General features: G+C 30.2%; 10 protein-coding genes across 12 annotated transcripts; 6 read left to right on the top strand and 4 right to left on the bottom strand.

Annotated features, from left to right (window-relative positions):
* Positions 1-14339: 14339 nt before the first annotated feature.
* Positions 14340-17578, top strand: LOC124843857 (beta-fructofuranosidase, cell wall isozyme-like). The gene is made up of 7 exons (XM_047320694.2): positions 14340-14559; positions 14704-14712; positions 14959-15827; positions 15912-16070; positions 16565-16800; positions 16931-17021; positions 17167-17578. Exons 1-7 carry the CDS (start codon positions 14385-14387, stop codon positions 17344-17346), a joined length of 1719 nt encoding a protein of 572 aa, XP_047176650.2. The 5' UTR covers positions 14340-14384; the 3' UTR covers positions 17347-17578.
* Positions 17579-18454: 876 nt separating this feature from the next.
* LOC124843825 (nucleosome assembly protein 1;4-like) lies at positions 18455-20119 on the bottom strand. Its single transcript, XM_088092975.1, has 6 exons — positions 20016-20119; positions 19712-19849; positions 19432-19619; positions 19158-19347; positions 19037-19068; positions 18455-18778 (listed from the first exon to the last, which is right to left on the bottom strand). Exons 1-6 carry the CDS (start codon positions 20112-20114, stop codon positions 18676-18678), a joined length of 750 nt encoding a protein of 249 aa, XP_087949101.1. The 5' UTR covers positions 20115-20119; the 3' UTR covers positions 18455-18675.
* Positions 20120-22786: 2667 nt separating this feature from the next.
* Positions 22787-25883, bottom strand: GLYR2 (glyoxylate reductase 2). The gene is made up of 12 exons (XM_047320707.2): positions 25722-25883; positions 25576-25657; positions 25386-25451; positions 25153-25228; positions 25023-25078; positions 24644-24728; positions 24414-24474; positions 24040-24092; positions 23882-23952; positions 23711-23783; positions 23131-23235; positions 22787-23043 (listed from the first exon to the last, which is right to left on the bottom strand). Exons 1-12 carry the CDS (start codon positions 25801-25803, stop codon positions 22873-22875), a joined length of 981 nt encoding a protein of 326 aa, XP_047176663.1. The 5' UTR covers positions 25804-25883; the 3' UTR covers positions 22787-22872.
* A 435-nt stretch (positions 25884-26318) lies between these two features.
* LOC124843859 (SMAD/FHA domain-containing protein) lies at positions 26319-29013 on the top strand. Of its 2 annotated transcripts, none has more exons than XM_088092436.1 (3): positions 26319-26760; positions 27158-27664; positions 28089-29013. In XM_088092436.1, the coding sequence occupies exons 1-2, from the start codon at positions 26367-26369 to the stop codon at positions 27655-27657; spliced, it is 894 nt and encodes a 297-aa protein (XP_087948562.1). In that variant the 5' UTR covers positions 26319-26366; the 3' UTR covers positions 27658-27664; positions 28089-29013. The 2 variants fall into 2 exon arrangements, with proteins under 2 accessions (XP_087948562.1, XP_047176653.2); XM_047320697.2 differs by having other exon boundaries at positions 26320-26760; positions 27974-29013.
* Positions 29014-29716: 703 nt separating this feature from the next.
* Positions 29717-33236, top strand: LOC124843841 (RNA-binding (RRM/RBD/RNP motifs) family protein). The gene is made up of 6 exons (XM_047320675.2): positions 29717-30056; positions 30214-30254; positions 31562-31725; positions 31814-31916; positions 32007-32176; positions 32280-33236. The coding sequence occupies exons 1-6, from the start codon at positions 29938-29940 to the stop codon at positions 32745-32747; spliced, it is 1065 nt and encodes a 354-aa protein (XP_047176631.1). The 5' UTR covers positions 29717-29937; the 3' UTR covers positions 32748-33236.
* Positions 33237-34053: 817 nt separating this feature from the next.
* LOC124843846 (coatomer subunit zeta-2-like) lies at positions 34054-36676 on the bottom strand. Its single transcript, XM_047320680.2, has 6 exons — positions 36652-36676; positions 35836-35995; positions 34930-35077; positions 34739-34816; positions 34572-34656; positions 34054-34298 (listed from the first exon to the last, which is right to left on the bottom strand). Exons 1-6 carry the CDS (start codon positions 36661-36663, stop codon positions 34239-34241), a joined length of 543 nt encoding a protein of 180 aa, XP_047176636.1. The 5' UTR covers positions 36664-36676; the 3' UTR covers positions 34054-34238.
* Positions 36677-37176: 500 nt separating this feature from the next.
* LOC124843851 (uncharacterized) lies at positions 37177-38663 on the bottom strand. Its single transcript, XM_047320686.2, has 3 exons — positions 38029-38663; positions 37754-37812; positions 37177-37557 (listed from the first exon to the last, which is right to left on the bottom strand). Exons 1-3 carry the CDS (start codon positions 38138-38140, stop codon positions 37321-37323), a joined length of 408 nt encoding a protein of 135 aa, XP_047176642.1. The 5' UTR covers positions 38141-38663; the 3' UTR covers positions 37177-37320.
* A 4110-nt stretch (positions 38664-42773) lies between these two features.
* On the top strand, positions 42774-46379 carry LOC124843849 (IQ domain-containing protein IQM4-like). The gene is made up of 9 exons (XM_047320684.2): positions 42774-43012; positions 43400-43738; positions 44019-44130; positions 44388-44453; positions 44595-44683; positions 44778-44865; positions 45037-45267; positions 45484-45585; positions 45703-46379. Exons 2-9 carry the CDS (start codon positions 43422-43424, stop codon positions 46090-46092), a joined length of 1395 nt encoding a protein of 464 aa, XP_047176640.1. The 5' UTR covers positions 42774-43012; positions 43400-43421; the 3' UTR covers positions 46093-46379.
* A 2636-nt stretch (positions 46380-49015) lies between these two features.
* On the top strand, positions 49016-51484 carry LOC124843822 (protein IQ-DOMAIN 6-like). 2 transcript variants are annotated; one of them, XM_047320644.2, is made up of 5 exons: positions 49016-49302; positions 49397-49603; positions 50046-50273; positions 50378-50491; positions 50606-51484. In XM_047320644.2, exons 1-5 carry the CDS (start codon positions 49231-49233, stop codon positions 51221-51223), a joined length of 1239 nt encoding a protein of 412 aa, XP_047176600.1. In that variant the 5' UTR covers positions 49016-49230; the 3' UTR covers positions 51224-51484. The 2 variants fall into 2 exon arrangements, with proteins under 2 accessions (XP_047176600.1, XP_047176601.1); XM_047320645.2 differs by having other exon boundaries at positions 49018-49302; positions 50609-51484.
* Positions 51485-60835: 9351 nt separating this feature from the next.
* LOC124843844 (transcription factor MYB53-like) lies at positions 60836-62828 on the top strand. The gene is made up of 3 exons (XM_047320678.2): positions 60836-61291; positions 61360-61489; positions 61648-62828. Exons 1-3 carry the CDS (start codon positions 61159-61161, stop codon positions 62450-62452), a joined length of 1068 nt encoding a protein of 355 aa, XP_047176634.1. The 5' UTR covers positions 60836-61158; the 3' UTR covers positions 62453-62828.
* The last annotated feature ends 424 nt before the right edge of the window (positions 62829-63252 follow it).

Genomic DNA, 63252 nt, shown 5'->3' with positions numbered 1-63252 from the left:
TACATTGTTTTATTATGTTTGTTCAGCTTTTAATGAGGTTGTCTTGTGTGAACCACGTATTAACTTTAAAAAATTAGCAATAGAAAAATATTTTCTTTTGTCATTATCTTGTTTTATTGTTTTATTGTTCCATGATTAAATGGGATCTTGCACGACCAAGACACAATGTGCACTCCCAGCTCATTTGTGTCATTAAAATAATATTTCTCAATAAAAAAAGTGAATGAAGGTGAATGTAACACCATTCAACTCTTACATAAATTATTGTGAAAAAATCATTTTAATTATTAAATTAGGTGAAATGTAATTGCGGTTTTATTTACGTACAAGTAAAATACCAAAAAATATAAAACGATGTTATATTATTGATTGGTTGGTTTGAAAATGGGAAATATTTCGAGATAAAGTAAAACATTCAAAGTGATATAAAATATAGTTTATCATCACGCGCACGGATCGACTTACTTGTAAGTTGTTTCACAACATAGTCTTTAATTTAAATCTTGAGTACATTACAGATGAAAAGATTTCTTACATATAATCATTTTATATCTTTCAACTTGACAGTCAAAGGAAAAATAGTTTTTTTTAGTAAAAAGTTAACTTTCAATTAACGAATGACGAAATAACTTTTCTCCCACTAAAAAAGTAATGAAAAAGAATAAATTAATAAGAGATATGAATGAACATACAAAAATATATAAACAGAAATGATATCACAGATTTGATTACCCGTTTAACTTGACAGAAAGGAAAAATAGTTTTTTTTTTTTCTTTTATCAGTAAAAGGGTTTCTTTCAATTAACTTGTATGTTGAAAACATAGAAGGAAAATTTTGAAGGTGAAACTCAGAAGGATAGAACAAGTGATGAAGGAAATATATGGAAAGTAGGAAGCAGTCAAAATGTGTTTATTCTCATTCCTTAATTTTGCCTTTCGAAGAAGGTGAGGTTACCAACAGAAGTTATGGAAACAAAGGAAAGTTGGTTGGAAAGGTGGAGGTGCTGGTGGTTTGCTAGGATTCACCATTTTTTGGTAGTTTGCTTTATAAATATGTTTATCTTTGAAAGTTAGGTTTTGAAGAAAAAGACTAACATGTACTTTGAAAATATTCTTTTTAAAAGTATAGATTTTGAAACAAACGAAAGAGGAGGAGAAGACGATAAAGAATTCAATTCCAAGTATATAGTAAAATTTTCCATCTTGGTTGAATCGAGTTAAGTGTGTTATGAGTTGCATGATTAGTCTCTAATATGAGTTAAGTTATATTAAAAAAGTTTGATTCTGAATAACATAATTATTGAAAAAAATTGTTCTTAGTGGTATTAAATGTCATTTAAATGACCAAGTCACTTTCTCATCAAATTTTAAAACACAACAAAAAAATTTTATTACAAGGAAATATTATCGGCGTCCAATAATTTATCGATAAATTTTAATATATCAACAAATGTTCTAGATGGAGTGAATGAATCTGTCATTGCAAGAGAAACAAATGTATTATCGACTGTATATATCCATCGAAAATGTCAAAAATCCGATGGTAACGATTTTTTCCATAAATTGAGTCGAAATATGTCAATAATAGCACACTAGGTAATATTTATAAATATAATTTTATATCTGTCGATAATTATTAAAAAAATTGTTATCCATAAATTTCATTGGTAAATATCGCAATTTGGTTGATCTTCTTCCTCTCACTCTCACTCCTTCTTTTCTTAGTTTTTCTAATCAAAAAAATCAACACATACAAACAAAATGGGACAACCCATTTTCAGTCCAACTGAATCCTTTATCACCCACCATAAATCCACTTTCATCCAACATAGAAAAAAATCCACGAGAAAGATGAAAACCATATTTGACATTTTAATTAGAATGCATTGGCGACAGTGACAATGGAGGCTTCTTCCCATGCAGCGGAGCTCTTGTAACAATGGTGTCATTGTAGTCAATTTAGAGCTCGGAGTGGGTCTCTTTGTCATGTGGTGGTTTTGAGAGTTGTTATAGCTTCCACTATATCTCATTGGTGGTTCACGGTTTTGCAATGCACCTATAGTTCTGTGATTTCCAATACACTTGTGGTTCGCGATATGAGATTGCCTGTAAGAGAGAGAGAAAATGGAACAGCTCAGGAAACGAAGAGAAATCGGGTGGCTCGAAGAGAGGAAGAGATAATGGACAAGAGATGTGTAACTTCTTTTTAATATATTTTACCCAAAAAAACATTCATCGGTAAATAAAATATAAATACTAACAAATTATTTGACGAAATAAATTTGTTGATAAAATTCATCTATAATTAAAATTTCAAGAATTTACTAGTAGAATCTATTTATAATTCAAATTTACCAACGAATTACTTTTGTTGTTAAAATTTCGCTAATAATTCTAATAATTTTTATAATATATAAAACCTATTATAAAGTTTTGTCGATAACTTAATATTAAAATTATCGATAAATATTTTATTATCAAATAATATCATGCAACTTCTTTTATAGTGAAAGTCAATTCTATCTTTTCTAAAAATTTCATAAGTTGTATCTTTCATACATATATAATGGGACTGAAAACTAATCTACTTATGAAATTAATTGCATATATCAAGTCAAACCCAATCACATTTAAATATGAGACTTTCAACCAAATATTTAAATAAAAATAAAGTTTCATCAATCCTCATTCTTCCCTTACAGTTTCATTTATGGCACTATTAGATTATTTATTGGGTTGTTATTCTCCGTTCCAAACCTTTTGTGCATGATTTTTTTCGAAAACAGAAAATTTCATTCAAATTCTCTAAATTCTATTACAAGAAAATCTTTCATCTTTCACAAGTTAACATCAAAATCCAACATCATTGAAGTTTTAAATTTGTCACACATGATTCTATTATTACACGTAAATATCAAATTATCAACATAAAAAATCACATCAATTGTTATATGATGAAAGTAAAATGAGTCAAATCATAATTAAATTATAATACTTATATTCTCACACTTTTATATAAAAAGAATTACAATATCAAATTATAATTTTTTAAAGTGTTTCATCCAATAATTAATATTAATATTTATAGTTTTGAAGTTGTTGAGGGAAAGATTGACGCTTGAGGAACTTATTTAAAAATAAAAGATGTTAATCCAATATTTTGGGACATGGATTTGAAGTTTAAAAATGTGTTACTTTTTTTTATTCGAGTTAGAGATAGAACTATATTTATGTGGTTGGAGTATATCTAGTGTTAAAAGTATTTCCTAACGAAGTCTATTATACAACTCTATCAATATTATTAGCCAATATTAAACAAATTCTAAATTTGTAGATTTTTTTTAAGTTTTAAATTAGTTAGATTCTTTTGATGTAAATTACCATAATATTTGGATCTTTAAACAATATGAGTAAAATTGATCCATAATACTTTTAAAAAAACACAAAATTATATATGCATTTTACATATATTATACAAAATAATCAGTAATCTATGTTTTTGAAAACCTATTATAAAAACAATACAAAAGTATGCAATGCAGCGATGGCGGCGGAGACAGTAATACAGAAGTAGTGATGCCAGCAATGACATGATGCAAAGAAGAAGGGTATCTTAGTCTTTTACTTTTATTTTCAATTAATAGGGTGCAGGAAGAAAGCCTCGGATAGAGATGTTTGAATCCGAAACGTTGGCCCTTTAGAGAGGTTTGAGTCCGAAACATTGGCCCAATTCAAAGAATATAAAGTTGTAAGAGTGTTTTATCTTACACCTCCAACATCTCATCCTGTATTTTCAAAAATTTCTCTTTTAACCTTCTGACATCTGCACCTTCAAACTTTTGTAAAAGTTTTATTTTTCAATAAATATATTTTTATTTTCTTATCTTTCTTATTAAAGGTACTTTAATAATTCTTTTTTATTTTTTTCTCTTTCTTATCAAAGTCACTCTACACCACCTTAATAATAATCTAATTTAATTTAAAATTTAAATATTATTTAATATAATTTTATATTTTAATAATTATTAAAATATGATTTATATTATAATAATAGTTATATTAAAAAATAAAAATAAAATAATAATAATAATAATAAAATAAAAAATAAAAAATGAAATAATAATAACAATAATAATAATATAAAATTTGATTTGATATATTAATATATATTAAAGTATATTAAAATATTAAACTAAATTAAACAGTTATTAAATTTTAAATATTTTAAATAGAAACAAAAATTTTAAATATGCTAACAATTTTTTTTATTTAAAATTTAATAAATATTTAATTTAATTGGAAATTATAATATTATTTATTATATTTTTATATTTTAATAATTATTAAAGTATAATATATATTTTTATAATAGTTTTATTAAAATTACTAAAAATAATAATAATAAAAATAAAAATAATATTTAAAATCACATTTAATATATTTAAATATGTTAAATTATATTGAATTATTAAATTAAATTAAATAATTATTAAAATTAAATAAAAAACAAAATTTTTAATAATTCTTAATCATATCGGATTCATATATTATTGGATTTCTATATCCGATTAAAAAATTTTAAATTTATTTTTTATTTAAATTTTAATAATTATCTAATTAAATTAATATTTTAATATAATATAATATATTTAAATATATTTAATGTGATTTTGAATACCATTTTTATTTTCATTATTATTACTTTTATTTTAGTTATTTTATTTTACTTTTTTTAATATTTTAATATAATATAATATATTTAAATATATTAAATAAAATTTTTAGAAAAGTTGGAGGTGCAATTCAGTGTGTTAATTTTATTTTATTTTTCTTTAATTTTTGGTTTTATTTTTCATAGTTTTTATTTTTTTTCCCTCCACTCAATTCCTTTTTGTAAATAAATAATTGATTAACCCAATTATGAATAAATAATTTCTGATTATTTTTAAACTATTCAAATTTAAATTGATGTATATTTTTCTGTGCTAAAATAATATAAAACCTTCTTATATTAGTTATTTTCATCCAAATAATTTGCATTAAACTCAGTAAATACCTGGTGGAATATTTTAATTTTAAGTGCTTTGTTAATTTCAGATACAGTTTTATAAAGAATAAAATTATGATGACCTAAATTAACCAATTTCTAAATTATGAAATTTATAAAAAGAAAACCGTATTGTTTTACAAACTTTTTTTTAACTATTAAAGATATATATATATATATATATATATATATATATATATATATATATATATATATATATATTTTAATTGTATATTTAATTAGTAATTTAATTTATATATTTAATTTTTTTAATCATTTTGTTTCCTATATTTTTTTCTGAATCAATTGAATCTTTGTGTATTCTTTTACTTAACTCAGTCCTTATTTTTTTAAAAAAGAAATCTATTTGTTTTATTATTTTAAATTGATATTAACATGACTCACGCGTCAAAATTTGTGTCATCTCTTTAAAATACACGGGTTTTTCTATTTTTTTTTTCTCTTCCATTTTTTTCAATCTTCCTCCATCTCTCTGCACCTTCCAAACAGGGTTAGTTAACTAGAAAAAATATTAGATATATTAAATTCAATAATTTTATTCAGTATTTGTAATTAAGAGTTAGAGAGAGAGAGGTGGTGGAAAGTAGAGAAACGTAATAGGAGAAAAAAAAATAAAAAGATGGTAGGATTTTAAGATAAAAAATACTCAAATTTTGATAACATATAAACAATATTAAAGTGAGTTTTAGGAAAAGATAAATTGAGTATTTTTTTAATAAGAATTCAATTAAATAAAAAAAATATAAGGTTTAAAATAAATATAAGATAAAAAAAATAAAAATAGAAAATAAATTATTAATTAAACCTTAATTATATATTTTGTCTTAAATTACATATATATAAATAGTCAAAATTGAATTTAAATGAAGTTCAACCTAAATAAAGATGAAGTTCAACCTAAAGAAATTTAATTAACAGCGTGTAACACTCTCTCACCTTTTTTATTTCTTAATTTTCAACTTTTATTTTTTGAAAAACTAAGTCAGAATCCAGCATCGGAGTAGGAAAGTTGAAAATTCTGTTTTTTGAAAATTGATTAAAGAAAAGAGAGAAAAGAAAAATGGGTGATATGGAGATAAAGTTGTTAGGAAGAATGTTTTTGAGATGAAATCTACAGCATACACTGGTTATTGTGTTGAAAAATGTTCCATTTCTTTTACTGCATATTCGGAAAAAAGTAATAGAATTGGGTGGTAAATTATTAGCAATACGAAATTAAAAGTACTATAGTCTAAAAGCACTTCGTTTACAAATTAAGAGGTAAACATAATAATTAAAAAAATCCTTTTCCAAATTCCGTAACTTATTTAGTTCCTTTAATCTATTAACAAGGCGGGCACTACTAGGTTAATAAGTTTTAACTTTTCCATCTAAGTGGAAGGACAAAGAAAAATAAAAATAAAATTAAGAATCGAAGATCCTGCTATCTTCTTGACTAGAGTACAATGATATTTTTTTTTTGTTAGGAATCCAAGTGTGAGTTTAAGTTTTACATTAGATAAAAATGAGGAAATAGATCAATATATAAAGATAAAGTATCTATTAACTCATTGTCTTAAAGTTTTTGGTTAGAGTGATCTCAATCTCTTATATGGTTGGACTCCAATGTCATTGATGTTTGTATCTTCCCGATGAATATGTCCAGTTAAGATGAATGGTGGTTGGAAAGGGTTATTCGTAATTGTGGTTGGTTGAGAATGCTTCCGCTGGAGGGAGAGTGTACCTATGTGGAAGAAACTCACCCTTGAGGGGGATTGTTGGGAATCCAAGCATGAGTCTAAGTTCCACATATTTCATTATTGTTTATATCTCTTCAATGAACCTCATTCTCGATAGAACCAAGAACTTTTTACTAGATAGATACTTAGTATTGGATAATCCTCTAGTCAATAAGACAACTATTCAATACTTTATAAATGAATCACCTAGTCAGACATCAAATACCGGATGTTGGATATTATGTTTTCTATACTAAAGGTTGTAATTATTTTAATAACAATGTTGCTTATTAAACAAAAATATTACCTAGTACTATCTTCTCGTATTTTTTCAGACAATTCTTGCGTTAGATAACTTAAATAAAAATAGGTTTAATTTCTCAAATAAATTGGTCACTAAACCTTTGGACCAATAAATTCATAATTGTGACATACGTCTATAAATATTATTTTAATTATAATTTCACTTCACAATTTTATATTAATTTAAATTTAACTGTAATTTCTGACTAAATATTATAATTTCAACGTCAAAACATCACGTAAACATTTCATCATCCAGGACGAAGAAGACTTAGAAAATGGATAGTGTGAAGAATTTGTTGTCTAGAAAGAAATTTGCAAAGTACTTTTGATTCCACAATAACAATATCCAATCAGATTAGAATCAAGAAGAAGAAAAGAAAGTGTGTTTGTGTTTTGTATTTTTGGACAAAGAGATTATGAATGTAATTACTATTTTTTTCATAGGGTGGGCAGATTAAATTATGAAAATGACAATTACCTAAATTAATTTGGAATTTATGATGAATTTGATCCCCCGTATTTAACATTAGTTAATGAATAGCTTGGTCCAGAGTAACTTGATTGACGTGCTATAAATTAATTACGACTTAAATGTATTGACGTACCCCAAAGTCAAGTCTTAAAATGATCGATATTAAAAACTGAAATAATTCATAGTAACTGATTTCAATTTTGTTTTGGAAAAATTATTTGTTGAAAGTAACTGATAAATATCAAATAATTTAAATAGATATATTAATTTAAATTTTTTGTAAAAAATATTTTAAAATAAGTTATTTTTATTCAAAAAATATTTTTGTTTATATATATATATATATATATATATATATATATATATATATATATAGGGTGTTTTTCAGTTGGTACATTTTAGCAATGTGTACCGGATTTTAGTAGACAAAAATACCCTTATATATCATGGATTCTAAGTTTTAAGGTTAAGGGTATTTTTATAATTTTCATTCTCAAAACTTAAAAAAAAAAAAAGAAACCCCCAAACTCTTACTCATCTCTCTCATTCCTCTAAATCCTTTCTCTTTCATCTCTCACTCCAACCTTTTCTCTGTCATCCCTACTGTAGCCCCAATTGAAAAAATCAGAAACACTTGCCTTTAAACAATTTGCCTTTGTAAAGAGTTGAGTCATTGACATATTCACCTTCAGGCAAAGGTTCATTCAAGATCTCTTCAATTTCACCATCTTCACTAATTTCTCTAATTTCATCATCTGCGTTGAATCATCATCTCTAAAAAAACCCTCCAGGCCAATTACCAATTCTTTCGGATGTCATTATGCTTGTGAAAATTAGATAAAATTATATACGACAAAAATTATAAAATGAAAACTCATTATAAAGTCATTTTTTGTAAGAAATTGTTTAACGACGAGTGTTTCTGATTTTTTCCAAGCCAATTACCAATTCCTTTGATGTCATTATGCTTGTGAAAATTAGATAAAATTAGATGAGACAAAAATTATAAAATAAAAACTCAAGTATTTCTGATTTTTTTTCTAGGTCAATTACCAATTCCTTTATGCTTGTGAAAATTAGATAAAATTAGATAAGACACAAATTATAAGATCAAAACTCATTATAAAATCATTTTTTTGTAAGATTGTTTAACGGCAAGTGTTTCTGATTTTTTCAATTGGGGCTAGAGTAGGGTGTTTCTGATTTTTTCAATTGGGGCTACAGTAGGGATGACAGAGAAAATATTGGAGTGAGAAAGATGAAAGAGAAAGAGTTGAAAGGAATGAGAGAGGTGAGTAAGGGTTTGTGTTTTTTTTTTTTTAGTTTTGAGAATGAAAATTATTAAAATACCCTTAACCTTAAAACTTAGAATCCATGGTATATAAGGATATTTTTGTCTACTAAAATCCGGTACACATTGCTAAAATGTACCAACTGAAAAACAGGGCGCGTTAGCAAACCCCATATATATATATATATATATATATATATATATATATATATATATATATATATATTATATTTACAACTTTCTTTAAAAGTTTTTAAAGTAATATTTTCTTTTAATAAAAAAACATTCTTGTATATGCAAATTATCAAGAAAAAATAAAAAACTATAAAACTATAAACAAGTAAGCTAGAATTTTTAAAAAGCTTTAATTGAAGTGTTAATATATCAAATTCATAAATATATTATATTCACATCTCATCTATCTATTTATTAAAGGCAATTCAAATACATTTAATAAAGATTTATAAAAAAACTAAATGTGTATTAGTGATTTATTAGAAATTAAGTATCTATTCAATTCACTTATAAAATTTTATATTTATCATACTAATTCTACTGAATTGTCACTGTAACAAAACTATATTAAAAGAACTAATTTCTATTCATAATAGGATAAATATGTGACATACCATTCATAATTTTTTATACTGCAAGTTTAAGAATCTCTTTCAAATCTTGTTATCTGATATTTTCTTTACGTAAATCCAATATAAATAAAGTTGAGATAATTTCTTTTAGAGTCACAATTTCCTCTTGAGAAAGTATTTCCTTCCTCAAAATCACTATGCTCATAAGACTATGTTGTATATATAATCAAAACATCATATATATTTCATCTCAATTCAATTATCGATACTACCATTTACTTTTATTTATCACATTTAATAATAATCAACCCACTTATTTATCAAAATATAATAACTTGTTAAAAGAAATATGTATTCTTCACTATAATTTCAAATTTTTAATCTAAAAAATAGTAAATTTCTCATAAACATAGAGAAAAGTTAGAGAAATTAAAGAAAAATAATATTTTTAAAGAGATGATATATATTTATTCTAAAATAAGAATTAAATAATTTATTTTTCTATTGTGTAAATTTTGTGTTTAAGTAGCAAGATATTCATATTTCCTTTTTTAAACAATTTACTAAATTCTTATTTATTATATTAATAATTTTTACTTAAATTAAACGTAAAGTAAGATATTATGCTGATTAGTAGACATCTTATCTTTATTATAATAATTAATCAAATTGCTATAAAATTTCAATGATAATAAAAAGAAACTATCTTCTATTTTATCAATATCAATACCTCAAAGAGTAGAATTGTTAAAACAAATAATGTAATATGAAAATATCAAAAATTACTATTATTATATGTGAATGTCTTATATGATAAAAACTAATTATATAAAAATAATAAAATTTCACATAGTGGAAGAATTAATGCGAAAAATGTAATTCTTTATTATATACAGTTAGGTCGATTTAATTTTATGGCATGTGATGAATGTCGTTCACAGTTTTTTGTTTTTGTTTTATTTTTTCTAGTCTGCATGAACCATACGGCTAGAAATCAAATTATTAGGGTTTTCGTTCTTTCATTCAAGATTGATGGTTACTTTTCCCACAGTGGTGTAACAAAATGTGAACAATCATTTGAAAATTTGAGTTATTTTCCATGTTTTAATTTTTTAAATATTTTTTTTTTGAAATTATTAATATTTATTTTTACTGGTAGGTTCGTGTTTTATGACTATTTAAAAACTTTTTAATTTGGTCAACAAAAGTTAAAGCCATAGTGAGAGAGAATTTACAACTTCATTTAAAAAAAAATAGTGATTAAATCATGGTTTGCAACGTTTAATTTAAAAACGTTATACCGTTGGTGCAGTGCAGTAAAGAAATACACAACAAAAAAGGAAAGAGAAAAATGAATAACACTCCCTTTCACGTTGTTTCAATTTCCAAATTAAACAAATTAAAATCGTTAAACATGATTATTAAATAATTAGTGTTTATATAAACAATTGAAAAAGTATTAACACGAGGGTGGAAAAGGGATATATTCTGTCTCCAAATTTGTCCTTACATTCATTTATAATTAAATTCACCTAATTTTAAAGATAGTACTAAATTAATTGGTTTAAAGTTTTTAAATAGACTAATTTTAATTTTCATTAAAAGTTAAGAGACTTAAAACATACTTAATCCATTATTTAATAAAATTATCATAAATCATATATAGATATACTTTGTACAAAGCTTTAAATAAGGGTTAAATATGTTTTTAGTTTCTAAAGTCGAAATTGAAATTAGTTTATGTCTAAAACATGATACATTTTGATTTCTCAACTTTAAAAATAAATAAATATATATATATATATATATATATATATATATATATATATTTCATTTTAAACATAGTTTAACTAAAAGAACCATATCTATTCATTTTAAAAGTTTGAGAATAACTAATTAGATGAATTTGTCTACTCGCTGATTAGACGAATATTACAATACACATTAAATGAGTCTGAATATATATTTATTAGACAAATATAGTAATACACATTATATGAGTGTATTCGTATACTAATTAAACAAGTATAACAATATATATTAAGTGAGTTTATCAATGTATTAATTAACGAGTCTAAAAATACACATAAGACGAGTCTTTCCACACACTAATTAGATAAATATAGTAAAAAGAATTAAGATTGTCCATATAATAATATGATGGGTGTAGCAAAAAATATATATCAAACAAGTGATTTCATATGTTGATTAGACCATTATAAAAAAATTATTACACAAGTCTGAGAATATTTTGATTAGATGAACAAAACAACAAAATTAGACAAGATCGTTTGTAGATGTATCCATTGAAAGAGGTTAACAATACACATTAAACGAGTCACTCATATTTATTAGACGACTTTAACAATACATTTGACAAATATTTTCACATACAAATTAAACGAGTATATATAATAAACATTTTTTTAACTTTTCTGATTATAAATTGTTTAATTTTTTCATTTTTATTTAACACACATAAGTAAACTTATAATTCTTTAAACAAAAATGAACTAAACCACTCCACTAGTTTCAGGAGGTGAATTTGATTTAAAGTTTGACTGAAGGCTTTACTTTTGAAGGAATTTGAATGCAATCACGAGAAATGAAATATGAATGTTGAAACGGATATAGATGGATTAAAGTAATGGTAGAAGAAAATCTTGAAAGTTATGGTCCAGACAAAAAGTTGGCAACCAAATCAGTTTGTCAAGCTATTGTAGATAAGCACAGCATTATCTGAGTTGGACATCCTCAATTCCACAGAGTTTTAGGTAATGCCAAAAGTGATTAAGCACGAGCAGTTGATGAAAAAAGAAGATTCAAATTATCCTCATCAGGTTTAAATATACAACGTTGTTGAATTTCATGTGTTCGTCTCCCTTTAATCCCACGATGATGTGCTCCTTCGTTATGTGAAAACCATGTTTTCTGGATAAGTTCAATTCGCTGGTTTCCACTGTTTCTTTCAACTTGCTAGATTATCATTAAATATCACGAAAACTTTTATCCATCTCTTTTATCTGTTTCATTCAAATTTATCTTCTTTTATCAAATTATTGATGATAATATTATTATTACTAACATGTAATATCATACTATTAGTTAATTTTGACTTATTAATTGAATTGAATGCCACATATCATTATAATAATATTACCACTGTGGAAAAAATAACATTTTAACTTGATGGGCTAAATAAGATTGATAACATTCAAAACAATGCATTATATAAATGAAAAAAAATCATCTAATAATTTACAGATGTATAAAAAAATATTAAAAATATAGTTGGTGGTAAATCTTTAATAAAGAACTATTATTTACAAGATCTTACACACTAAAATGAAAAATAAGATACTTACAGTAAAGAATGAGTTATTTAAAATGAACTCTCAAAACCTTCAATTTTTTTTTAAAGTTAATATTTTTTCATACTATACAAAATTTCAGTATGATCTAAAAATGTTAAAGAATTTGAGGTGACATCATTAACGTAAAATTTAAAAGAAATTTTGAAAATTCTATCCTAAGTGACATAACATGGAGGAATCTATAAAATAAAAAAGAGAAATAATATTTTGACACATAAATTTTTTACGTTTATTTGAAACTATATTTTTTTAAATATAAAAAATTATTCTTTTATTACATTTTACCTTTGTAATGTAATGTATATTAAATGAAGATAAATATGTGTCACTCTATCCTTATTAGTAAAAAAAAGTCTTACAAGATCTCAAAATAGTATTTTTCACTCAAACTATGCTAAACTTTATTATATAAGTATGTTAAATAATTTTTTATTTATTTATTCACTATTTTGTATTATTATTCACTTTAAAATGTACACATAAAGAATGTTTTTTGTGGCATATATTAATCTATGATCATATTTTCTTACATCAATGACTATTGTTGTAGAGGCGAATAAGTTATACTAAAACAATTAAGTAAAAACATGTGTGTGATTAGCCTCTATCAGGTGTTCTTTCTTATTTGTTATCTTCTTATTCGACATTACTATTAACTGTTAAATCTATGATAATTAACTGTGATGTTAATCTTGATAATTAGTTCGTTTTGTCTCATCAGTAACACAAATTTCCACGAGAATTTTCGACAGGTTAGACTTTAGTGGTATACACTTTGTGTAATTATTGAGTAAATATTTTTAAATAAAAAAGAAGTTAAATATTTAAGTTTTGTAAATGTAGGTAGAACACTAAAAAAACCGATTTTTTATTTCTATTTTTTTATTTGAAGAAAAACATATTTCATATAATTTTTTTATCCTTTGTTTTCCTTCCCTTTTTATATTATTTTTCACTCGCTTGATTTATTTCGTCGGTGAAAATGTTGTTAATTTAAAAATATTAAGATAGACGTGTGGAAGTTGCGAACTAACTCTCCTAAGTCAAGAGAAAGAAAAAAAAAACAATATATTGTATTTTATTGACTCTCTGAATCTAATGACACAGTAATAATCATGCTCTTAAATGTGAATGGATATATAAAAAAACTGCACCTTCTTTTATTTGACTTCCGACATTAATTTATTAGCAAGAAACCTAAAAATCAATACATTTCTTTCCTAGAAATGCTTCACATCTTTGAATTTTCTTTCTAAATATTTAATAAGAACCCTACAAATGACTCTGATTTCTGTCATATCCCGTTTGCAAAATTTCAAAAATAGCCAGCAGATTTTTCCATGCAAATAGGATCCAGATGCAATTCAGTCCAAAAGTCCTTCTGACTCGTTTTCAGTTTTTTTATTTATTTGTGATCATATATTGTTTTGTACAACTGTCAGTGTTTTGTTTGAAGTTTTAAAAGTCAAACTGCAACACTGATTACCAAATTGTGGAAGATCCGAATCTATATAAGATGCACGAAACATAAGTTCCCCTCACTTCACTGCATTACATTGAAAGCCTCCATGGCCATCTCTCTAATTTTCTTGTCATTCTTTCTCATCTATGGCAATGGTGTTCTTCCCATTGAAGCTTCCCACCATGTTTACAGAAATCTTCAGACTCTTTCTTCTCACTCATCTGATCATCAACCTTACAGAACTGCTTATCATTTTCAACCTCCCAAGAATTGGATAAACGGTACAATATAATCCTACAACATAAAACAGTCTGAAACACTCTTTCCTTAAATCAATTTGCTGTGGTCAATATTTTATATCTCTAACTACTTTTCATTTTGCTTCTTTTTTTGTCATTTGATGCTGTGCTGGGGATATTCTGCAGATCCTAATGGTTAGTTTTATTCTCTTTCACACCTTGGTTTATGCTCTATATATGTATAAAACATGCATGTTATGGATAACAGAGAAAAATGTTTTTGTAACAATTTTCTTATAATTTTTTTGTATCCGTTTCAAATATAAAAACCAATAAATTAACATGATGTATAGTCATGAAAGTTGTTACCATGTAATAGTCCGACAATATACTGTGTTTTTTCATGGCTAAAGATATGGTTGTACGTGGGTTTTTGTGCAGCACCAATGAGGTACAAAGGACTTTATCATCTGTTCTATCAATACAATCCAAAAGGTGCTGTTTGGGGAAATATAGTGTGGGCCCACTCAGTATCAAAGGATTTAGTTAATTGGACTCCATTGGATCATGCCATCTACCCTTCTCAGCAGTCTGATATCAACGGTTGTTGGTCAGGCTCAGCAACTACCCTTCCAGGGGGCAAACCAGCCATTTTATACACAGGAATTGACCCTAACAATCACCAAGTTCAAAACCTAGCAATACCCAAAAATTTCTCTGACCCTTTATTAAGGGAATGGGTTAAGTCACCCAAGAATCCTCTCATGGCCCCAACTCAAGCTAACCAGATAAATTCTAGCTCATTTAGGGACCCCACCACTGCTTGGAAAGGCAAAGATGGGTACTGGAGGGTGTTGATTGGAAGCAAAGTACACACAAGGGGTGTGGCAATTCTGTACAAAAGCAAAAACTTTGTGAACTGGGTTCAAGCAGACCACCCCCTTCATTCAGCAGAAGGCACTGGAATGTGGGAGTGCCCTGATTTCTATCCAGTTCGGAATAAGAGTCCATTGACTACTGGCCTTGACACATCAGTGAATGGTGATCATGTTAGGCATGTGCTCAAGGTTAGCTTGGATGATACCAAACATGATCATTATCTGATTGGGACTTATGACTCTGCAAAGGATATCTTCACTCCGGATAGCGGATTTGAGAATAGTAAACCCATTTTAAGACACGACTATGGAAAGTATTATGCCTCAAAAACCATTTTTGAAGATGGAAAGAACAGAAGGGTTTTGTTCGGTTGGGTTAACGAATCCTCAACTAAGGATGATGATATCAAGAAAGGATGGTCCGGAATCCATGTAAGCTGAACTCAGTTTCTTCATTTGTTATTATATTCTTAAATTAAATTCTATGGATTGGTTTATTTGAATATATATTTGCAGACTATTCCAAGGACCATTTGGCTTCATAAATCGGGGAAACAGCTGGTGCAATGGCCGGTTGTTGAAATTGAAAGCTTGCGTGTGAACCCTGTCCACTGGCACTCCAAAGTGGTCAATGGTGGTGAAACTCTTCAAGTCACTGGTGTTACTGCGGCACAGGTACTTTTTACTACATGTTAGAACAATCTTTTCAGAGAAATATACACACTATTACTCTATATCTGCAAAATGTTAAATCTTGCATTTATATTGGTGCAACTCTATAATACGTAAACCGCATTATGTATAAGGCCAAAGGAGTTTTTTTTAAGTTAAAACATCTGCGTAGGGAATAGTTTAATGATTACACGTATTCGATCTAAATATACTATTACTCAATATCAAACTCAGTATATATAGTATACAGTAGTTACTGTAAAATATTGATTTATGGTTGAGAGACTAATTATGCTTCATGTTCTATTGCATATAAGGCGATATTTTCGTAGTTTTCAAAGTTATTAATTATGGTAGCAGATTCTCGTGAAAGCTTTTCAATCATTAATTACACTGGTGACTAACAGAATAAAGGCAAAATTATATTGATAATATAGATGAAGAGACAACGTTATCTGTGTATGAAAGTGGGTGTTCTAACTGGTTATTTGCGGCAGGCTGACGTTGAAATTGCATTTGAAGTAAATGGGTTTGAAAAGGCCGAAGTATTGGACCATTGGGAAGATCCTCAAGTTCTGTGTGGTCGAAAGGGTGCAAACGTAAAAGGTGGTTTGGGACCCTTTGGTTTGTTAGTTTTTGCTTCTCGTGGCTTGCAAGAGTACACAGCAGTGTTGTTTAGAATATTTAGATACCAAAATAAAAATTTGGTTCTCATGTGCAGCGACCAAAGCAGGTTTGTCCTTGTCTTCTGTCTCTTTCCCTGTGCAATTTTTTTTTCTCTTTTATCAAACTTTGTTACTAGTCAAACTTGAGATACTCCAAAACCTCTCTCTCTTATTTATGCAAATTTAATACTTTGACAGGTCTTCTTTGAATAACGATAACGACAAGACAACCTATGGAACTTTTGTGGACGTGGACCCTCTTCGCGAGAAGCTCTCTCTAAGAACTTTGGTAAGTTGATGACGTAATTCATGGAACCATACACACAAAGTTTATTACGAAAAGCATGTTTGTGGATTGGATTTTCTTCAATCATAAGAGCAAATGATTCATTTGAAACAGCAAACTAAGTAAGATTTATTTTTGACATTGACAGATTGATCACTCGGTGGTTGAAAGTTTTGAAGGCGAAGGAAGAGCGTGCATCACAGCAAGAGTGTATCCCACGATAGCAATCAACGACAAGGCACGGTTATATGTTTTCAACAATGGAACTGCCTCTGTCAAGATCACAAAGTTGAGTGCTTGGAGCATGAAGAAAGCAAAAATCAACTGAAACTAAATAGAAGTGTTTATGACAGTTCTATGTTCCATTGAAAAGTCAATTCATTTGTAGGAGGAACTAAAAAGTGTGTTTTAAAACAAACACACATGACCCCGTAGGAAATTCAGAATCATCGTTTGTCGTTTTATCAGTGTTTGCGATTTCATCACTGTAATATAACAAATATTGTGTTCTTCTCTTACAGTATTTAACAAGAATAATAGATTGTTTTAAACTTTTCTCATGACTGTTATAAAGTTGGTTTAGTAGGAAAAATAAAGAGAAAGAGAGATCTATTTACAGCTTGTATTTGTGGATAAAAAAACCTTTTAATTGTCTGATTTAACAAATACATGTCTTTTTTATTGCAGTAGTCATGTGCTGTCTAGATAATCAAATTAAGAAAGAGAGAAACTTTAACATAAGCAGACATAATTGAAATAATACGAAGGTGGCAACACTTTTTTCTTTTTAATTTCCATAAACACAAGGCAGTGCAACCAAAATATAGCAATTTAATAACCTAGTTCTTTCTTACTAATTAATACGCTTTAATCTAGTCATTACTAGAGTTAAATTATCACCTAAATATAACTGAACATTAATTATGTAAAGCTGACAATAAAAAATGATGAATCACTGAAACATTATTAACAAGTGTACTTACTTATGATATGCAAGGATCAAACATCTTCATCTCACTAACAATTTAAAATTACAGAACTATAAATTTTAAATTGAAAATAGAAAAAAACTATGGGAGAGAAAATTAAACACAAACCCTTTTGTAACACAATTATTTATAATACAAGTAAAGTCCATGTCATTTCTTTACAAGAAATTTGTTATTATCAAAATATGTTATGAAATATTCACTTTTTGTGTGTATTTTGAACGTTAAAAAGTCATAAAATATATTATTTTCATTTTTGACTATTTTTTTCTAAATAATTTAGTCAATAATACTATTTATTAATATTTAGAATAAAATCAAAAAGAGAAGAAGATAATTAATACTTACAGAAAAAATATTAGAAGTGAGAAGTAGAATAAGACTGATTATGATTTTTGAGTTTACTTAGATGTTCTCAGAAGACAATCATATAGGAAAACCCAAGCAGCAAAAATGACCGAAATAACCCCCACATGTGTACAGTATTTATACACAGAAAAACACCACTGGCACTTGCACTAAGGAAGTGCCACCAATCTGCAGTTTACACCAACAAAACACTGTTACCAAGAACAGTAATATAGTTCAAGAATGAAACAGAATGTCCCTAAATTGTGTCCTTTTTCATAGCATTCTCTTTTGCTTTTGCTATTTTCCTCTTCATCCCATCACTTCGCCATCTTAATATATTTCACAAAAAGCTCTTTGTCTCTAAACTCCCCCGTGAACCATGACACAGCAAAAGGAATGATTTCGTCCCGAATTACACAACTGCACTTCCACATGAACAAAAATCAATCTCAATAACACAAAAGTGGTAATAAACATTCCATAAATGTAAAAAATTGTTGTTTTACTGACATGAATTCGAAATGTGGTGTACTATAAACAACTTTACTGTCAAAAAAAGATGCAAAATCACAGAACAAATCATTCAAAAAGGTCTTTTCCATCAAAACCAATGGATAAACCAGGAGTCTTCATCACTTGGATCAAAAGTAGAATAAGAAATATCATTAAGTGACTTACCCAATGTCGTAATCCTTCCGGATCAATTCAATCTATCCAAGAAAGCATCAAAAGCAATGATCAGTAAACATCATTTGATAACTTTCCATTAGATAATAGATAGTTAAAATCAGAGACGTACAGGTACATCATCTTCATCAACATCTTCATCTTCATCATCATCATCATCATGGTCAAGGGGAGGATTGAAAAAGTTGAAGAAACTTTTCCTTGTGTTTGTGAGGGGCTTATCATCGTTGGATCTTCTCCTTCCCATCTTCGGAAGAACTTTTCTTGTCAGGCACTTTCCTGGATGCCAGTTAATCTTCGTCCTACAATGTTTAAATATTAAAAACAAATCTGCAGAAAATGAAAACATAGATATAAACACTTGCAAATTGACAAATGTTTCTTACCCTCTGGCTTTTATTAACACGGGACCATCCCTGTCAATCTTATATTTTTTTTCTAGCTTAGAGTTTTTGAAATAAGGAGAAGGAGAATAAGAAAAGAAAAACTCCAGCATGAAGCCACCAGAATCGTCAAGTCTACACGACTTTATATCTTCAAGATATTGGAGGGCCCCCTCGTCATCTTCAGTGATCTGAAAAAAGGGAAAAGAAAAGTACATAATTATCCTACAATCTTTTCAACAAACGGAAACTGTAGAATATATATGAACATAAATTCCCTTACCAATTCAGCCAGTATATCTTTACGCTTCATAACAGTTAGCCAGAAGTTAGGTATTCCAAACACTCTGTTCATGGCTTTTTCTGGATCATCTTCATCTGAAAGTTCTTCCTCTTTGATGCCCAAGAGAACCTCAGACCTCTGTAATGAACAAAAACATATCAAATACAAAAAGATAATATGTTACCATTGTAAGGGTGAGTGATCATTATTCCATCAAATCCATAGAAAGTACAAATCCTCCTCTTTCACCACAAAATCTCATAAATCAGTAAGATATCTTACAAATAATGAGCAACATACATACTTGTCTGTAAATTGGCGCAAATAGCTTCTCGTATTTATCCTCCAACCGTGATAGCTCCTCAAATAACTCATCCAGCACCTTATCAAAGGCTTCCTGCATTTGGAACGAAATCAGAATTCAGAACTTCACTTCTGTCTAACATAAAATGAAATTTCTAATATGAAGAGTAATGGGAGTAGACTTTCTCTTACAAATAAATATTGACTAGTGCTACGGAGTTTTGAAATTGAATATAACCAAAGAGGTACATTATCTAAAACTATTAATTCTCTGAGATTTGAGGATATTCTTTAACAAAATACTTCCACCATTTCAATTCTTGACATCACAACAACTGAATAGATGACAACAACATCAGACCTGAACTTCTATGAGATATTCCACACGATTCCTAACTTTTGGTGATAATTGGTCCAGGATGCCCACATTTTCCTCAGCTGAATGCGGGGAATTGTCCTGTACAAAGAGTGTCAACTGGGTTATAGCTAAATCCCTGAATTATTTCTTGTAACTTCTTGAATTCAACATATTTAAACAGTTATAAACTGGTCGTGTATTAGGCAAAGTTTTCATGTATAGCTATAGACAAAACTTGCTAGTACAAAGTTAAAGATTCTTATTGAAAAATGGTCATATTAACACAAAAATTAGCACACAAAAAGAAAGAGGAAAACATATTGAAAGATCAGGATATTATAACATGTCTGTGATTATGGGTTTGAGTTTTTTGTATTTTTTTTACATTTGAAAACATGTTAAGTCTCCCTGATTTGAAAAAGGGTAACTATTTTAGTAAGTAATCGAGTTTCTTTTCCATCGTCAAAAAAGGCAATTGTAGACAAAGTTTCTTTTATCATTAAAAAGAAAATTATTTGAGAGAAATAGTTATGTAAAAAGATAGCTTCTTTCTTTCTTTCTTCTTAATTACCTTACAATTCTTGCCTAACGAAATAAGAACTAACAAAAAAGCTAAAGTTGATAAAGGTTTATATATTATCATACAGATCAAGAAAAAGGGTGAGAGAAAAGATTTTAAGAAACATTAGTTAAAATCTTGACGTGGGTAAATTTTTAAAATGCATTGTACATTTCAGACAGTATTATAGATATAAGAATACATCCCGCAAGAATACATATATGCTTGCATGGTAAAACTTACCTTCATTGTATCAGTACTGTCGTCATTAGGAGTAAGAACTGCACAGAAATTCAAAAGTTCATAAATTTACGTTCCAACAACAGAAAAAAGAGAGTAGAATAATCAGACAGTTATAAGTAAGAGAAAGAAGAGGGTGGAAAGAGTTTCAAGATACCGTCGGAGTCAGGAGAAGCATTGTCGGAGTTATCTGACATGGTGAAGGAATGAGTGTTAGGGAAGACTGCAAAGAAAGAAGAGAGAACGAACCAAAACAATGAATATTTTCTAAAATCTCTATATATATAGCCTTTTCATTTGTTTGCAAGTGGTTAAGCAGTTGTAAAGAAAAGTGTCTTTTTGGCTCTTGTAATGAGTTCAAAGAACGTGCCGTGGAAGTTGGCCGTCAAATATAGGACTTAGATTTTGGTTTAAGTTAGAAAATTCAGTTACAAAACAGTTAAACTAGTTGGTAGTTGAAAGTTGGTAGTAACGGCTAATATTTTTGTTATACCGATTCATTAAATTAAGAAACCTCAATAATCCTATTCGTTAAAACAGCTTATAAACATAGCGTGATAAAAATAACATTTATATAATAAATGTTTTATTTTTAAAATAAAATTTTGATATAACTTTAAACAATACTTATAGTTAAAATAACTTCATATTATAATATAAATTATTTATAGATCTATACGAGTTGGATCTTGATTCAATTTGAATAAAAGTCTCTATTTTTGTCCAGAGAGTATAAAATTATCCTCTCGTTAGATAACTTTGGTTGGGATAACACATTTCACAAATATAAATACAAGATTTTAAGTAACTATAGATATTTTTAGTCCATTTATCAGAAGAATGTGATTTTTTTTTTCATGCAAATGCATTACAAAAATCATTTTTAAAATAATTATATGAACTCTTGTTAAGAATATAATCTTAAAAGTATTCTATGTTTCATTTCAATTATCCTTTAAATTCTCATAATATCAACCACGTGGTCTTCAAAATGAAGAAAAAAAATAATATTCCATTTAAAACAAGTTCCAATGATATTGAAGTATTCCATTAATCATTATAAGAAGTGGTGTTTATTTCTTCCTTCCCTCATCTTCTCTCCACGCTCACTTAATGGAGGACATGAAACCTGAGAATGAAGAAATTAATTCTTTTATAAGGAATATTAAGAAAATAAGAGAAAATCAGTTTTTTTTTTTTTTAATTTCTTTATGTTACAATTACAATATGAAGGAATTAAGGAACTAAATATCTGCATTGATTGAAGACACATTTTGCAGTGCAATCAAGTATCCTTAAACTAAGATACATGAAGTTTGAAATGTTATACAGGGTTCTTATATTCTTTCAACTTTATGTCTTTCACCATTTTGCAGTAAATGAAACCTACTTCTTTTATACACAGATAACAAGAACTACTATATATATACTACCACACATATTACTTGCCCAGTATATTTTAATCTCAGTAAGAAGTTGGAGTGCTATTTTTAAGAGAAGTTTATTGAGACAATTTTAAGCAAAAAATTTAGATCATTGGAAATATTCAAATATATATATATATATATATATATATATATATATATATATCATACATTTGGGGAATGAATTTAAATGGGCAAGGCTCACAGTGGAAGTCTATACTTGATTCAATTTGCCTAACTTGCTACACTGTTCAACTTCAACATGTTTGTAAGAAAGTCACTTGGTCTCTGAGTGCTGAAATTTGGATTTTAATGCTTCAATGACAGCTGAAAAGTCCTGATCACTAAGGCCATGGGATTTTGCAACTTTATATAACTCATTAGCAGCTGCTGCAATAGGAGTGGGTTGGGAAACAGACTCTGCTAACCCCAGGGCTAGTCTTAGATCCTGTCACCATTAATTTTGTGTGAGACAGCCAAAATATAAGTCATCAAGTCTGAAAGTTATGAAAGAGGAATGTCAACATTCACACACCTTCTGCTGATGCTTTAGGGGGAATGCAGTTGGGTAAAGTGACTGTATCATGGATGGACCTTTGATTGAGTACATTGGAGCACTAATGGCACCCTGTGAAACTACCTGCAAAATTGCCATTTCATAGAGGGTCAACAGTTTTATAAGTACTCAGGACAGTACTTTCTTATAAACTGTAGGGAGGGTCAACACACATAAGTCTCCATTTTTATAAGATATTGTCCGTTCTGACACCAATTATAAGAGGTCTTTTGGAGTGGTACCAAAAACAAATCCGTAAGGACTTAGTGCAGAGCAGAAAATATCTTACCATTGTGGAAACCTATGTGTTCTGACCCTCCCTACATAAATAACAATGAAGATGAACATCAAAGGAAGACAGATTCTGGCCAAATAGTTCTGCTAGGATTAGGAATAAAGCGAATGTGAACATGGACAACCTAGTAGAAAAAAATCATGTAGTCATCAACAAATGTAGTCATCTATTTAGAACAGTCTCCCCCAATAGGAAAACCAGCAAAATACTCTGTTGACCGTATCAGGTGGGTTATATTTCATGGACATAGAAATGGACAAATACCTGCACCAGTACATCTGGATCAAGGCCAACCTTCTCACCGAGGAGTAAGCCTTCAGAAAAGGATGCCATCATACTATAGATCATTGGAAAATGTAGAAAGAAATAGCGTCACTTAATCATTAGTGCAAAAGGATGAGTAACAGGAAAAGAACCAAATAAATTGTAAAAGACCTGCCCATGATCATATTGACAACGAGTTTCATTGCAGCTCCATTTCCAACATTGCCAAGATAAAATTTAGACTGCATAGAAGTGTGAAACATACATGAATTTGTTTTGCCAGGAAGATTATAGATTTTTTTTTTAAATTAAAAATCAGATATGTATACTTTCCCCATGATGTCCAAGAGAGAAGCAACTGTATCATAAAGATGTTTGTCCCCTGAAACATATTATATACATTGCCTCAGATTCTGTAAATGCTCAATACTCTGATGAGAATAGAATCTGAATGCATTCACAATGGTATGCAGTGTTAATTATGCAAATGAGAGCTATAAAGGGAAAAAAATCTTTAGAATGTGACCTGTCTATAAATTTATAATTTTAAATATCTGCAGCTACCTTGTATTGCAATAAGTGTTACAACTTACATATCACATATTAGCCCGAAATTTCTTATGAAAAAATAAATATCTATTTACCAACAATTTTCTCATGCCAAATTGAATTAATTTATTAGTAGTTGAATAGTAATATTCACCTGCTGTAAGAAATATCAATTGCCCATCTTCTGCTGGCTTTTTTGAACCTGAAACTGGAGCCTGTGGGTACAAACAAATGGCATTGTAGGTGTTACAATACAACTTACAAAATCTTTTATCTAACTATTCAACTAAAGCAAGCAAGGCATTCACACATATCTCAATTACATAGCACCCTGAATGTGCCATAAAGAATAGGTACGGATTAAAAACTATAAAAATACTGCACCTCCAAAAATAATGCTCCAGTGGATTTGATGTGCCCACTAATCAATTTAGAAGTGTCCCCATCAACAGTTGAAACATCCACGTATCTGAATGAAAATAGATAAGGTATTAACCTCAATACTAAGATCTATCTCTCATTTTGTCATTTTAAATAAGTAAACAACTAAACAGGCATATGGTGAACCAAGATATGCAATGTCTCGGTCACTATGGAATATGGTTAGTCTATAATCAAATTAGATATAGAAATTTTCAATGAAAAGATTAAGGAATGAAGGGGGGAACAGTCTGTATGTAGTGCAGAAAAGAGTCAATATTGATTTCAAATGCCATTATCTGTCAAATGGAAATATACAATAAACAAAATTAAAATCTATCACCCTTTCCCTGAATCCATTCCATTCACAGCTCCATGCTTCCCACAAGCAACATCCAACTGATGTGAAACAGAGTTAACCAGCTTAGACACTAAAATCTAATCTTTAAAAAACTACAGCAAATTATACGCACTGCACTTTGAGGATCAGCAAGCATGGCAAAGGTGACATCGCAAGATGCGGCTACTTCTTCAGGAGAGGGTTTATATCTGCAGAAAACAAATACACAAGCTTTCAAACACACATCGAATTGGCAAATTTAGTTCTTCTCTTTATTAGTCTTTTCAAAAAGGCAAGTGTCACCCACAGACCACAGAAACACAAGTACGTCATTACAATCCTGCATCTGAATATGAAAGAACTCACTTTGCTCCAAGGCTGATTAAAGGGTCACACTTGCTCTTGGTCCTATTCCAAATAGTGACATCAATCCTACAACAAGAAGAAATGCCAATTAATTAAAAGTGCAAAAAACAAACAAGGATGGATGAAGGGTGAAGACCAAATCAGGAATAAAAGGATATAGCATGAGAACTGCATTGGGAAAGTAACATACCCAGCTTTAAGGAGATTATGGGCCATTGGGGAGCCCATGATTCCGATGCCCAAAAAACCAACCCGCGACGGTGGCTCCGTTACTGAAACAGTATGAGTAGGGACACTGGAAATTGAAAGGGAAAACGATGATGATAAAACACTTACTAGCTTGAGCTCGCGGCTTCATGATCATCATGGATGTAAGGTTCAAGTGACGGGGAATGGAAGAACAAAACGTGGAACACATCAGCACAGACCGCACTTTATCCCACACCACACCCGACACTTGTGCCCACTCTCAACACTACCACTATAGATAAGAGGGAGGCCAAGTTATTGTTCCTTTTTCCCTTTTACCCCTTCTCTTCTCATAACTCTTACATGATTTTTCAAAATAACTTTTTTGAAATAATTTCATCCTTTAATAAATGCATGATTTTGGTCGGAAAAAATTATTATTTTGAGGAAAATTACAAGAAAAGATTAATACTTTGTTGAAAAATAAACGAATATCAACCAACTTATATTAATAAATGACTAAAACTGATTCATTGTGGAACGACAAAGTGTATACCATGATGTAACTTGTAACTACAGATAAAAGATTACTAATTTCATCTTTACACATTACAATTTAATTTTGATAAATATATCTCCATTTGATTTGTTGAAAAATGATTAATTTAGACAAAGGAAATGGAGGGTATACATGGAATTTCGAATGGTAGTTGTTTTGTATTTGATTTTGTACTGTTAACTGAAAGCATAAAAGAAAAGGAGGGATTTTTGTGGGCTGAAGAAAATCTAAGCATGCAGGTGGAAGTGGAGGGTGAAGATGGTTCCAAATTGGCACTGGAAAATGATGAGAAAACTGTGTTTGGACGAGGTTGTGGATTCAGCACTCACGACCGCACAGTTTCTCGTCGCCACGTGTGTTTCAAACTCCACCATTCAGACTCAGTGGTTGCTGATGCTAATGCAAGGGTTTCGTTCGAAGTGATGGGGAAGAACCCCTTTTGGGTGTACGACGGAGAAACGCTTCGGTTCTTCAGAAAGTTCGAGAAGGGTCACTTGCAACCCGGAGACCGTTTCTGTTTCTCTCCCAACGCACCTCTCTGGTACTCCTTCACTCTCAGGAACAAGCAACCTCTTCCTCAGCTTAACCTTGACGAAATTAACATTTCGGAAATCGATCCCGTTAAAGGTATCACTGCCTTTCCTTGTTCTTAACATCCTCTTTCAATTTTGTTTCTTTCGGCTCCATTTCTCATGTGAATTTGGTTGTTGCTTGTGCTGAAATGTTTATACTTTTTTTTCGGTGGAAGGTTGTGTAATGTCCTGTGTCACTCCTAAGCATTCTTCTGAATACAACGAGTCTTGTTGGAGAAATTTGATAAAGAAAACATCTTTTTTATTGAATCTCTAATTTTCACTAAATTTTAACCATGTTAGAAAAAAGGGGTACTAGAGAGAGTGGTTTTCATGAGTAGGATGTTATTTTATTTTTTTGTAGACTTTTTCAGTAACAATCATCTAAGTTAAACCTACCATTTTTTTATTGGAAACTAAAGTTCTATTATGTTGTGATTTTGAAAATGCAGAGCTTGGTTTTCTTGTGATGGGGCACGAGTTTGACAACTATCCTAAGGGGATGATTCGGAACGCGAAGAATTGGGAGTGGTTCCTTGAGGAACATAGAAAGGATAGCGAAGATGAGGAAGATGATAGTGAGAAGAAGAGGAAGAGAATGAGGGGGAAACGAAAACTGGGTAAGGTAAACGAAGATGATGAGTGGACTGGTGAAAGTGACGATGATAAGGGCGTTGTTGTCAGTATGCGGAAGAAGAAGCTGCCCAGGTACTCCACAAGGTCAAAAGATGATAAAGGAGGTAACAAAGATACCAAAGCTAGTAAAAATTCTAAAGGAAAGAAAACAGCTACTGATGAAGAAGATGAAGAAGAAGAAGAAGATGATGATGATGATGATGAGACACTGAGTGGATTCATTGTTGCTGATAAAGATGATGATGATAAGGAGGGGGAAGATGAAGAAGAAGAAGAGGAAGAGTTTGAAGATGATGATGATGAATTAGATGATTAAAGCCAAGGTTAGCATTTTATCATATTCATTTTCAAATTTAGTTTATAAGCTAAAGTTATTTTATAAATATAAAATTATGTATATATTTTTTTAATTTCTTCTTTTTAAGCATAAAACTTGTATATTTTCTGCCAAATGGTGCATAGCACATCACCCTTCTAATTGAAACGTATGGTCTGCCAAAAAGACACAAACAGGTTAAGTTGGAACTTGTTAAACAATTTATGAAGTTGGTCTTCAAGAATCATAATTTATGTTCAAGGGCTTTTGTTATTAATTAAGATGAAGTTTCTTATCTTTTATGTGTGTGTATCAGTCAAAATGAAACAAATCCACACCAAAACATGAAGCTGTGTTATGATACCGATCATTATGCCATGCTTGATCTGTTCCATCAAATAGCACCTGATCCACCCCACTGATCTATGAAGGACTGCAATTGGAGCCTTGAAGAAGCTACTGATTGTGGCCAAATTCAACACCAACTCTGTCCTGAAGATAATATATAGTGCCATGTATGTACTTCTTGCCATGTTAGGTCCAGTGAAGAGCAAGCAGAAGGTGACTGAACCAGATTCATGATATGGACACAACTTGGGCTGAAAAAGAGGATGGACTCATGAATGAGTCCAACTTTTGTTTAATATATAATTAAGTAATTGTGTTTTTACCTTTATCACCACAATTTCAGTATACTAAAAGAAAAACAGAAATAAAATCCAAGAAAACTCCACTGCTGAAAAAAATGTTTGTTTCAAACTAAAACCTGTGATCCAAATGTTCTTAATCCTTCTTACAGTGTTTGGATATGTAGTTCTGGAGCTGCATTATTGTTATGGACACAACTTGGCTAATGAAGAGGATGAACCCATGAATGAGTTCAACTTAGTGAAACAGGAAAGAAATCCTAAAAGAAACGGTCAGATCTCACCCAAATCCAAAAATTATGTGAGAATGTGAATTCTGTTATTTTTTAGCATTTGACTCATTCATGGGGCCATCCTTCTCATCGGTTCAAGTTGTGTCCATAACAATGATACAGTTTCAGAATTTCATATTCAAAAATTGTAAGAAGATTAAGAACATTACATTACAGGTTTAATTTGGAACAAATATTTTCCCTTCAGAAGTGGAGTTTTCTTTTATTTTATTTCTTCTTCTTTTTCAGTATATTGAAATTGTAGAGATAAAGGTAAAAACACAATTACTTAACCTTTGTGAAGTTCTTCAATCTGTAATGAAAAGTTGAAGAAAAGTGCACTCTGAGTTTAGTGTACTGTAGAATTGTACCTGTTTTCTTATTTAAGAGAATGAAAACTCATCTATGGATTATCCATTAACTTATTTTTAGTTGTTTATACTGGTAATGATATTTTTAGTGGGTTTTTAATTTAATGGTAGACTCATAAACACATTTATATTAAAATTATATATAATTGTGTTAAAAATTAATTAAGCAAGCTGTTTAATATATAGTTAAATACATCGAAATTACAAATCGCGGTTATCACAGGTACATGTTTCTTACTATTTGTCTTCATCCTATTAATAGGGTAAAGAAAACCTATTTACAGTGAATTGTATTATAAAAAATTAATTAATAAAATAATCATACTAAAAATTATATTAATATTATAAAAAAGTTGTGTATATAAAGATACATATTTCTCATTAATTTCTGTAATGTTGTAATTATATATAAAAACACTTATAATTTTCTATCAAAATAAAAAGTAAATATAATAAAGCATATATAAATTTTTTTTATTAATTATTATGATTATGAATAAAAACAGATTTAAATATTTATGATGAGTATTTTTTTTTAAATTATGTAAAGTAAAAAATTGGTTAACAAAAATAAAGATTCAAATAGGAAAAAAAAGTGAAAAAAAAGAAAATATGTAATTTATTTATGATGTTGCATAAGAAGACACTTGTCTTACATGCAGTTATTTGAACAGACAACATTTCCGGGGAAAAAAAATGTTAAATAAATTGATCCAAATTTTAAGTGGCAGAAATAAAAGTTGTTTATATATTTTTGCACCTTTTTAGTTTCAAAGGGCTTTTTAGTGTGGAATTTTGTGTCAGGTGTAGTGGGTAAGGGAAAGCTAGAGGTTTCTGAGCATTTCAACTTCTAGGGTTTTTCACTCTGCTTTTCTTCATTTTCCAACAATCTGCGTTGTGCCATAGCATGTGCGATTATTTATCTTCTGAAATTGCACTCTTTTGGGTGTAGTAGTAGGGTTAGAGAGTAATTCAACGCTGAAATTTTCAATGGAGTATTTTCCTTCTCAACATGGCTTGCAATTCGAATCTGAACCTGGCGCCTACAATGGTGATGCGAATGACGAGCTCGCAAAACCCTCCCCCAATCCTCGTGATTCGTCTTCAGGGTTAGTTACTTCTGTAGTGGGTGGTGGTACATGGGTTTTGTGGAGAAGGGGGTTTTGCGGCGTTAGTTTTTTTCTTGCATGTTCTTGGCGCCACAACTTCTCCCAATTACACTTCTTTCGTGGGTATTTTGACGATTTGGTTTTTCTTTTATGTTAGGAAACTTTTCGTTGGGGGCATTTCGTGGGAAACTTCTCAAGGTATTCTCACTTCTTCTCCATAAATTAAATTTAATATTTTCCGGTTGGAGTAGAAAATTTATACGAAGGGATTTTTGTTTTATCGTCCATGTATGCCTGTTCTTAAATTATTGAATGAAAAGAACCGGAGGAGCAGTTCTGATCTACTACTTTATTTGTCACTCGTTCATTCAATTCCTGCTCCATGCATGGATGTTTTGTTGCCTAGTTTTCGTTCTTTGAAACTACAGACTTCGAAAACTACCGTGCTCGCACTTGTTGGGTCCTATCTATGTCCTGAATTACATTTCCGTCTTGTGCAAAAACCTTCTGGGCCAGCCGCCAGCCGCTGGTCCAGTGGGCTGGTGGGGACCATGGCTGGACCAAGAAAAAGACTTCACAAACTCAAACACAACTACTATTATGTATAAGATATATTCTGGAGTTATTTTTTATTGCCTCTGAATCTTACTTTTTGGTACACATTATGATTCTTGATTGAACAAAAAATTACCTTGACAATTAAAACATACACATACACGAGTCACAGTCTGGTTATCAGTTGAAAAATGCTACCTGGGTGAGGTGAGGGAAATATCTACTCCCTCAATCCCTGAAAATGGCACAGCTTTGAGGGAAATGAGTTTTCGACAGGGCTTTCTGTTGTGCAGCTATAGTGCCAGAAGTTGTCACAACAATGGCCGAATTTACTGCTTCGGTGGCTGCAATTGAAAAATGTTCTGCTTTGCAAATCTTTTAGCTGCCTAAGACAGGCGCCACACACCGCTTGACTTCTATAGCGGACCTAAAGAGTGTTATCGGTACTAGTTCAATGATTAGAAAAGGCCATTTGTATCCATACTCTTTGTAGCCTGTTTGGTAGTTTTCAGCCCTTCTCAGTTTTTCTTGAACATTATTTTCTGGTGCTGATTGTTCTATGGTGATTTTTTGGCAACTTTTGAAGAGAGTCTGAAGTACTGATTAGGAGTATTTAGTTGAACTATTTATCTTGTTCATTGAGTATATTTTATAGGTTGTTATCTGATGCGAAGTGTTATTAAGCATTACAATTAAAATGTGGATCAGAATGTTTTTGTAGAGTTTTTTCCCTCATCCTTGATTTGTGCCATGCATGCAACTCAAGCGCAATTTGTTTGATACAAAAGACTATGTTATTATTATGTTAATTCATTCACTTTCTGTTTACTTATTATTTACGTGTCCTTATTGGACTGAAGAATACTGTTCGAAGATAGGGGAAGGTGGAACCTATATTCCTTTATGTATATTTTATCTCATTCTAGCATGTGTTTCTTTTTGTTTGTCAGAATCATTTTTTAATTACTTCAGCAAATATGGAGAAGTAACAGATTCGGTAATAATGACAAATAAACTTTCTGGAAGGCCACGCGGCTTTGGCTTTGTAACATTTGCCGATTCAGCTGTAGCAGATGATGTTTTGGCCCAGGAACATACCATTGATGGCAGAGTGGTAACTTCTTGTTTCGAACATGTTGGCTCAAACATTGTAGCAGCGCATATTCTTGCTCCTGATGACATATTCAATTTTGTTTGATCAGGTTGAAGTGAAGAGGACAGTCCCTAGGGAGGACATGGAAGGAATTGGAGTACTAAAAACAAAGAAGATATTTGTAGGGGGAATACCCCAACTTTTCACTGACGGTATAGTGAACCAGATGCCCTTACTCTTCTTGGTTATATTGGAATTTGTGTGTTCTGTCTTCTGACTACTGGATTGTGTGTACGTTGTAGATGAGTTGAGGGGATACTTTTCACCTTATGGCGATGTTGTTGAGTGCCAAATCATGTTAGATCACAATACTGGGCGATCTAGAGGCTTTGGATTTGTAACTTTTGACAACGAAGATTCAGTCGAAAAGGTGTTTTCAGCGGGAAAAATACATGAAATTGGAGGCAAGCAGGTTAGTGAAACTGTTGAAGTTAGAATAGGATATTCTTATTGTGCTGCACATAACTTGATATTATTTTTTTCTTTTGGATACCCTTTTCTGACTATAAATATAGGTTGAAATTAAGAGAGCTGAGCCCAAAAGATCTGGAGTTGATCACATCAGTAGTACCTCACGAAAGTCATATGGTGGTTTTAGCAATGGAATGGATGGATATGGTGGGAATAGCTCAAGAAATCGTAATCATGGAAAAAGAGGTGGACAGTATACAGATTCTGGAATGAACGGTGCATATGGCTACTTTGAGGGAAGCTTTGGCGGAAGTGCTGCTACTGTTTATGGTGGTTATTGTGGATATGGTTATGGTTTTGGATATGGTGGACCGATGTATTGCTATGGCGGCTATGGACTGAATTCTTATGGTAATCCTGGGGTTTATGGTGGCGGCACTATCTCCCATGGAGATGGTAATGCATATGGAAGAAACGTTAGTTTCAACCGCAGCAGTGGATATGATGGTGGGAAAGGGGCTGAGAAGGACGATGGTCCTACAACTGGAAGGTACCATCCTTACTGGAAATGAATTTTGGTATCCAGAGTCTGCAGACCGTACAATGCTCCAAAAGGTATGGCTGCGACAGCAGTAGCACCCTCCAGGTTTGATGCAGATATAATTCATTCAGATGAGAAGTTGGGAAACAAAAGGTATATATGTTATTGTATCTAATGGATTTTGCAAAACTTTCTTGGAGTTTCTTTGATAAGGACTAGGCTGATTTCTAGAAGCGTCATATATGAAAGGTCCCTAGATGCTGGTAAAAATTAACTACCAGAAGCCAAAATCACACACAAACACTTAGATTTCTCGCTACAAATATGTTAAGAATCAGGTTTATTCAAAATCATCTCGGTGGAAATGGGTATACTAGCTGAACATCGTTGGTTCTAACTAGGTTTAAGGGAATTTGTTTGATATGACATAATTTAGGAGTAAACTTATATTTTTGTAAATGTTTGAAATACTTTTTGAACTTTTTCTATATTCTGGTTGAAATATTTTTACTTTTTTACATCCACAACCAGCTTTTACTTATCTCTTGTAACATTTGTATACATATTTTATTTTGTTAACGGTCCTTTTGTACTTCACGATTTATGGATGTCACAAATGAAGTGTTAAATTATATTATATTAAATAATAAACGAACGCAATGATGTATAGTGATAAGTTAGGAGCTAGACAAAAACAAATTAATGTATGCATTTAATGAGATTCACAATTTGTCTACAAGTACTTTTCAATTCTTATGCACACCTTGGGTGGGTTCGCAACTTTGCTCCACTGACTGTACGGAAAGGGTCAATTCTTCAAATGCAAATACGACGCCGTTTTGCTAAGCTTTTTAGCATGTCTTCTTTACCACTACCGACATATAATTATATTTAGCATCTGAGTGGAAGCTAAAGATTTTGGGATTTTATGCAAAAGAAAATTGATAAAGGAAGCGATTAGTGAATTGAGTACAAATTTTTATATTGAAAGTTAACTAGTAAAACATTGCAAATTTAATTTTATGAAAATTGTTACAAAATTTAACAACCTTACCTGGCAATCAATAATTAAAAAGTGGTATAGTTTATGTAATCAGCGTATTTAATTAAATTCTTAACTTAAGTACAAAATTGTAGAAAATTGAAAATATCAAGTGAATCATAGTCGTAAGATTGATAATGTTTTTAAGCCACTTTTATATTTTTTCCACTTATCTAGCCTCCAATGCGTTCTAAAAGAAAAATACATGTGTGAATTGTTTCATCACAAATAAAAAAAATATTGTAGTAAAAAGATTTAAAACTTTTATTACGAAATAGATAATTTGAGGTGAAAATTTTATTAGTTTTATAATGTATATTTCTATGGTTGAATGATTATTTAGGATAAATGAAACCTCTTCAGTGTTTTCAAAGTAACAACAAGAATAAAGAAAAAACAAATAAGTGTTGAGTATGATAACTGTCAAGATAGTAAAAAACTCTAGAATGAATAGGAAAGAAACTCCAGCGCATGCCAAAATCATTTTAGAAGGGTTCTTGTCAAATGTTCTCTGGCTGTAGTCCAGGCTTGACTTAGTGTCTGCAATATCAGAAATTTACAATCATCAGATTTAAGATCAAAGCAATATGCTGATCTTAACCTAAAATTTGTCCATCAAAATTGATTTTTCAGTTTTCACAACAAAATCAACTTTAAGGAAAAAGTGTTACGTAATAGCCTTCTAAAGTAAGTTTAGTATGAGGACTAAATGAAGCAACCTCGGCTCTACATGGCAAGTGATTTGACTCTGTAATGTAAAAGCAGTATGCATACATTAGTGCAAGAAACAAAACAGAAAGAGTGTTGCATTACCTGCTCAGTCAGGGGGGACTCGCCATCCATGCTATGGGAGGTCACTTTTTCAGCAATAAGCGGTCCATTTGTTTCTAGTATCATCCTTCAAGGAGGGAAACCTTTACAAAATAAATAAAAATAGTTGCAATATCAAGAAAGAAATGTGACTAATGACATATGCATACCCTCCATCCACAATCTCATCAAGGCATAAAAGAATAAGATCCAAGTTTTCAAGCGCCTCTCTTTTGTCAACATTGTTCCTGTAAATGGCACAAGAAAAAAATAGAAGAGAAGACAGAAGCATGATGAGTAAAATGCATCTGTAAATAAAATCTAGATAAAAAATAGAAAAAAATAATCCAATCTAAAACACCTTAAGAGAAGCGTGACTGCATCAAAGAAACCCTGAAGAACTGAAGCTAAAATGATCTCATTTTCATGATCGCCGCCAGTGACAAAGAAATGGAGATCTTGTACAAATTTGTAAATAATGACATTGTTGTCGAGCAATGTGATCTCAGCTAAAGATAATGTGAAACAATATACCCCCGTTACCAAAAAAACACGAGTAAAGACTTCCACTTGGTGGTAAATGACAATATAAAATAATGATCAAAAGAAACCTCTTCAAAGCCACACTGGAAAGAATAACCAATACTTTATATATCTCAAATTTCAGTGACAAATTGTTCAGTCCAACATTCTGACGAAGTTCGTTCTTTAGTTCAATAATAACAGCAAATACCAGTACACATAGTTTGGTCTATAGAAAATACTGATGCTGGATGCATGTTGATATGTCCAAAAAGGAAAAGAGGAAAAATCAAGCCTAGAGACGATGAAAATGCTTCCGTTATATCTTGGAATTAATTTGCAGACTTGACACACGGGTATAGAAATGGAGGACATCATCAGAGGAATTATGAGCTAAAGCAAGAAATAAGACATGCTGGCTACTTAGAATGTTTCATAAAAACTTACTATAAAAATGTCGGGTTCCGGGTAAAAGATATAGAAAAGAAGCCGAAAGCTCTTAATTGATTATTGAGCCCCCAAGATTACTACTTATAACCTCACTATGCTTAAGAAATCACTTTTGAAACCGAAAGTAAGAAAGACTAACTATGATCCAAAAATTACATAAACAACAACAGACTTTAAAAGACCTATCTGCGTAACATTATAGCCTGCAATACCTACGATATGTCAGTATCCTAGCATCGCATTTAAAATCATGACTTGGTTTTGTGATGAGTATTTCTTAAACTCTGACGCTTACCTTCTGTTCGAGCATTTGTCTTAACTGTCTTACTGAACACAAACTTCTCAAAAGCAATCTTTGAGCTGTTAGTTGGCCAGTCCTCTGAAAAATACCTGACCGCCACACGCTTTCCGTCTGAATCAAGAAGAAGAATATTCTTTATCAACGGACATGAGTCCTACAGATAAAATGTACCAACAATTCATGAAAGGAGAGTTAACACTATTATATAATATTTTCAGCCTATACCTTAGAGAAATCAGATTTCACCATTTTTTTATCACGTCAATCTATTTTCAGTTTGATAATCGTTCTCGTTCATTGTCCGATACTAGTTCTCAATATCCGTATGATAAAAAACATGTCAAGTGGAATGAATGGAAGAATGCTGGGAACCATAATTTATTTACAGAGTACTCATTATCCCGGAGAATCCAATTAAGCCTTGCAGTATTCAATTGTGACTAAACAAGAGAAAAAAGAATCTCATTCTTATTTAATCCATTCAGTCAGTACTGTTTCCACTATTGCAGATACAGATTCATCAATTGATTCGGTAAAGTTTACGAGATAATAGCACTGAATAATATGAATCTGAAACTGAAACAAGCACAAAACCTCGAATCCGCATATATATCCTTTTCAATTTCTAAATCTGTTTTGGATTCATATAACTAAATGGAAAACGACAGAAAAAATATCGAATATTGGTTCAACCTTCACAAATCAATAAAAATAAATGATGTGAAATAGTTGATACTGTTAAGTATCAGTAATTTTCTGGAATTTCATTGTGATTAAGAACAGTGTGAAATGAAAAACAGAGAAACTTGCCTGGGAAGCCATTTCGGAGAAACAGAGTCGGTTACAAAATGCGGGACTATGTGTGTGTCTGTGTATATATATATACACATATAATTGAGATTTGATTTGAGATAGAAACTTGCTAAATAAAAATATTGGTAATATTATAATCTATGATAATTAATAAACTTGATATTAAATTTAAATTAATGTACAAACAAAGGCCGAAAACTTAAAAAAAAAAAATGTCACACACAAATTGATTTATTTTTTAGACTAGCAATTAAGTTTATTAAATCAAAAGGAAACTATATAAACTTAAAAGACAACCGTGATAAACTTATTAAAGAAATGTATGTGTCAATTTCCTCATAAATACTTTTAAAACAAAAGAAAAATAATAAAGTTTTTAATTTAAAATTTTATTATTATTTTTTAGACGCAATTCTTAAAATCATCTCTCAAACATTCCTGAAAGTATTTTTTTAAGAATATTTGATAAAAAAGATTGTTCTACATTGAATAAGTTATAGATTATAATTAAGATGTGTTGTTTATAATGGTGGCTCCAAGCCTAAGGAAGATTGCGCTACATTAAACAATAAATACGAAGGTGAGAGAGAAGGAGATGATTAATTATATATGAACTACTATATTCATATTGAATGGTATGAACAGGAGAAACATATATTATATTCATCAGGGGCTGTAGAGGGAAGGACCACACTTGCATTTCCAACTCTCTGGCTCATAATTTGAGTACTGCAAACCCAAATGATTGTTTCTACTGCTGGTGCTGGGAACTTGAATAGCTTCACATGGAGTGCAACCATAACACTTGTGGTCACAACTTGGTGGAATTGATCCTATTTTCCTCACTCCTATGTTGTATGTTTTTTCCATTGAATCCGACATAACTTTCTTGTCCATTAGACCCTTTAACGAAGGAAAACAAACACATTAGTACTAGGAAGTCTGAAACCATAATGATCTCAACTGATCTTTATATGCAAAACAGTATTCTTTTGCAGCAATTGAAAAGCTTATGATTTAAGACAACTACTTAATCATTTCTCATACCAGAAATTAGCATCCACCTATGAAACTCTAAAATGGGAGAAGGGTGACAAACCTTTTCTGATTCTACAGTATTCTGTGGTGAAGACATTGGTACTGGTGCCTCTTGGGGGCCTGATGGAGTATAGACAACACCATAGTACAAAAAGAATGAAATAGTTAGTTGTCAAAGAGCAATGTTCACATTTGAAAAGATCAAGATAAATTATATAAGTTTGAAAATACATGGAAAGGAAATGGACTGAGAAAAGTTGAATATCATGAAGATATAATTGCTCACATGATGCTAACAAGTCAAAGATAAAAACAGTGTGTGGTTTAAGCAATAACCTGGATTGGACATGGTATCAGAAGGAGGAAAGGATCTTGTGGCTAAAACTGCAGATTCCCAACTGGTTATTTGTAGAGCTAGCAGAAGAAAACAACATAATGTTACTTTCATTTTTCTATTTTCAAAACAGCAAATGATGAATGTGATGATGATGATGTGAATGTTGCTTCTCCCTTCACAACAAGAGGCAAGGCATGATTATTGATTTGGTGTGAAATGTGAAATATAAGAAGGGGAGAAAGGGTAGCTAACAATTGTAGTTCCCAAAAAGATCAGAATAAACTCCAAAGTTTTATCAGATGAGTCTTGCAGAGAGCTGAGAGATTTTGCTTGAGAAGCAAGTGATTTTGCTTCACTAGCACAAGTTTCACCTTCTTTTGACACCTCACTAGGTGCTCTAAGAGTAGTCTGTTTTCCACTCTCTTTCACCCTTAAGCCAAGCCAAAGTCTAAGCCTATCTTTCTTACAATCAATCTAAAAGCATTGCACAATATATGGTGATCTATTAGTGCAGAATGACAGCACCCATTTTGGGTCTGAAAACACCTGCAACACCCTCATAATTTTTCTGATATTTCATATTAAAATAAGGATTTTGATATCTAGACTGCAGAGCCATTGTCTTTTAGTGATGCTTTAATTTCATTGCCATATACGGAAGAAAGAAATCAATGGCAGGGTGACAGTTATTATGCATATAAAGATGGAGCAGCAGAAAAATAAAATACAAAAATAAACATTAGCCTCTGCTGCAGCAAATATAATACTTCACTGTAGCAGTAGTATTTATTGACTTAGTTAAATGGATCTATTAATATATTATTACTCTTGTTAGAGTCAACTTTGCAGGAGTTAGTTGTTGGGAAAGAGACAAATCTCTTCATCAATATCCAAAATTTGGACCATTTCTTTAGAAGGCATTAAATTTGGGTGTTCTTCATTTTCTGCAGCATACTTTTCCACATAACAGGTTGTAGTTTGAATGTTTTTGGTTATGAATGTCTCTTGGTTTTGAATCAGAAAAAGGGAACATTTACAAAGTCTAGAATTTATTCAGATTCAATTTAGCAGTATTGAGAATAAGTGGATGAATTTGGATTTAAAATATTTATATTTTAGATTGTTTACCTGACACTATAAATGCTTATTTTCTATAATTAAAATATATATAAATATTTTTTAATATATTATCATTGATCCTTGATTATTCAATAATTATATTTTAAAATTTTGTGCTTCATATTTTTTAAACCATTAAAATGGTAATCCTTACTTAATCTAAAAATAAACCACATCTTATTAAAGTTGACTCTAACTTAACTGTCTCAAAAACAATAAGCTTAAGACAAAAAAGAATAGCAAACACATATAAGTTTGGGATTTTATTTTTGAAAATGAAATAATATTTATATAGTTTTTTATTTCTCTTTTCTTCGTAACATATTTTATAATATTTATATTAGATCGAAGTTTCATGTGTTTTATTGAATCAATAATGAGATAAACACTTCCTAAATTATATAGTTTTTATTTCCTTTTTATTAGTTACTTAATAGAATATAATTTTCTTAATTTTTTTACTAAATCCATTTTGAAATCAATATTGAGTATAATGAGATGCTTACATTTTATAATTTAAATAATATTTTAAAAGATTGTCATTAATATTTTTAAATTAAAAATTTAATTACTTGTTAATCTTATATTTTAATTGATACTGAAATAATTTTACCTAAATTTTTAACATTTTTATTTATTTTTCAAAAAAATAACAATTGTAATTAATCTCAAATCTAATTAAATACTGTTCATTAACATGGATGAAACCTGTAAATAAAAATATGAACAATTGAGTTTAATAAAAAGAGCATAGATCTTTTAGTCTAATAAATAAAATCTAACTTATTTACTACATATGAAAGTAAACATTAGCTATATATCTTCCATTAGAGATGTTCTAGATACAAAGGTTAATGACATGAATCTCTCATCTATAAATCATGCTAAAGGACAACTTGGGTTGAAATGCAGGGAAACTCCATGTGTATTTATATTCTCTATATATAAATGTATGGTGCTAGAGAATAGGTCTAATATCTTTAGAAGAAAAATTATATTTGTTGCTTTGTAATAGTTTTAAAAAATTTAATTTTAAAACTATATGATACAATATAATATATTATAATATTATATGATTTAGTAACTAAAAAAATAAACATTTCCCATAAAGATTATGTGATTTTCTTTTTTACAAATTAATCATTTTCTTGTAGAATTTTTTTTTATCTCAAAATAATTTAACTTTTTTTTATGGAGATAAGTTTAATACATGTACTCGAACATTATATATTATGTTTAAAATATCACTAAAATAACTACAGTTTTCATTGTACAAAATAGTTTTAAAATTATGTATACTCTCATAATTCAATGTAATATTAATTTTTAATATATTATTATATTAATTATTTTCTCTTTTTTTATATAAAAGAATAGCGTATGAAACTACATTTTTTAAAAAAGAAAAATAATAATGTTTTCAATATCATTTTATTTATTTGCAAAACTTTAAGATAAATAAACTCTCCATCTTCCATTCCATCAATCTCATATATTCAACCATTGATCTCATACTGCCAAATCAGAGACTTGCTGGCAAAATGTAAAAGCTTTTAAAATCATATTATTCATGGAATATCTTTTATAATAATTTTTAACAGCATGGTACTTTTCTCATCTCTTCATCCTCATCTAAAACTCTCCTTTTTATTATAAAAATATATATATATATATATATATATATATATATATATATATATATATATATATATATATATATATATATATATTACCCCATTTTTTAGCATATCTGAATGCAACACAGCTAATCCATTTTTCAAAACTTGTGACATCAATTGTCACCAGACACACCACCTATGATTTGTGCATTGCGTGTTGTTGTTAATCACAGATATTCCATTACGCAGAAGGTCATTGACGTCACTGTGACCACTTTTAAGAAGCAAGAGCCATTTTTGTTTCATCTCCAATGCATCACTGCAACTAATGACCAGTTGTAAAATGCAAAAGCCATTTGGTCAACTTGTCCTTCTCTTAAACCTCAATCAACAACATGAAATAGATGGAACAATTTAATAACCTTAATTACATCAAATTAAAAATTGGAACCACGATAAACCATTCTGTTTATGCCTATAAATGTAACTACCTGGGAATACCATGAGCCACAGCCAGAGTGTTCCATTTGGTGACATTCATAGAAACAGTTACCAGTGTATCCTCTGTGCTGTCACTGTACTTCTTCTCACCATAAACATTATTGAGGTACCTTTTACCTTTTTCTATACTAGCTTTTAGGTTATGTTATAAACTTTCTTTTTAACAATTAACATTCAGATCAAAAATTCAGATTTTCTTATTGTCTCAATCTTATCCTCCCAGTCACACTCTGGTTTCACCATCTGAAGCTTTTTTCTCTACTTCAGAAGGGCTATTATGGTAAATTCATACCTGCCTCACTTTTGTCTCTAGTTCCACTATAAAGCTAATAAAACTTCTTCATTTTTTATGCTGTAACTATTTTAAAATTTAGTTTAATTTAAGAATAATAATGTGCGGCGGGTTCAGTATTTTATAATGTTGATCCACTTATATTCGTCTCTCATAAATTATAATCTGGACTAATGATGGGAGATAAAATTATTATATTTTAATTTCTAAGTGAGGTAAATTTTTATTTTATTTTGTTTTATTATTTTTTTTCTTGTGTTTAAATTTAATATTATTAATGGTTAAACAGCGATTTATTTTTATGCTTTTATAAAAGGTTTAATTTTGAATTTTTTTATGTGAATCTTAATTTTATATTTATTTAGTTTATTTCAATTTTATTTTATATATATATATATATATATATATATATATGCAATGAAAATATGAAACATTAAAATAATATTATTATTATAATATTTGTATAAGTTTTTTTTAATATTTCTGTATACAAAAAAATAATAATATTTTCTTTATACGAATTGGTAACGGATAAAAAAACTAACACATAATTCTTATGTTGTAAGTCAAATATAGAGTGGGTTAACCCATGACATTCCTAATTTAGTAATCTTAAATTTATTAAACATGAATAATTGTCTGTGTAATTTTTTTTCCTCCTCATTAAGTCATAATAGATTATCTATTATTAATTTATACAAGGATTTTGTTGTTGTGGAAAGAAGAAAAAAATTATTTTTTTTCTAAACCCATATTTATCAGTAATGGTATTAACCAGTATTATCAAAAGAAAATCCTTGGAACTTGTAATAATGGATTGAAGAATAACATTAGACATTTTCTTCTTGCCTTTTATCTATATCTAAATATTTATTTATTAAAAAAATACATATTTATAATTTGGACCCGTTCTTGTTTTTGAAATATAATGCCAAAATTTCGCTTTGGACTCATTCTCTGTCTTTCCACTCTCCGCGTGAAGCCAAACTTTTCCTTTTCACTTCTTCTGCTTCCAAAACGTACAAAACAATGTACGGTACGGTATATGGTATAAATATACACATGTAAGACACCTACTATTCTTCACTATCATATACGTATCGGTATACTTTGTGAATATTTGAATGAACCCATTCAACACCTCGTGGGCTCAGCAAGTCGCAACATCCTTTTCTTTTTTTTTAATTTTTTATTTACTATTCAAAATAACTGAATTTTATGGAACCAAAGTCACATGATGTTTCCTCTTAATTTTCTGTTCAAACAGAACCAGTTTATTGGCAACCGATTTTTCAATTGTCCACATTTTTCTATGACATACTTTGCGAAATTCTATCTGCCTAATGTCTCTTCCAAACTTGTGCAGTATATAAGACTCTGGGAAACGCCATTTCAAAGGCTACACTCTGCTGTATACATGAAACTATAGACAACCTCAATTTTTTATACCAGGTCAGTCGTTTCTCCTCCTTCTATTTAAACTCTCTTAATATTAGTTGCTTTCTGTATATGATTTTGCTGTGTTTTTATAGCTATCCCATGCATATCTATATTCAGTTTTGAAATGTTGTTCATTACGTATCCTCCACTAGAACATGAATCATGTAGTTCATTACGCTGAAATTGTGATTTTTTTTCAATTTTGAACATTGGTTTGATTGGCATTAATGATTTTTTGGAGACTGATTTAGTCCTTGATCTTCCTGAGGAAATGAAAGATATAGGTGTGTTGGTTTTTGTTCTGAGAAGTGTATGCTCATCATTTAATAGCGGTTGTTCTTCCTGATTGCAACTTTCACGTATATATAGTTAACATGAATACTGGAAAATGTAAAGCAGTGTTGCAGATTTTTGCATAGGAATGGGAATATTTGCGGTAAACAAGGAAGGAGAAGTCACGGTGAGCTTCGAGAACGACATAAATTTGAATGATTTCTTTAAGCCTGATCAGATAGCTGATGCAACTGCTGAAAAATCTACAAGTTTGAAAAGAAGGAAGGTTGGAAATCTGAAGCTCCAAACCGCATTCTCGTTCAAATATATGCTTTCAGAACAAATGTTTTCTCCAGAACCCTATTCTCAGCTTGAATTAGCAGTAATTAAGCTTCAGAAAGTCTACAAGAGTTACAGGATCAGAAGAATTCTGGCTGATTGTGCAGTTGTTTGCGAGGAGCTGTGGTTTGCTCTATTCTTGTCTTCTCATTTTGTGCTTATATTTGCATTTAGTGCTAGAAAATACTACTTCTTGCCAATTAATTAGGAGTCAAAATTTTCCATTAATTTGTTTCTCTTAAAAATTTGCAAAAACTATGTAGTTTTAGCCTCTTCTAATGATTAAAGAACACTTTTAGTTAAAAATAGTACATTTAAGCATTTTTGAAGCTTATAATAGCCTACAAATTCAATTATTAGCGCTCAGTAAAAACTACTGTCTTAAGTTTTTTTTTCTCTGGTCCAGGTGGAAGGATTCGGTGATTACTGCTACCAGGTGTTCTACATCCCATTTTGACCCTGATAAATCAGAAACAGCTATTTCAAAATGGGCAAGGGCTAGGATGATGGCTGCTAAGGTATTTTTTAATATTAGAAGCCATAAACTTTAATCTACTTTGACTAAGGAATATCTTTTTATGTACTTTGCTTCAATATTTGGGCCCATATTAGTCTTCTTTGAACCATTTACATTTCCCAAAAGATGATGTACTTAACATAATTTGACTAGGACCATAGAGACGTATTCAAAGTTTACCATCTCCTTTCTAAACAAATTTCCTTTAGGATCTTGTTGAATGACAACCACTATACTTTTTTCTTTCTCTGTTGTTAGGTGGGAAAAGGTTTGTCCAAAGATGATAAGGCACAGAAATTTGCACTGAGACACTGGCTTGAAGCTGTAAGCTCATCCATCTACATCTTGACTAACAAATAAATTCATTTTTCTAAATATAACAAATTTTCTTTTGTTTGGTCATTTATTCTCTTAGAGTCCAAAGAAGCCAATTAATCAAGGCTATGATTTCCATATATTTTTCAGATTGATCCCCGTCATCGTTATGGTCACAATCTTCATTTCTACTATGAAGTCTGGTTTCGTAGCCAGAGCTATCAGCCTTTTTTCTACTGGTAAATTGTTAATGGTGCAATGCTAAAATGCCTTGGTCTGAAAAAAATTGAATCCCTATTTTCTAATTTCTTAATTGCATCTTGGTGAATGAAGGTTGGATGTTGGAGATGGCAAAAAAGTGGAGCTAAAAGCATGTTCTAGAAGGGACTTGCAGGACCAGTGCATAAAGTACCTTGGACCTGTAAGTTGTTTCACTAAATAGCATATACAATTTCACGTATGATAATACTTGTACTAATTCTATAATGCAACAATGGCATCTTATTAGGTGACATTGATACTGGTGAATTGTTGAGTTCACCTATAATGACTTGATATTAAAAGTTTCAAAGTTGTTCCTTGAATTTTGCAGAAAGAAAGGGAAGCATATGAAGTGGTTGTAGAGGGAGGGAGGCTTGTTTATAGAGAGAGCAAGAAACTTGTACACACTACCGAGGAATCCAAGTGGATTTTTGTTCTTAGCCTATCTAGAGTTTTGTATGTTGGGCAGAAGAATAAAGGCCATTTTCAGCACTCTAGTTTTCTGGCTGGTGGTGCAACCATTGCATCAGGAAGATTGGTTGCTCAGCATGGAGTTCTTCAAGTATGCTGCAATCTGTTTTATACGTACACCCCTTTTTCACAAATGCAAGATTCCAAAGAAGGAAATTGAAGAATGGTTCTTATTTAAAGAATGTGATAACTAAAAGTTTTAATCTTACAGCTATATATGAATGTCAAAATCAAAAGTTTAAATTGATCTTACAGTTTTTACAATAGTTTTAATTCTAAATTGATCTTCATTTTACATCTTACGCAGGCTATATGGCCATACAGTGGTCACTACCGTCCAACAGAGAAAAATTTCATGGAATTCATTAGCTTCTTGGAGGAACACAGTGTGGATATGACAAATGTAAAGGTGAAACACTATAAAAACATCTTCCCCTATTGCTTTGTCAAATTGGCATTCAATAGAAGCATGAATTTGGTGAAAATTTGTTGAAACATTTTGTAATTTCATGGTTGTCTGCTGCAGAAAGATGCAGTGGATGAAGATGTTCCACCTTCTCAACCTGCCAATGATGAGGAGCTGGCCTTTGAATACATGGAAGGCAATGTGGGTGGCAGTGACTCTGTCACTGCTAATAATAATGGTAAAGAAAAAGTGGAAGAAGATTCAGTACATGAGAACAAGCCAATGTCAAGCAAATGGAGTACTGGAGTAGGTCCTCGGATTGGTTGTGTGAGAGAATATCCAACAAAATTCCAAGTGCAAGCACTTGAACAGCTCAATCTTTCACCTGGAGACAACCAGGGAACATTTGCAGACAAAGCACCAATTCCTTCTCCCAGACCAAGAACCAAACATCTGTCACCTAAGCTTGTGAACATGGGACTTCCTAGCCCTATGCTACAAGGACATTGAAGTGCATGCTGGACACTGCTTTAGTTTTAGCATTTAAATTTGGACCATTGGTACATATTACAGTATTATAAAGGTCACAAAGGAGCTAACCCAACAACTTTTTTCTTTAGTTTTCATTTGGGTTTTCATTGGCCAGTTCATATAGAGTAAGTTTCTGTGGAATTATTTTTTCTCCTGCCCCTTAGATGTTTGGCAGTTTATCCATTGGTAGTAAGGGGTTAGGTTAATAGTTCATTCTTGTGTATGTCACATCACATTTGCAAATACAACTATTTTTTATTAGCTTCTCTTGCCTGTCTTCTGATGTGGATTCAGTCATTGTTAGAGTATTAGCTTCATTCTGTTTCATATCTTCTTTCTTCTTTCTGTTGTTCTGTTATAGTATGTTTGTTAGGAGTATTGCTTGGATCATTGTATATAGTCAACATACTCATCTATGTAATAGTGGATTATTCTTTTCAATAATCTGGCACTGCTTCTAACATTTGACACTATCTTCTTCAACTATTTTCTCATGGTTACAAGTTTTGTATTGATGATATGAAAGAAGAACTTTAAAATTGCAAGCAAGATGACTCCACAATATCACAATACTATACTGGTCTGAAAACTATTTTGAAAGAACTTTCTCTGCATCTTATGATTGTTGTTTGTGCTTGTTCTTCAACAAGAGAGAGATGACGATTGTGTCTTAATGATGATTTTTCTAAAGCTTGTTCTCAAGTCATACTTATGAACCTATGCCAAATCTTTGCTAATTTTTTTTTCTTAGTTCTTCAAAACAAAAATAAACCAAACTATTAGCGTCAATATACGTTCAAACACGGTTAATATGTACCATGACGATTGAATGGCAGACTTCCAAGTCTTCTGCTAGATGAACCAGGTTAAAAAAAATTAACAGATCATTCAAACAAGGTTAATATTGTTAACAATTTAAATAATGATAAAAAGAGACAAAAAAATTGAGACCATGAATAAAAAAAATATTATATTGAACAAAGTTGAGAAAAATAAAGATAAAATAAAATATTTAAATCTTGATTATTTTAACAATATAATGAGTGTTATTATGATTTGGGAGGATTTTTTTTTTCGGCGTATTGTTAAATATTTGACTTGACAATTATAAAAGGCAATTGTTGTTTGATATAGTTTTTCAAATTATTTGGTGCCAATTAAAAAAAATAAGAAAGAAGTAAGAATAATTAATGTTTAATGAATAATTTCTTTTCAAGATTCTTTTACACTTTTTATACACGTTGTAATAGGTCTCGGAGTTCATTTTTTTAAAGAAGAAATTTACCTTGTAAATTGTTGATTATCACAAAAGTAAAAGTTTTAAAAATGCTATTTTTATACTTTGAACATTTTATCTTCTTTTTCACACAATTAGTTTTAGCATCTTATCATAAGTAATTAAAAATTATTTTACGACAATCAACAACAAAAAATAATTTATTATACACGTATGCCATTAAAAATAACCAAACTAAATGGAACATTCCTAGAATTGATTATTGAAGAAATCTGTAAAAAAGAGTTTGGGCTTTGTTATATTGGGTCTTATTCTAATGGGCTGTGTCAAGAATCCGCGAAGGGTGTTGCTCCCTACACCACCCCACTTTGCTCCCTGTACCACCACATTTTTCTAAAATTCCAAAACTATCCTTTATATTTTAAAATATCCTACACTCCCACCTCTTTTCTTCAACGGATGTCAACATCCGTTGAAGAAAAAATTCTTCAACGGATGTCAACATCCGTTGAAGAAAAAATTCTTCAACGGATGTGCCACATCCGTTGAGTTTTTTTTTTTTTAATTTTTTTTTTAATTTATTGTATTTTAAATTAATATATAAATATTATTTAATTTTTTTAAAATTATTACTTAATTATTTATAAATTAATTTTATTTTATTTAATAAAATAATTATTATTAATTTTAATTTATGTATTATTATTTAAATAATAATTAAAAAATTTGTTATAAATATATTAAAACGGATGTGCCCCGTTAACGATGTGGCGACATCCGTTGCATTTTTTTTTTGGTTTTTAGTTTTTTTTTAATCTTTTTTATTTTAAATTAATGTATAAATATTATTTAATTATTTTAAAATTATTACTTAATTATTTATAAATTTATTTTATTTTATTTAATAAAATAATTATTATTAAATTTAATTTATGTATTATTATTTAAATAATAATTAAAAAATTTGTTATAAATATATTAAAACGGATGTGCCACATCCGTAACGGATGTGGCGACATCCGTTGCATTTTTGGTTTTTAGTTTTTTTTTTTAATCTTTTTTATTTTAAATTAATGTATAAATATTATTTAATTATTTTAAAATTATTACTTAATTATTTATAAATTTATTTTATTTTATTTAATAAAATAATTATTATTAAATTTAATTTATGAATTATTATTTAAATAATAATTAAAAAATTTGTTATAAATATATTAAAACGGATGTGCCACATCCGTTAACGGATGTGGCGACATCCGTTACCTTTTTTGTTTTTTTGTTTTTAATTTTTTATATTTTAAATTAATATATAAATGTTATTTAATTTTTTAAAAATTATTATTTAATTATTTATAAATTAATTTTATTTTATTTAATAAAATAATTATTATTAATTTAATGTATATATTATTATTTAAACAATAAATAAAATACTTTTTAAAAATTTATTAAACGGATGTCAACATCCGTTGAAGGTGAAACGGATGTTGATATCCGTTTTATAAAAGGGCAAATTAGGTATGGAGAGGTGCAGGGAGTGGTTGGTGGTGGTGGAGGGAGCAACTCCCATGGTCAAATCGGAGCGTGCGTGGGAAATGAAGAAAAAGTGAGTTTTGATTTTTTGAGTTTGAGGCTCTAGTTACCGTTATGATTTGATTTCATGATCTTTTTCTTCCACCAACACACATTCAAATTTCAAAACTTTCTTCTCTCTCAACCTTGCCTTAATTAACCCAACAACACAACACATAGCTACATACTCTCTCTCTTACACACAACTAAAACCCCAAAATTCTCTCTTTCCTAGTGCTCCGCAGCAGAAACCAAATTTCTCTTACCCGTTCCGTTTGTTCGGCAAAAACTGTTACTTTTCTCCAATGGGTGCTTCGGGAAAGTGGTTCAAGTCACTCATTCCTTTTCGAAAGACCTCAACTTCAACAACTGATCAAGTAAGTGAAGTAGTAACCTTCTATTTTTGGTGTTTTTGATGTTGTTCACTGTTTACAGAGTAAGTATGGGTAATGTAATGTAATTTGTAATCAGGAGAAGGGTGGTGAAAACAAGAGCAAGAAGAAATGGAAGCTATGGAGGGCTTCTTCGGAAGGGTCCACCGTGAAGAAAGTTGGTGAAGCTGCCGTACCTGATTCTTCCTTTACTTATGCGGTGGCTGTGATGGTTCCCAAAGATTTCAAGCTCATCAAGCAGGAATGGGCTGCCATCCGTATTCAGGCTGTGTTTCGAGCTTTCTTGGTAACTTTCACCCTCATGGATGCATTAACTTACAATTTAATTTAAGCTTGTTAATTATGTTCTGAGTTCATGTTTGATAACACATCTTGAATTAGACCCATGTTTATGATAGATGTGACCCTGAAATTTGAATTTCCAATTTAGGATAAAGAAGAATTAAGATTTAGAAGTTGGGAGTTGGAACCCCCGCAGCTTTGCATGAATATGTGCATGATCCACCAATAGATCGAAATAAATAAGAAAAGGAATGCATGTGTTTTTATGATTTCAAATAAGTTCAGAGCTAATCTAATCTCAACCCAAGTGAAAATGAATTTTCATATTCCTGGTCATCTTTTTAAGTGTCTCTAATGAGTAGCAAATTATGAATGTGTCTATTCTGTTCTTACCTTTTTTATTTTATTTTTCATATTGACCTTAACTCTGTTGATACGTTTTGCAGGCTAGACGAGCTTTGAGGGCCCTGAGGGCAGTGGTAAGGCTGCAAGCTATTTTTCGAGGTCGGTTAGTCAGAAAGCAAGCAGCCGTCACTCTGAGGTGTATGCAGGCTCTTGTTAGAGTTCAGGCTCATGTGAGGGCAAGGAATGTTAGGAATTCTCCTGAAGGGAAAGCCGTGCAGAAATTACTTGATGAGTATCGCAACCTAGATGATCCTTTTAAGCAAATTGAGGTTAATAATTTGCTTCAAGATTATGTAACATTCTCTAATCATGATTTTGAGTTAACATATTAGAAGATGCTAACATGTAGCATTTTTTCTGTTATGGTTATCAGGAAGGATGGTGTGACATTCCTGGAACCGTGGATGAAGTTAAAGCAAAGCTACGAATGAGGCAAGAAGGAGCTATCAAGAGGGATAGAGCAATGGCATACTCTCTGTCCACACAGGTAATGAAGTTGGCAAGATTGTCTTTGACATAAGCTTGTCTCTTTGGTAAGATTTTATTAGCTAACAACTTAAGAAATTCATGTGGTTCGAATTTAAATTTTGCTTGCATGTAGCAGTCAAGACTGGTTGCCAGTCCAAATCCTAAAGCCAATAAGTTATTGACTCCTCTCAAGCAGCACAACCTAAGCAACAAGAGCTTAGGATGTAGCTTGTTAGAACGCTGGATGGAGGCCAAGCCTTGGGAGAGTCCAAACTACAGGAAGATTGAAGACCTTGTTCCTGCTTTTCAATCAAGAAAGAATGGTGTGACATCCAGGATTTCAGCAGTTAAACCTCTAATGACTAGCCAATCCACTCCATCATCTTCGGCCATAAGCTCTGAATACATGTGTGATGATAGTCCTGTGTCAACTTCTTATACAGCTGGATCTCCATCTTTTCCGTCCACCAATACTGTTTTGATGGAAGCAACAGAGGAAAGAGAGGTTCATCAACCAAGCTACATGAATTTGACAGAATCAACCAAGGCTAAACTGAAAACTTGCAGGAGTTCTTCCCAGAATTCAAAGAGTCTTGTGATGGAGGAGTGTGTGTCTCACAGCACAACCACAGGTTTGATGAATGGAGATTTTAGAAGCAGTTCTAATTCTGACCTTTCAGTTAACATATGGAAGGATTCTTGTGCAACACCTCTGAGGGCAAGTTATCAAAAACGACAAATTGGGATATGAGCTTCTGTAACAGTGGCAACAGCTTGTTGTCCATTGCCACTTTGGCAACACGCGTGCAAGTTAGGATAAAGAGCTAATTGACCGTCCGTGTAGATAACATAGGTGGTTTTGTTTTTGTGTGAAGAATGAAATAGCAGCAAACTAGTACACTACTTTAATCTGTATGGTGTTTACATACTTAATATATGCACAAGTGACTTTTCTGTGTGAATTATATAACTCTAGTAAGCTTAATATGAAGACGGTATTATTCACTTTTTGGAAACTATCTATGCATTATTTTTGTTTCCCACAATTTAGTGAAGTTTTAGTGTTGGATGTATAGAACTACTCTTCAACAGATTTTTCAGTAACAGAAAATAATAATAGTAATAGACGAAGTTGAATGTTTTTGTTCCAAATAATAAGGACAATAATATGCTACAGCCTGTAACATTGTCAGTTGCAGGCTTGGCTGCTGGGCTTCAATTGGTGTTAATACCCATCTTAACATACTACATGTTTTCGTTGCTGGGCTTCAAATGGGAACCTTATTTTCGAAAAAGAATTAAACAGGCAACTATAGGAAAAAAAAAACTATTAACTAATTAAATCTACTCTTAATATATATTTTTTTTCAAAATAAGCCAATTTAAACACGTTTGCTATCTTGCAATAATACTATGCGGCTGGTCAGTGTGTCCCATTCTGCATTACTACAAATTAACATTTACTTAACAGTGTCATTGGTAGTCTGATAACAGTGACATCTGATCAATTTTATATGATATCTAATTAAGTATCATTAAACTTTTTAGAAGTAAAAAATATTAAATGTCACATAAAGATTAACCAAAAGTTAAAGTTATTATATTCCGTTCACATGAAATTTAATAAAGTACTAGTATTCTTTTATAAATTGGAAAATGTGAATGTCACATAAAGATTCATTTGAGAGCTGGGACCATGTTGAAGGTGTAGTAGTCATAAACTATGTAATAAATTTCCTATAAACCACTTAATCATTTCACTTTGCTATTTAATATCTCCAACTGAATCTATCATAAATAGTTCTTTTATTAGTTGTGGACCAAAATAAAAATCATGTTTGTTTTTTCTGCACCAGTAACTCCACGGTCGACCCAAAACAGCAGAGCAGTAACTGTCAAAACGATGGGAAGGATGCTAAAAGCATCAATTCAAGATTAGAGCAGTGTAAGTAAGCTTTATTTGACAAAGCTTATCTCCACTTAAGCAACAAGAATAGTATAATAGCTTGTTAAATCACGTGGTCCAATTCATAATATGTAATGATGAAACATGCAGTATGGTCCAGTTCCAGTCAATCATGCAAGGACCACAGTTATTACCGTCACAATTGAAGCATCTCTGCATAATTTAACTGCTAAAAAAGATTGGTAAAACAGACAGAAGCAACACTGATGAAACATTTTGAGTGGCAAAGAGATCAAACAATGGAATGGTTCAAAGGAGAGAATTCAGAGAGTATTAGTTTGACTTGTGTATATTGCATGGTGTACGTGCACAAGACGAGGAGGCTGTTATATAGGCTTTCCACGTGAGAATATGCGCTAACAAAGGCAAGAAATCAGGATGCCACCAAAAGTTGTAAAAAAAATTTGAATGTCATTTGATGGGATTCTCAAGTGAGGGAAAGAAAAAGTGTGTGACGCTTTCTTCAATTTGGAGTAAATGTGCAAGCTTCCTTTCATGGGGGATTGCCATGAATAGAAGGAAGACGAAGTGGGGGCAGTGGGACCTTGTAGGAGGCCTATTTTCTTGGATATCCCTTTTTCTGTAGGGCATTTCTAGTCTTGTTTCCTTGCTTTATGAAGAATATAACCTCTGTTCTCTTTTTCTTTCTTTTTTTTCCCATTATTTGCACTGGCCATACTCATCAATACTAATGTGGCCCTTCAGCTGTAAGCATCACTTTCAATTATTGATTGACTCATCAAAATTCAAATTCAAGCATCTTCTGTCTTCATTACATCACTAGTATTTTAATCACAGTTAGGGATATGAGTTCAATATCAGTTTAGTTTTTCTGATAATACAGATGCATGACAGTTTATGAAAGAATTTTAGTTTTTGTTGTAGAGTTTATACATAGAGAGTGTGGTGGTTATTCATTTACCATGATGGCAAAAGAGATTTGAAGATAACTTTAGGTGAGGCCTATGCAACTTTTCTTTATTTAGATTCTCGTTGTATCTGAAGGGACAATGCATCTTGATTTCTTTCCTTGTATCAGGAAAATTCCCCACCCTCTCGAGAGGGGGGAAAGCAAGAAAAAGAGGAGGAAACCAGCATTTGACTGAAAATGACCCTTACCAAAACCAATCTGAAATCAATAGAGGACAAAAAATTACATGGCATTCTTTCATGTACTTGTTTTGATATCTCTGTGAATGAGGAAAAAAAACAAAAGACTCTGACAGCAAGAGTCCTTTGATGGCTCAACAAATAAAGCAAAGAGCCCAGTAGTATTAAATGTTGCATGTGCAGCAATTAATTAGGAATCTTGTTTTAACTAGCTGTTTCTTCCATCATAAGCTTGCCAAGCTCCTACTTTTTTCTCCCAGAAGCAACAAATTATAAGAACTCCGTGCTGTCTGTTTCACAGCAACAAAGAAACTTGTTCTTCGCTTTTCTTTTACTACAAATGGAACTCTTCAAAGGGCTACCCGCCACTTGTAATTAATATCACCCTAAACCCATAATTCATCGTCTTTTCTGTTCAAACTTCAAAAACACTGCTTTTTCCACCTATTCCTGCATAACAATTTCCATCCACTTCTAACTAACACAAACAGAATTCATGGGAAAAATTGATACTCTATGTAGACGACAAAACCCTGAGAAAGTATTTAGTTTTTTGGAATTTTAATTGGAGTTTTAATGCAGTATCCAACATCTCAGACACAAAAACTGAAGAAAAACTTAATTACGAGGTTTATATGCAGATCAGAATAACAAAACCTGGAAGCACGTGAAATGGTCAAACAGAATGAGTATGCAACAATAATAGCCAAACAAACACATGAAAACAAGGTTGCCTTTAGTTTATGCTTCATGTTTTTGTCACCCACATTACAATTTGAAACACCCATGTTCATTTAACCAAGATCATTCGAAAATAAGTATGTATTTATGTATGTATGCAACAGACAAGCTTGAAAACGAAAAAGAAAACCCAGAGGAGTAAATTAAATAATATGAATTATGAGAAGGTGCAGTTAATAATTTAGGGCATCTGATCCAGAAAAGATTAAGATCAGGCAATTATTTTTACATGGAATCCCCCAACAGGATGCAAAAAAAAAAAAGCATACTTTTATGGCAGATGCTTTTGGTGGCCATCGATCCAAATGAAATGAAATGCGTACACAAAGTGGCCGGCAATTATATTCTTCAACTTGTCCCCATTGCCTTCTTTCCAGTGCTACCATTTTCTGGATACATTTTCTTACCATTCTCTCTTTATTCTTTATCCATTCTTATTTACATCAAAATCTAGGTCAAATTTTAACTCGATAAAGTAACTATCATACTTTTATACAAAAGATAATTGAATATTCTGTTCTTTTTGATTCATCTTTTTTCCTTTCCACCTGAAATTAAATATGTTTATATTTGCTAGGAAAACTATAAAAATATATTTCATTTCCAAAATGGTCATGCTTCACATTTTTAATTGTTTTTCTTTTCAAGAAATTGGATGCCGATTGCAAAATAAAAAAAAGTATTAATTTTTTAAATATTTATTACAATAAACAAATTTTCTTTTATACAAAAAGCTTCTTATATTTTGTTGAAGTAACTTATTAGCATTTTATGACTGGTGAATAAGAAACGTTAAAGATGTATGTATGCACACAAATATCTCATTTATCGAAGTTTTTTATGATTAAAATTTATTTAAAATTGTAGATTATTAGTAAAATAATGTTTGATAAAATGTAAAATTCACAAATTTTATGATTTTTTTAATAACTTGTAAAAAATTTATAGAAATTGCTAAAGAGTTATCTCTAAAGATGTTTGTTAATTAAAGATTTAAAACTAGAGAATATTGGGTAGAAAAGTAAAACGTTTATCAGGAAATGGTAAAGAATGCATTGGAATGCGAAGGGAGAAAAAGAGACAGACAAAATCTCATCACAGATCCAGTAAGAATAACATAATCAGTAACAACATAAATATAAATGATAATACAAAAGTTGAAAATATTAGGTTTATAGAATTTGAATGTAACATTAATTACTCAATCCTAATATCTATTGTGGTTTTTAAATTAAAATTATACTGAGATGTATTTGCAAATATTTAAAAGAGACAGAAAAATGTCAATAATAAAAATAATTTTAATGTACAGGACAAAATTTCTATTGTGATTATCATTATCATTATTATTATTATGACCATTTTAATTTTACAATTTTACAATTATTTATTTTTATTATTCATGCCAGTTTAAGTCGAACTTTATTTTATATGGTAAAAGATTTGGTTATTGAATTGACAGTAAACTTGTATCGACTAAAAATATCCAGGCATAAAATTGTTTCACATGAAAATAATTTTATAAAACCCTCATTAAAATATATAGATATTCGTTAAAATAAATACTATATTTTTTACCCTTTCAGTTGATATTTAATGAGTGTATTTTGAATATTTATAAGGAATTCAAAAATAAAAATATCATATAAAACTAGAAATTTTGAAATTCTAGTCTTGTTAAAATGAAACACACGAGTAATTTCTAAACGAAATTTTACTAAATTCCAATGAATTATATATGTGTCATTATTTATTTACATGTCCATAAATTTTGCTTTAATATGGTTGATTCACGCATTTTTTTAAAAACTTTTCATAAGGTCACCAAAATTAAAAATAATAAAAATAATAATGTGGTTCTTAAATTTTTACAATTTCATAATTGAATCTCGAAGTAGTTTATGGCAGTTTGAAATTGTTAGAAAAATAATCACAACTCTAAGAATTGAACTATACAAGGTATTAAAGATTAAGGATTGAATTAAAAAATTTAATATAGAAATTTGATTAAAAAGTTACTAATAATTTAAAAAGACAGTGATGCTTTAGATCTAAAGTTGAAGTAAATTATAAAAATTGTTAAAAGTCTGTGTTATTTACTTAAATTATATATCAACATGAATTCAAATATTTAAAGTATAGTTTACTTTAAGAAAAAATAACTTTATGATAAGCTCAAATCCCCGTAAGCACAAAGAGAAGAATATAACTGGACCCTTCTAGATATAAAGAAAAAGCATTGGCTATGAATCCCCAATTCCATATTTCATTTCCTTTTCCATCATACTTTCTTTTTTATTTTTCGATCTGCTTTGAAATATGTATCATTTCTAAAAATTAAACATTAATTTACCTTCTAATAGCATCACAGTTTATTCATATTAATTTACTAACAAATTCACAATTACTTTTAAAAAAATATGATGTATACAACAATTTATACTATTAATTTTTACGGTATTTCTCTCTTATTATTATTAAAACTATTATTATTATTATTATTATTATTATATGACAATCATGATGAAGAAAAATAAACAAAAAAAATCTGTATAAATTATTTTACGTGTATTACTTATCTTCTTTCATGTAAAAATAATATTTGAAATGTTTTATTATGATGTCAAAAAAAATTGTAAAAGGAATTTTGCGATTAGAAACAATTTCAAGGATGCGCAGTTATAATAATCAGGTGCGTATAGTATATATATATATATATATATATATATATATATATATATATATATATATATATATATGAAAAGAAATTATTTTGTTCTGTTAAAAAAGAACATATATTATAATATAAGGATCAATTATAAATATGTTTTCAAGAATGCTTAGATGTTTTTCACATTTACGTTTTTTTTTTAACCATTTTCATTATATTACTCCTTATATAAGTTTTTTAATTCTTTATTTTTTTTTAATAGGAATAATTAATATTATATAAGATGTGATACTACATCATATCTAAAATTTAGGTAGAGATTCTAAATCTTTAAAAAATGTCGAGTGTTTTATTTAAAAAGTTACAATTATTTTGCATTAGGATGTGAAATGTAGTATTATTATTGTATCATAAAAATATTTTTTTATCTTATCCTTAACTTTATATATCTATTCTATTACTTACATATCTATATATTTGTGTTTGGTACAAATAAAATCTCATATATGATAAAATAAGAGATAAATATGAGTTTATATACACATAATTTCCATTGATATGAGGTTTTTTTGGAGTAAAACCAAAAACAAATTTATGAGAACTTAGTCCAAAGCGGTCCGTAATTTAAAATTTATTGTTTTTTTATTTGAACTGAGAATATTTTCTTTGTTCGATTAAAACAAAATTCAATTTTTTATTTTTAAATTTAATTTTTTTTTCCATCTCTTCTTTCATTTTTCTTTTTGTTTCGTGATAATAAATCATGTGTGCAGAATCTGTGATAATAAATCATGTGTGCAGAAGGAAAGATTCAATTATCTGTAAGATGAATTTTTAATAAATATATCATAAATATCTATATATATAAATTCTTTCTAAAAAAAAGGACAATACAATTAGCAGAAAATTAATTTTTTAATTATTATAATTTTTAAACTTTTATGTTCTAAAAATGAAAGCTCGTTGCGAGGGAATCTAGCTCTCTAATATGATCATGGATGTGGTCAACAAGCAAAAGGGTTGCGTTGTGATCAGAAAAAGCTATTCTTTGGACAAACTAATTAATTATATACACGCTTCATGGATCATTTATAATAATAAAAGAAATCAATTAAAGTTGTTGACTTTTTGTACGATTTTTTTTCATAAATATTTATAAAATCTTAAAGTTTTATATTAATTATTAGTTTTCATAAAAACTATTTTTAATTGATAAAAAAAATTGAAGTTTGTTCTATTTATAGAAAATGTTGATTGAAAAGAAGGTTTTATTTATGTTATTCTTCCCCTTTGAGATGGTAATTAATTGATATTGTTTGAAAGTTTCGTAAAACTAAACACTTGAATGAATCTTGTTGTTAAAGACATGACCCTGGCAGCCATATCACAAATTTAGAAGGATTTGTACATTATAATGTCACTTTTCAATTAAACTTGGTTAGTCTCAATATGAATAAGAATGATTAATCATCATTACTTAAGCATTTATTCACCCAAGTAGTCAAGCATATGCCTTATATGGGTTTGAATGGGTGCACCCATCTATCACTCAAGAAAACACCATTTCAAGTCTCATCATAAATAAATTATATAATTAATATTTCATACATAACTACAAAATCTCATATTTTAATGTAAAAAATATTTCTTATTAAATATATTCTCACACTAAAAAATATACTTTCACACATATAAATTTTTTATATTCATTTTACACTATTTTTTTTATTTTTTAAAAAGAAAATACAAAAAATTGTCTTTTTATAATTATTTTATTCATATACTTCATGTCAAGATGAATATCATTATTCTATCACAATACTCTTTTTCTGACAAAAACCTACTTTATCAAATATCAAAGTTATAATCAACTCGTAATATAACAAATTGTATACATTGAAATTATCAATGTAATATAAAACTCACAATTATTTTAATAGATTAACTTTTATTTGATAAAATTGTTACAAAAATACAGTATTATTTATATGCTTTTAAGATTATTTATTTTTACAAGTTTTTATATAAAAAAAATTCTCCATTTTTTCTTAATGTCTAAGTATTTAGGTATGAGAATGGATTATTCGTCTTCTTTATACTGATATGTGAAAAGTATTACTAAAAACCCTCTAATGTTTAAATCAATTAAAAAACCTCTGATGCTCAAATCAGCATTATACAATAAATAATACTTAATTCATAAATAGTGACTCTTTTATAATATTGTGATAGATTCTTACTTAATTGGACTTAAGTTAAATCGGTTAAGTTTTAGAATGTTTTAATCTTTCATTATGTTAAACTTAAATTGTTTTAATCCAGTAATTTTATTTTAAGAAATAATTCTATAATACGATGTCGGTGTACATAAGTTAAAAATCATTGCAGGTTAATTGTGTTTTTTTTTTTTAAATTTCGTGTAGTATTTATACTTATTAGCTTTGATGGATTCATCATCACGATATAGGACCACTTAATTTGTACTGTATATGGATGTAAATTCTCTATTATATATTTTTCAAATAATTAGCTTATTTACTTTATTATATATATATGGTATTGTTATAAAATTTGTTATAAGATTTTAGTATATATATGATATGGAAGCTCGTATATTTGGCTGAAAAAGGAACACGTGATGATTAAGTAATCCAGCAAATAATTACTATCTTTGACCGCGTTTGGTGGCAATTTTGCAAAGTTCACACACACCACTCTTTCACTCCTTTGAGCAGTTCCCCCAAACATTTTCCTAAGAAACATAACTGTTTCTAAATGAACATATTCCTTTGTTACATAAACTAATAACAATGTTAAAATGTCAAACAGTTATCTCGTAATGCATGGATGGATATACATTATTAAAATATTTAGCAAATACATGAAAACAAAAGGCCAAACACCAACGTTTATATAATAGTAGAAATTTTGACATTATGTAAAACCAGCTCGAAAAACTTTTAGATGTGTGTGCCAGTTTGGTCTGATATATAGCCTGTTCGTGAAATTACACACATACCTGCTTCTACTTTCAGGTTTTTGAACGTAAAAATCTCTTTTCATCAATACTACACTTGCGGTGTGGCCCTTAATCATCTCTGTTGTTGATTGGATTCTTAAAATACATGGCGCTGAAAAACAAAAGCTTTACGAATTAGACTGAAATAATTATGCATAGCTACTATATATATATATATATATATATATATAATCTGTAAAATGTGTTGTGGAGGGCCAAGTTGCTGGAAGTGCATGCACAAACTTTTGCACAGAGATTAAAAAATTGATTTCATCATAAATAGCATATCATAGAGGACCTTGGCCACCTCTAGCTTTAATTTCATGCTTTTCATTGAAAATCTTTGAGAACTTTATATACATGCATGCAGAATTAATATATATTCAACAATATAAAACTGGCATATCTGATATGAAATAGCTGATGACATGAGGAAAGAAACGGTTATTATTTTTTTGTCACACAATTACCAAAGTTATTTTTTACACTCTGTGGTTGTTGAAGTCCAATGATTGAAAAAGTGATCCCTAAGAAGTGAATTCACCATTGCAATTATGCATAGTTACCGCTCTCAAAGGAACAAAAAGGGAAAACCAGAGAGGTAATTAACTAATGAAATTGGTAAGGCATCAATCTACGATATAAAGCAATTGAGATGCAAGTGTCACCAACCAACCCGGTTGAAAATAATTTCTTTATCTGCGTGTGTCCAACGTGAATCTGATAAAAGTGTGGGCCCCACCACCCTGCATGTGTGCCACGTGTACAATCCAGCCCATCTCAGAGTGAGCTCACAAGGATCCATTATAAGGCCTACAATTGTTGCAGTGTAACACTGCACATTTTAGCTCTTTGCTACAAACCCTAACTGGGCCACAATGGTACAGCTTCTCTCATTAAATTCACCACCTCAGTGTACTCACACCTTCACCATATCATCCATTTTCTGTTCACTCTTCTCTCACCACCATTCCTTTCACATTTCCATATACCCTCTTCAAACCTAGGGCTAAACCTACTGCCTACTACTTCCCTAATCTTTCATATATTATTCAAAATTCAAACATACTACCAAAAACTGATCTTTCTTTGCCCATTGCCTCTGTCTACCACTGCTTTTAATTTCAGTCTGAGGAATAACATAGCCACACTCACACAAAGAAAAAGGAAATTCAAGATATGGGGCACCACTCTTGCTGCAACAAGCAGAAGGTCAAAAGAGGACTCTGGTCACCTGAAGAAGATGAAAAACTCATCAACTACATCACAACCTATGGCCACGGTTGCTGGAGTTCCGTCCCAAAACTTGCAGGTAATTTTATTCATTCAGCAGTTTATAAGTGTTCTGTATGGTTAATTATATATTTTCTCAAAGTGCAGGCCTGCAGAGGTGTGGAAAGAGCTGCAGATTGAGATGGATAAATTATCTAAGACCTGATTTGAAACGGGGAAGCTTTTCTCCTCAAGAAGCAGCACTCATTATAGAACTTCACAGTATCCTTGGCAACAGGTTTTGTTTTTGTTTTTCTTCTTTTGTTTTGAGTTCTCCTTAATAATGATGATTTCCCCCGTTAATTGCTCTTTTTGATGATGATCAAAGGGAGCATTATTATATGAAAAAGTTTTGTTTGTTCACTTTTCTTAGCAAGAGGGCATTGTTTTGGACAGGTGGGCTCAGATAGCGAAGCACCTACCTGGAAGAACAGATAATGAGGTGAAGAACTTTTGGAATTCAAGCATAAAGAAGAAGCTGCTTTCTCATGATGTTGTTCCTTCTTTAGCCACATTTTCTGATATTCACGGTCTTGCCAATGGTTCCATGGAAAGTTTCTTCCCTTTAACTGACAACACTATCCTAAACTCCCATCATCACTTAGACCAGCTATACCTTCCCATCATCCCAACCCCAATCCTACAAGCCTTTGATCATCTCAACAATGATATCAAGATTGACATAAACAATTATCATAATAACAATAATAATAATAATCCCAATTTCCTACATTTTCAGAATCCAATGCCAGAAACAGTGCCACCATCCAACAACATTATTCCATCTTTGTTTGAATTAGAATCTACATGGTCCTCGTTGGGGTGTGTACCCATTCATCTTAATCCAAATCAACAAAGTCAAACAATCACCACCAAAAGCGATACCACCCCACACTTAATTCTTGAGAAATTCATCAATCCAAGTACATGGCAGAACCAGGCAGTGGAACCGACCATTGATCTTGTTCCAAAAGTGTGTGAGAGCATCGAGGATTATGTCTGCAGCATCCCATTTTCTTCTTCTGCCAATTCACAACATCAACACGAGGATGCTGTCGCCTGTTACACACCAGGTATTTGTCCACAAGATCAAATTGCAGTACCCAATCAAGTGGAGTACATTGATGCCATCATCATGTCATCGTTGCCATCCTCAACAACAACATCTTCATCAGTATCACTCTATCAAGCAGACAAATAGCCACAGAAAAAAAAAAAAAAACTTCAAGTTGCTGTCATCATCATAAGCATTAATTATTCAAATCACTACTATATATAATAGGTTAATTTTATGTATATATAATTGAGTAGTGGGAGTGTTGTGATGAGGTGAATTAATTCCATGCATTTAATTTTCTCTTGAATTTTGGAATAAGAGGGTAAGTAGATCTCCTATTGGCAAACCTCTGAGACATGCTAGTTCTGACTCTCTTCCATTAAACGATGTTTGCTGAGGTTCCATAAATATATGTAGGTTCTTTCACATGTTTGTCCTCTAAAAGTACGTGTCCATGTTTGATTTTTATTTCTCTTGTGAACTGCTGGATGTTGTATAACAATCATATACATTAAGTTGACTCGTTGCCCTTTGTTTTCCTCTCTCTCTCTCTCTCTCTGTGTGACAACGTAACAAAGACAAAAACCGTACAAACACCATAGTCAACTTGTTGGCACTTGAGGCCAAAGTGACCTTACATGTGACCTAGCTAGGTTAGGATGTTCTGGCTGCTATATGACATACCATGTTCTGATGTGATCGCTTAAACAAGCAACAACCAATATGAACTGATAAATAATATCAGAACAATACGAGCTAATTGTGATTGAAGAGAACAATTTCATAACTCCAGATCATATCGACATAGACTTCTTTTTGCATCTTCCACAAGTTTTCTTTAACTTTAGCTATAGAAACAAACTCTATTATCAAAATTAAAGAGAGAAAAAGAGTCCTTTTTGCTTTTGCATGGTAGATATATTTAAGGGACCATCCTATCTTGA

Source organism: Vigna umbellata, chromosome 6 (assembly GCF_029865625.1).
Source record: "Vigna umbellata cultivar VRB3 chromosome 6, Vumbellata_1.0, whole genome shotgun sequence".
Classification (NCBI taxonomy): Eukaryota; Viridiplantae; Streptophyta; class Magnoliopsida; order Fabales; family Fabaceae; genus Vigna; species Vigna umbellata.
This window is presented reverse-complemented; position numbering and strand designations above follow the sequence as displayed.

What these genes read in the sequence shown, in the direction of transcription:
- LOC124843857 (XM_047320694.2), top strand. Translation starts at nt 14,385, where the DNA reads ATGGCCATCTCTCTAATTTTCTTGTCATTCTTTCTCATCTATGGCAAT. An exon ending in AAGGATGGTCCGGAATCCAT is followed by an intron (nt 15,828 to 15,911) that starts GTAAGCTGAACT and finishes ATATATTTGCAG; the next exon opens with ACTATTCCAAGGACCATTTG. An exon ending in AGCTCTCTCTAAGAACTTTG is followed by an intron (nt 17,022 to 17,166) that starts GTAAGTTGATGA and finishes TGACATTGACAG; the next exon opens with ATTGATCACTCGGTGGTTGA.
- LOC124843825 (XM_088092975.1), bottom strand. Translation starts at nt 20,114, where the DNA reads ATGCAGGAAGCCTTTGATAAGGTGCTGGATGAGTTATTTGAGGAGCTA. An exon ending in TTGCGCCAATTTACAGACAA is followed by an intron (nt 19,850 to 20,015) that starts GTATGTATGTTG and finishes TGTTCATTACAG; the next exon opens with AGGTCTGAGGTTCTCTTGGG. An exon ending in CGGAAGGATTACGACATTGG is followed by an intron (nt 18,779 to 19,036) that starts GTAAGTCACTTA and finishes GTGGAAGTGCAG; the next exon opens with TTGTGTAATTCGGGACGAAA.
- GLYR2 (XM_047320707.2), bottom strand. Translation starts at nt 25,803, where the DNA reads ATGTGTTCCACGTTTTGTTCTTCCATTCCCCGTCACTTGAACCTTACA. An exon ending in GGAATGGATTCAGGGAAAGG is followed by an intron (nt 24,729 to 25,022) that starts GTGATAGATTTT and finishes ATTTTCATTCAG; the next exon opens with ATACGTGGATGTTTCAACTG. An exon ending in ATCCAGATGTACTGGTGCAG is followed by an intron (nt 23,236 to 23,710) that starts GTATTTGTCCAT and finishes GCAATTTTGCAG; the next exon opens with GTAGTTTCACAGGGTGCCAT.
- LOC124843859 (XM_088092436.1), top strand. Translation starts at nt 26,367, where the DNA reads ATGCAGGTGGAAGTGGAGGGTGAAGATGGTTCCAAATTGGCACTGGAA. An exon ending in GGAAATCGATCCCGTTAAAG is followed by an intron (nt 26,761 to 27,157) that starts GTATCACTGCCT and finishes TTGAAAATGCAG; the next exon opens with AGCTTGGTTTTCTTGTGATG.
- LOC124843841 (XM_047320675.2), top strand. Translation starts at nt 29,938, where the DNA reads ATGGAGTATTTTCCTTCTCAACATGGCTTGCAATTCGAATCTGAACCT. An exon ending in CCTCGTGATTCGTCTTCAGG is followed by an intron (nt 30,057 to 30,213) that starts GTTAGTTACTTC and finishes CTTTTATGTTAG; the next exon opens with GAAACTTTTCGTTGGGGGCA. An exon ending in ATACCATTGATGGCAGAGTG is followed by an intron (nt 31,726 to 31,813) that starts GTAACTTCTTGT and finishes TTGTTTGATCAG; the next exon opens with GTTGAAGTGAAGAGGACAGT.
- LOC124843846 (XM_047320680.2), bottom strand. An exon ending in GCAGTCACGCTTCTCTTAAG is followed by an intron (nt 34,817 to 34,929) that starts GTGTTTTAGATT and finishes TGCCATTTACAG; the next exon opens with GAACAATGTTGACAAAAGAG. An exon ending in GATGAGATTGTGGATGGAGG is followed by an intron (nt 34,657 to 34,738) that starts GTATGCATATGT and finishes CCCTCCTTGAAG; the next exon opens with GATGATACTAGAAACAAATG.
- LOC124843851 (XM_047320686.2), bottom strand. Translation starts at nt 38,140, where the DNA reads ATGAAAGTAACATTATGTTGTTTTCTTCTGCTAGCTCTACAAATAACC. An exon ending in TGATACCATGTCCAATCCAG is followed by an intron (nt 37,813 to 38,028) that starts GTTATTGCTTAA and finishes ATACTCCATCAG; the next exon opens with GCCCCCAAGAGGCACCAGTA. An exon ending in ATACTGTAGAATCAGAAAAG is followed by an intron (nt 37,558 to 37,753) that starts GTTTGTCACCCT and finishes CCTTCGTTAAAG; the next exon opens with GGTCTAATGGACAAGAAAGT.
- LOC124843849 (XM_047320684.2), top strand. Translation starts at nt 43,422, where the DNA reads ATGGGAATATTTGCGGTAAACAAGGAAGGAGAAGTCACGGTGAGCTTC. An exon ending in GCATAAAGTACCTTGGACCT is followed by an intron (nt 44,866 to 45,036) that starts GTAAGTTGTTTC and finishes TGAATTTTGCAG; the next exon opens with AAAGAAAGGGAAGCATATGA. An exon ending in CTCAGCATGGAGTTCTTCAA is followed by an intron (nt 45,268 to 45,483) that starts GTATGCTGCAAT and finishes CATCTTACGCAG; the next exon opens with GCTATATGGCCATACAGTGG.
- LOC124843822 (XM_047320644.2), top strand. Translation starts at nt 49,231, where the DNA reads ATGGGTGCTTCGGGAAAGTGGTTCAAGTCACTCATTCCTTTTCGAAAG. An exon ending in CTGTGTTTCGAGCTTTCTTG is followed by an intron (nt 49,604 to 50,045) that starts GTAACTTTCACC and finishes TACGTTTTGCAG; the next exon opens with GCTAGACGAGCTTTGAGGGC. An exon ending in ATCCTTTTAAGCAAATTGAG is followed by an intron (nt 50,274 to 50,377) that starts GTTAATAATTTG and finishes TATGGTTATCAG; the next exon opens with GAAGGATGGTGTGACATTCC.
- LOC124843844 (XM_047320678.2), top strand. Translation starts at nt 61,159, where the DNA reads ATGGGGCACCACTCTTGCTGCAACAAGCAGAAGGTCAAAAGAGGACTC. An exon ending in TTCCGTCCCAAAACTTGCAG is followed by an intron (nt 61,292 to 61,359) that starts GTAATTTTATTC and finishes CTCAAAGTGCAG; the next exon opens with GCCTGCAGAGGTGTGGAAAG. An exon ending in CACAGTATCCTTGGCAACAG is followed by an intron (nt 61,490 to 61,647) that starts GTTTTGTTTTTG and finishes TGTTTTGGACAG; the next exon opens with GTGGGCTCAGATAGCGAAGC.